This window comes from Lactuca virosa, chromosome 9 (assembly GCF_052849685.1).
Source record: "Lactuca virosa cultivar CGN04683 chromosome 9, Lactuca_virosa_CGN04683_v6, whole genome shotgun sequence".
Classification (NCBI taxonomy): domain Eukaryota; kingdom Viridiplantae; phylum Streptophyta; class Magnoliopsida; order Asterales; family Asteraceae; genus Lactuca; species Lactuca virosa.
In genome coordinates this window covers 69619512-69691600 of record NC_136434.1, presented here as the reverse complement: position 1 = coordinate 69691600, position 72089 = coordinate 69619512, and the positions used below count along the sequence as shown (strand labels likewise).

The 72089-nt window shown below is 38.2% G+C and overlaps 3 protein-coding genes across 3 annotated transcripts; 1 reads left to right on the top strand and 2 right to left on the bottom strand.

Annotated features, from left to right (window-relative positions):
* The first annotated feature begins 18347 nt into the window (after window positions 1–18347).
* LOC145136182 (cytomatrix protein-like protein) lies at window positions 18348–20284 on the top strand. The gene is made up of 5 exons (XM_079070363.1): window positions 18348–18872; window positions 19030–19141; window positions 19274–19347; window positions 19435–19866; window positions 19965–20284. The coding sequence occupies exons 1-5, from the start codon at window positions 18618–18620 to the stop codon at window positions 20061–20063; spliced, it is 972 nt and encodes a 323-aa protein (XP_078926489.1). The 5' UTR covers window positions 18348–18617; the 3' UTR covers window positions 20064–20284.
* Window positions 20285–29750: 9466 nt separating this feature from the next.
* LOC145139358 (uncharacterized) lies at window positions 29751–31373 on the bottom strand. Its single transcript, XM_079073209.1, has one exon. The coding sequence runs from the start codon at window positions 31371–31373 to the stop codon at window positions 29751–29753; it is 1623 nt and encodes a 540-aa protein (XP_078929335.1).
* A 1537-nt stretch (window positions 31374–32910) lies between these two features.
* LOC145137187 (tubulin beta-1 chain) lies at window positions 32911–34754 on the bottom strand. The gene is made up of 3 exons (XM_079071328.1): window positions 34277–34754; window positions 33844–34113; window positions 32911–33747 (listed from the first exon to the last, which is right to left on the bottom strand). Exons 1-3 carry the CDS (start codon window positions 34671–34673, stop codon window positions 33071–33073), a joined length of 1344 nt encoding a protein of 447 aa, XP_078927454.1. The 5' UTR covers window positions 34674–34754; the 3' UTR covers window positions 32911–33070.
* Between the last annotated feature and the right edge of the window lie 37335 nt (window positions 34755–72089).

Here is a 72089-nt window from a genome sequence, read left to right as displayed (position 1 = left end):
ATTTCTTCCAAAACCTGGAAGTGAACCGCACATCCCTATCCGAAATCACCGAAACTGGCACTCCATGCCGCGCCACCACCTCTCTGATATAGATATCGGCCAATTTCTCGGCCGAGATGCTCTCCTGAATTGGGATAAAGTGGGCGCTCTTGGTCAATCGATCGACGATGACCCAAATCGAATCCACTCCCCGCGCGGTCCTGGGAAGCTTGGTGATAAAATCCATCGTAATATCCTCCCATTTCCACAGCGGAAAATCCAACGGCTGCATCTTGCCGTGTGGTCTCTGATGCTCGGCCTTGACCTTCCTGCAGGTCAAGCACCGCTCCACATACCATGCCACATCCCGCTTCATGCAGGGCCACCAATAATCAAGACGAAGATCCCTATACATCTTCGTCGCCCCGGGATGAATGGAGAATCGGGATTTGTGCGCATCCTCCATCAAAACCTGGCGCACGCCTCCATGGTATGGAACCCACACCCTGCGGTGTAGCGTCAATAATCCCCTGCTGTCATAGTCGAAGGAGGAAACCTGACCCACTATACGCTCACTCTTCCGATGTTCCTCCTTCATAGCCTCCTGCTGGGCCTCTCGGATCTGCTCCAATAACGGGGTCACTACTGTCATCCGCATGCAGATATCTCTGATCGGTGCCGCCTTGCGGCTAAGCGCATCGGCCACCACATTGGCCTTCTCCGGATGGTAACGGATCTCACAATCGTAATCCTTCACCACGTCCAACCACCGACGCTGCCTCATGTTTAGATTCGGCTGATCCATGAGGTACCTCAAGCTCTTGTGGTCCGTGTAAATTGTACAACGAACCCCATAGAGGTAATGACGGCAAATCTTGAGGGCGAACACAACAGCCCCCAGCTCCAAATCATGCGTCGGGTAGTTCGCCTCGTGAGGCTTCAGCTGCCTCGAAGCGTAAGCGATAACATGCCCTCTCTGCATCAATACTGCGCCCAAGCCTGAGATGGACGCATCACAGTACACGACGAGATCCTCCATGCCCTCTGGCAGGGCTAAGATTGGCGCCTCGCACAATCTCTGTCTCAGTGTATCGAATGCAGCCTGCTGCTCAGGCCCCCAACGAATGACCACGGCCTTCCTCGTTAGCCTGGTCAGGGGTAAGGCTATCTTGGAGAAATCCTGGATGAATCTCCGATAGTAGCCAGCTAATCCCAGGAAACTCCGAATCTCAGATGGAGACTTCGGAACCTCCCATCTCATCACGGACTCCACCTTGGCCGGATCTACCGAAATCCCGTTCTGGTTGACAAGGTGCCCGAGAAACTGCACCTCGCGCAACCAGAACTCACACTTGGAGAACTTGGCATACAAGTTCTCCCCCCTCAAAGTCTCTAGAACCTCTCGCAGATGCTCCTCGTGCTCCTCCTGCGTCTTGGAGTAAACCAAGATATCATCAATAAACACTATCACAGACCGGTCTATACACGCGGTTCATGAGGTCCATGAACGCGGCAGGAGCATTGGTGAGCCCGAAAGGCATCACCACGAACTCATAGTGGCCATAACGCGTCCGAAACGCCGTCTTCTGTACATCCTCCTCTCTGACCCTCATCTGATGATACCCTGAACGCAAATCAATCTTGGAGAACCAAGATGCCCCCTGTAGTTGGTCAAAGAGGTCGTTAATCCTCGGGAGTGGGTAACGGTTCTTCACCGTTACCTTATTCAGCTCCCTATAGTCTATACACATACGATGCGACCCGTCCTTCTTCTTCACAAACAGAATCGGGGCTCCCCAAGGCGAACTACTCGGCCTGATGAATCCCTTGTCTAGCAGCTCCTGCAGCTGCGTAGACAACTCCTGCATCTCAGGAGGAGCCAACCGATATGGTGCCTTGGCTATCGGAGCCGCACCAGGAACTAGGTCGATCCTGAACTCTACCTGTCGCTCCGGAGGTATCCCTGGCAACTCCTCGGGGAATACATCCGCGAACTCTCGTACTACGGGCACATCGCCCACCGTCGCCCTACCCGCCTCCCGAGTATCCATAACATACGCGACATAACCTGCGCAACCTTGCTGAAGGTAACGCCTAGCTCTCGCTGCTGAACACAAAGCTGGTCCTCGCTGTGGCCTTTCGCCCTGAATCACTAACTCTCCCCCACCTGGGGTCCTGACTCGCACTAGCTGCTGTGCGCAATCTATCACCGCCCCGTTGGGGCTTAGCCAATCCATACCGATAATCACCTTGTTCCCCCGTAAAGGTATGGGAACCAGATCCACCAGGTAGCGCTCCTCAAATAATCTCAGTACACAATCTCGGAAGACCTCAGATGCTCGCACTGATCGGTCGTCCGCAATCTCGACCTCTAGAGGGCAATCCAACATGCCCGAAGACTCAGAAAACTTCTTGCTAAGCGCAAGAGAAACAAACGATCGGGTAGCACCCGAATCAAACAATACCTGAACTGGGATATCGTTCACATGGAACGATCCTAAACAGAGCACATATCAATATCATAAACATCATATAAATAAATAAGAGGGAAAGAATCATACCCGTCACCACATCAGGTGCGGCGCGTGCCTCCTCGGTAGTCAGCTGAAATGCCCGACTCCTCACCACCGGAGCCTCTGCCTTGCCCTGCCGGCCATCTGTAATCCGCAGGGTCGCTGGAGCTGGCGCCTTCACTGGCGTTGCTGCTGCTGTCAACTGGGGGCAGTTGGCCTTCTTGTGGCCCCTCTGGTTGCAGTGGAAACACAACAACTCAGACGTCTGAATAACAGGTGCAGGGGCGGTACAATCCCTGCTGAAGTGTCCAGTCTTGCCGCACTTATAGCAGCCCGACGACCCCAATCTACATGCCCCCTCATGTGGCCTGCCGCATTTCCTGCAGCGGCCCGGTCCTGACTGGCCTTTCGGCCCACCATCTGATCCCTTGGGCTTCTTTCTTGAAGCCCCTATCGTCTGTCCCTCCTCTGCCTTCCTCTTCCGGATGTGCTCCAGATCTATCTCCCTCTCCCTTGCCCTGGCAATCATAGAATCCAGGGTAGGGCAAGCTGAAAAACTGACATGCTCCCGAATGTCGGCTCGCAACATGTCATGGTAGCGGGTCCTCCTCATATCCTCATCACCCGCATACTGGGGCACCAGTAACGCCCTCTCCCGGAACTTGGCGGTGATCTCCGCCACAGTCTCCGTCGTCTGCCTCATATCCAAAAACTCTCTGGCCAGCTGTTGAAGCTCTACAGCTGGCGCAAACTCTGCTCTGAACCGGGTCACAAAGTCCGGCCATGTCATAGCCTCAACAGCCGAGGCTCCCAATGAGTCACCAACAGACTCCCACCAATCTCTAGCTCTGTCTCTCAAACACCCTGCTGTATATCTCACCTTCGACCCCTCGGGGCAGAAGCTGGTCAGCTGCGCAGACTCAATGTCTGCAATCCATCGTCTGGCCACAATGGGGTCCTTCGCCCTGTGGAAGTCCGTCGCACCACTGCTCCTGAAGTCCTTAAAGGACAGTGTGCAAGATCCTGACTGGCCAGATGCCATGTCACTCCTGAACGCCCTGAGGCGGTCCTCCATCAGCTCAACTATCCCTTCCTTGATCGACCCGAAAATGATGGGGGTCGACTCAAGGATGCTTCTGGTGATCTCTGACGCGATGAACTCGCGTAGCCTCTCATCCACTGGTTCGGAACCTGAACCCGAACCCGATCCCTCTCCCGAACTGCCAACTGCTGGCCTCGAACGTAGTACCACCATTCTGCAATACATAACGACAACTGTCAGTGGTACTGATACATCTTAGAGGGATCACATCTACTGCAAGGTTCCTAGTCTCGCCTCAGCCTTCCTCAATTCAAGTACGGATCCTCTGCTTTCAGTAGTACGGGCCCATACTACCTTCCACATCTATCCGTACTTTCCTCAAGAACTACCTTGACTCCACCAAGTCCCTTCTACTACTACTGCTGATCTCATGCTACTCTCATCCTAGGCTTGCCCTAGGTAACCACCAACCCACTCTCCGTCATCAGCTGCATAAGAAGTCCCTGCTTTCTTCCCCTAACTAGCTCGCGAATACTATTACATATTACTCAGACTAGATAATTCTTCGAATGAGAGATCCTACCCTACAACGGTTGGACTCAAACAAGAGCTGCGAAATAGGGCTAGACCCAACCTTCTGGAATTATTTAGTCCTTGCAATATGTAACTTAACGTATTCGTTTACTAGTTAGTGAAAGACAGCTAGAACTCCTAAAAGCACAAAGCAAGCAGCATTCAGACAAAGGAAACTACTCAAGCAAATCTATTTTCATAACAAGAAATTGTACTAGCATACAATGCTAAGCACATACTATCAGGCATAACCTAAACAGGCTATCCTACTGCTGTCTACTCAATACTAGCATGCAATTCTCATAAAGCTGAAGCACATAAAGCAGGCATATAAGGCATCATTCATAGATCATTAGTCCTATTCTAGCATGCAGTTCTACTGAAACTGGTAAATCATAACATGAACTTGTATGGGTACTCTGGGGAAAACTTACTTGAGCTCGGCCGGTCGCGCACATCACACACCTTGTTCTTTCTCAAAACTCTTTTACTTAGCCTTTAGAAAATCATTTCTTTATAAAAATCTTTTAATCCCTCGATTTGAGTCCAGACACCCCCGAAGGAGTGTCCGAATCCCTCAAACCAGGGCTCTGATACCAACTTGTAACGACCCAATTTTCACGCCCAAAAATTTCATTTAAAATAAGTGGTTTGCGAAACATTTGTAGTAAAACATCATCCGATCATATCATTTCATAAAAACATATCTCGTGTCTGAAAACCAAATCATAAAAATAATAATAATGTCAGAGTACAATCCCAGAACATCTCATAATGCGGAAAAACCAATGCGTGTGTGTATGATGTGCCGCTACCGCGCCAGCTCCTTCCCCTTCGCTGAAGAGGTACCTGAAACAAAACTGTAAACTGTAAGCACAAAGCTTAGTGAGTTCCCCCCCCCCCCATCGTCCACATACCATACAATCATATAGCATACATACTGCCAGGCATTTCTGGGGTGCCCTACCTACCCGGTACGGCCATTCTGGGGTGCCGACCTACCTGTGCGGCTATTCTGGGGTGCCGTCCTACCCGTGTCAAGCCATTCTGGGGTGCTGACCTACCCATGTCGAGCATTCTGGGGTGCTGACTACCCTTCGGTCCTACAACCGAACCTCGGGGACTATTTCACCCCCTACTACTACTGTCACATATATCTTAGCAATATCTACTGTCAGGCATATTTGGGGTGCCTAACCTACCCTTCGGTCCTAACAACCGAATCTCGGGGACCATTCCCCCCCTCTACTACCTCTATCTCGTATAACATATCATGCTAGCAGCTAAACATATCATAACATACTGTTAGGCATATCTGGGGTGCCTAACCTACCCTTCGGTCCTAACAACCGAATCTCTATCACTATCACATATCATATCACGCTAGCATATAACATATCAGGTAGTAGCAACACATATGAATATCACAAAGACAAACATCTATCATACGATCCCTACTGGTGGGCCGGCATTGTGGCCGTAGACTCACCGCTACTGGAAGGTAAGTCACCTCGTAGTAGCTGCTGATCTGTGCGGGAACTCTCTATCTGCTGCTGCTGCTCCGGAAATCCTCCGGCTATAAATCCCACAAAACACACAATCAGAGTCTGATATCTACTCTTTGGGTAAAATGACCATTTTACCCCTGATCAAGTCAAGTCAAAGTCAAAGTCAACTTCCAGTTGACCTGACTCGCCGAGTTGGCTAGCCAACTCGCCGAGTCCCTAACCTTCCATTTGTCCTTATCCATGACTCTACTCGTCGAGTTGGGCCGTCAACTCGACGAGCTCTTCTCTCATATGAACGTCACATGAAAACTCATCTGACTCGCCGAGTTGATGAACAACTCGTCGAGTCCACCTTCATCTGATGAACAAGATCTGTCCTCGACTCGCCGAGTTGATGAACAACTCGTCGAGTTCTAAGAAGATTGCCTTGGACTCGCCGAGTCCAGTCTTGACCAATTCCATACAGTTGATTTAAATGGGATCTAGCACACCAAAACCATAGATCTGGCCTCCTAATGTCCACTTTATACGTAAAGTTCCAAACTTGATGCACATGCATGGGGTTTTTAGCTCAAAAATCCACATAAAGTGTCCTACAATGCACATGGGGCTCTCATGGCCCTAAAGTTGGCACCTTTATGCCATGAAACCCCTCTCAAGGCCCAGATCTGAAGTCAAAACCCACTCCACACTTCCAATACCAAAACATGACTTAGCAATCCAAAGAAATCCCAAGTTAAAGATGAATAACACATAGATGAGTCAAGACAGGGGCATTATACCTTGAAGCTGCTGAAAATGAAGTAAATTCTCTGGATCTACTGTCCCCAACTCAGGTTCCAAGCTCCTTTCTTCCTTCCAAGCTTTACAACCACACAAGAACACCAAAAATGGCCTCAACAATGCACAAACGGCTAGGGTTTCAATGAGAAGTGTTTTGGGAGCATAAGGGACAATATGGCCGTCATATCATTGCTTAAATAGGGTGAAAACCCTCAGATTAGGGTTTTTGGTCCGAACAGCACCTACTCGCCGAGTCCGGGACCCGACTCGCCGAGTTCATCACTTAAGTCCCGCGTCCCTTCTCGCTTCTACTCGACGAGTTGGTTCTTCAACTCGCCGAGTCCAAGGCCAAAATGCAAAATATTTAAAGAATTAATAAAAAGAATACGTACCAAGAACCAGGTGCTACAATAATTTATGTATATATAGGGAGTTTATGGTCACCATGACCGTAAGCTCTAAGCTTCCTGACCGTAAACTCCTTTTGAGGAGGTTTACGGTTTGCTAGATGGTTTGGAACCTTAACTGATAAATCCAAACCCTGATTCCTTTGATGCACTAGGCTCAGAATTCTCAAACAGACTCTAAACAATGCTAAAAGTTAGCAGAAACGAGTCTGATTAGATTGAAGTGAATGGTTTGTATAAGATAGAAATTTCGGGTTGTCACATAGAAGGAGTTTCTTCTGTAGCTGATGGCGGAGAGAGGTATGAAGATATACTAGGAAATCCTAGGGAGTATCTTTAGCTCGATGCTCCTGCTGTTTAGCGGTGTGTATTCGTTTGGGAACGGGTGTATGGGATTTGATAGGACGAATATGGACATGAGTAGTTACCTAGAGGACCAGAGATGATTCTTGAGGAAAGTATGGATAAGTGTGGAAGGTAGTATTGGGCCAGTACTACTAGAAGCATAGGATCCATACTCGAATCGAGGAAAATTTTGGGGATTCTAAGGAACTGGTTAAGAGAAAAGGGCGTGGTTTGGCACCATGATTCGTTGTAGTGTGTTCCCGTCTTTATCGATTTCTCGGTTATGGTCGTTCACGCTGAGGATAGATCTGGTGATTGTTCGGGCCTTAGTGGCCATGTTTATGTGGGTTTCAATGGTGCAGACCCATGTGAGTTAGTTGATTTCGAGGTCTAGAGGGGCTTGCTCAAAGTAGTAACAATTGAGTCGCGAGACTCAAGAAGGAAGCGATTGTGATGATTGGCTCGAGGATTGCAGCCGGAGGCTAAGTGATTCGCAGATGGATTGGGATGTCATAATTTTCAACTAGGTTGTGTTCTTCCAACTTTATGTGTTTGGAGGAAAGAGAGAGAAATCATGTGATTTTCAGAGTTAGGGTGTAGACCCAGCATGGGGCTAGATAGTACGGTTTTTTATGGCAAGTGTGGCAGTGTGGGAATGCACAAGAGGATTCTTGTGGTATTATTGCCTTGAGATGAGATCAAGGGTCTGCTTTATTCAGACATAGTAGGGTCAGGTGCTAACTGATTGTTTCAGGAACCAGGGGAAGTGAATGGTAACGACAACTTCCGTTGTCTTTGATGTATCCCGATTATGAGGATAATACTTATTGTATTTATGAAAGGTTCTTGCAATGAAATTATAGATAGGGATTAGTAGGCGAGGTATGTGGTATTTCGTTCGTTTTCCAATCAAGGACCAATGCTATGAATGGATTGTCAGAATTATTGCTTATACACGACCGTAGGGTTCTGGATGTTAGAAGAAGTTTTGATTGGGAAGTTTCTGAGGTATCCATCTGAGATTCGGAATACCTTTGAGTTTGCTTGGTCTTTAACTGGAAGACCATCTTGCGTTGTATACATTCCATGGGTTAGGGATGTTATGCATTTGGGTGAGCCGATTTGGGTTTATTCTGTTTGCAACGTCATTTGGTGGTGGTTCGAACCCTAAGTGGGGGATAGTTGGATACTTTGTTTAGAGGATCAACGATATGTTCAAGTTATGGTTTCAGAAGAATGGGTGATAGGGATTTGCGGTTCGGGTATGTGAAACTTTTATTCAAGATTGGTCAATACAGGAGTGCAGGGCAAGTTGCCATCAGATGTATGTGTTCAGGAATGCGTGAGTTGTCCTCACGACAGGAAGCTGTTGGATAAGGAGCTCGTTGTATCCAGTGGTTTCTTTCGGGATCGCCAATTCTAGGTCATGAGGTGTTATGGTCTCTCAGTCTGAGTATCGATTGTCGAGGGATTTTCCAGTGTATAGGTTTCTATCTATAGTCTAGGATGGGCAGTTGTTGATCGGTAAATCAGCTTTAGAGTTCGGCATGTGTAGCTCCTCATGGGATTTGTTCAGAAGTGTATCGGATCAATGGACTAGTTGTCATTGCATTCTCGATCGTTGGTCATTTCGTTCATCGTCAATAGTTGAGGTTCTTCGAAGGTTTCGAGATGTATCAGTTGAAGTTTAATGAACGCGTCAACCTATTGCCCAGTTCTATACGTTGTATATTTTGGTTTCTGGGTATGGGTACCCTTAATGGTTGGTTATGGGGGGTATTGTTGATAGTGGGCTTGGGTTTGGCAGCTGTCCTTGGTTACTGGGAGTTCGGATTTCGGAGCCGCGTTGTTCAGTTTTCCAGGTGTGGCTTTGGATCTATGTAGATTCCAATATTGGCATGTCTCGGCGGCAGGGTTGGTATATGGATTGATCCGACCACAGATTTGACGACATTTATGAATAATTTTGGAAGTTTTATCGATCTAGTTATGTATTGGTGGAATCTGTTCAGTTTCAATCAAGATGTGGGATCTTGTTTCGATCGTTCATGTGGATGTTTCTGCTAGCGGTTGATGTCCGTCACTTCGTCAGAATTAATGGTACTTCACCCTTTAGGTAAGGTTGTGAAGAAGAAGGAATGTGGTGGATCTAGGGTTGGTTGCGTGTTTTTCCTTGGGGGAAGGGTGTATATTGTGGTAGTTCATCAAGTATTGTCATGAGGGGTGTATGTGGATTGAATAAGATAGCAAGAGAACACTTGGTTCGAATTATTGGTGTGGTTCTTATTTGGTTTACAACCTTTGAATTGGAGCAAGATTACAACCGCCTATCTCATTCATGGGGTGTTATAGAAAGGTTTGGCTCCTGTTGTGTTTTGGTTAGTATTGAGAGGGATGTTGTTTCGGTTCTTTCAATTTGGTGGGTTGATGATTGAGTATCTTTAGGCCCCTGTGGTGCTAGTCGCGGGTCTTCAGGACAGTAATGGAATGATGACAACATCGGCGAAGTACTGTGAGCTTATCTTTCTAATGGTTAGAGGGTGTCACGATGTATCGTGAACCAGTGGTTTTATGACTCAGATAGGTGGGACCCGATAGTCATTTGATTGATACTCTTAGGTCTCGGATCGTTGGTATTATTGGCATGTTTGGGTGTTAGCGTCTTATCAGGAGTCGGAAGACTCGGTGACCAGCTAGTTGGGATCATGTGGATAGTAAAAGGTTGATGGGAGTATTAGTTGTTTATCAAAAGCCTCTTGCTGAATTGTTTGCATTATGAACCATGTTTTCTTGTGGGTTGTTTATTAGGAGTTTGGTTACTAGTGTTGGGTATCGGTTCTGAAATCTCTAGTCATGGAGTTCGTTATAAATATCTCGAGTGATTTCTTAGTTCGATATACACCTGATCTGATGAGGGATTTGGATGCAATGTGAGAATTCTTGGATTGACCATCCATATGCTCGTGGGAGTAACAAGTTGGTGATGACTTGTCAGGAAGTCGAGTGTGTATTTAAGGCTTTGGGGCACAATTTCCAGATTCAGGGTTTGTTGAAACTCATGATCGGTATGTTTTGAGTATCCTTTCTGCATGGTTTAGTGGTATTCCTAGTCGGGGCTAGGGGTAGGTTCGACAAATGGATGATCATCAATCTTAGGATATGGTTCTGGAGTTTAGATTGATGTGTTCCCAGTTTTTAGGGAGTATCTTGATGGTGTTGGTTGTGGTTGTAGTTTTGATAATTCCCGGTTTGAGTGGTTTTCACTGGAATTTGGGTCTTAAAGCTAGGAAGAGAAGATAGTTGTTGCGGTTGAGTATTTTCAAGTTATTGAGTTGTTTGTTGGAAATTGTGGGGTACCCGTGGTCTCTCAAGTTTTCTTTATAAGATGCCTTGATTTTGAAGTGGTTAGAGAAAGATTATGGGATATGTTGGCGTTCTTTTCATAGATTCTAACCAAGACAGATTTCGAGGACGAAATCCAGTTTAAGTGGGGGAGAGTTTTAACATCCGGTTTCGAGAAGTTTCTTATTTTAGGATTATGGACAATTAATGGATCATGTAAAGGCCTTGGGCTTCAAGGGAATAAGTTTAGAACCTATTGGATGTTGTTAATATTAGTTATGTGATCTAAGCCATGGTTTTGTGTTTTGGAGTCAAAGGGGAAAGTGGGAAAAGTGATATTTCGGGCTTCCTTTATGGATTATGGTTTTTAGTTCGACATATGTTAAGCCAAAATTAACTAGATAGAAGTGTGTGTCTCGTCAATACCTTTCCGTGGATATAAGGATCGCCGAAAATGGAGTTGAAATGAAGAAGTTATGATTATTTGAAGCTGGAAATGATTTGGGCGAAAACCGTCACCATGGAGTGGTGAGACGGGACCACGAGGTGGTGGTCACCACAGAGTGGTGAGTCGTACCACGAGGTGGTGGTCACCACAAAGTGGTAACTGGGGACCACGAGGTGGTGATCTGTTAGGCCCAAGCCCATGATTTGAGGGTTTTCGACGTATTTAAGCTTAACGTTCCACATTTTTGAGCATTTTATCAGGCTCCACCACCTCTAAGACCCATTGGGAGAAACCCTAGCCTCTACCTTCAAGATTTGAATTCTTCCCTTCTCCCCTCTCCTCCTTTTTATGATTTTTTGATGAAGTTTAAAGATCAAGAAGGTTTATTTGGTTGCAAGGAATGATGCTTCAAGTTTGGATCCATCAAAGACACTACATTTATGGACTTTTGTAAGTAAAAAAATTCCAATCTTGCTATCTAGTTCTTTAGATCTTGTCATTTGGGGTTTTTGGCACTTTTAGTCCATTTTATGAGTGATCTTGGAGTTGAGTGGACTCCAACATCTTTTGATCAGATTAGAATGCTTCTTGGACCTCATGGACTAGGAAAGTTATGATGTTTTGCCTTCCTTTTTAACCGTGCAATAAAGTTATGATGTTTTGCCTTCATTTTGGTGCAATAAAGTTTATATTTTGAAGGATTGTGGCATTATTATGGATAAAGTTGGAAACCTTATCCATCTAGACATCTTTTTGATTCAGATCTGAAAGTGGGAGACTTGGACTTAATGGATTAAGTTGAGAAAGATGCATTTTTGGGTCCGTTTAAGACTTAAAGTCTAGCTCATGGTGATTTCGACCATCTTAATGGATAAAGTTGGAAACTTTATCCGTTATGAAGCAATTAGGAATCAGATATGATGGTTTAGCTTTGGTCCTTATGAATTAAGCTCTTTTTAAAGAAAAGCCTTTCAGACTGAGGACCACGGCGTGGCCAAGGAAGGCCACAACATGGTGGCGGGACTTATCACATTTGTTTTTTCTGGACGTGCCTATGGCATGGTGGCATGTCTGCTACGACGTGGTAGCCGATTTTGATCGGGACTGGATTGAGTGGCCACGACATGGCCATGGGTTGGCCACAACGTGGGTGTCAACTGGATTGACTTTGATCCTTTTACTTATTGACCAAGTTTGATTTTTAGTCAAACTTGGGTAGAACTGAGTATTTGACTAAAGGGTTAGTCTCGGTTTGGTTTTAGGAAGCTTGGATTGGGTATGTTGTTGTTGAGGTAGCGGTTGGGCTTTTGTCAAGTGGTTAAGGTGAAATGCTTTACTGTACTCGTGGGTTGAAGGCACCAAAGTCGACCCACTGGATTATGTTAGTAGGATGATAGTTGTCTTCGTGATAATTTCATGTTATGCATGTTTATGCTCGTTGTCTCTTTGGTTATTGCTGTTATGATTGTATGCTAGCTGTAGGGGTGAAATAGAGTCGCTACCTGTTGAAAGAGACCGAAGGGGGTGAGATAGACCGAATTATGTTTTGACTGTTATGTATGTATGGTATGAGGTAGTTTGGGGAATTCACTAAGCTTTGTGCTTACGGTTTTGTGGTTTAAACATTTTCAGGTACTTCCAGATTTAAAAAGAAGAGTCCGACTTTATCGCACTGAATCGGCTGAAGATTTATTCTGCAATAATTATTTATGATTTTACTCTAATGTTTTGAGAATACTTTTGCTCGAATCGTCTTTTGAGATAATGTATGAATGGTTTTGACTTATTTAAAATGAAAATTTTATTTGTTATTTTTGGGACATTACAGTATGTACATATGACATATACATATACATTATATGCATATGAAACAAAAAACTTTTTACATGTGTATATACATATAACGTATTTGCATATTCACATGCATTATATGAATACGAAAAAAAAAATCATATGTGCATATGTACATTATCTTCATATTTATTTTAAATTATGACAAATGTATTGAAATATTATTAATTTTATTAAATGTGAAACATGTTAACATTTAACACAGGTAGAGAATAATTAGGAAAAAAAATATAAAAGAATTAGGTTATAACCCGTGAAAACCATGGTTGGTATTATTATAAATATTATAAAGACAAAAAAATTAAATTAAAATATGAAAAAATGTAACGTAATTTTGATTTGTATAGTTTATATGTAGAATAATGTAATCCTTATTTTATAGGATTCATTAAAATAATGAATGATTTAAAACTTTTTGAAATAGGATAAGATTTTTGTTTGAAATATTGAAATGATCTTGATATTGTTAAGAAAAAAAGTAGATTTTGAAATTTTTAGAATTAATATTTGGGGATTTACTAATTAAATAGACATTTAATAGAAAAAATATAGAAGCATGTCATGTGGCAAATAAGCATCATAAAATAAAGACATGTAGCAATATTAGGTTTTGTTTATTAGAAGATTAGGTGTGAGACCGTATATTATACAGGTTGATTTTAAAAAAAAAGATTAAACATTAAAATGTAAGCAGTAAATATTTTTTAAATTTTAAACTTTAAAATAAGAAAGAAAGAAACGTATTTATTGCAATTTAATTTCATATATATTATATTTAATATTTTACATGACTTTAATTTTAAAAATTGAAACAAACCAGAAATTGACAAATGGATAATAATTATTTCAAAAATACCACAAAATGACAAGTGTTAAAACAATGAAAGATTGACAAGTGACAAAATTATCTTCATTTATTAGGAAGGATGTAGATGTAAATATTTAATTTCTCATTTTCGATCGACCAAAATGTTTACTTATCACGTTATCCCTAATTCTCTCTTCCCATCCAAATCTCCGGTCAAAATAGATATTTATTTGATTAATTCCCATAATTATTGATCTTTATTAGAATCTTCGTTCATCGCCATGACTTTACCGTTTGTATTTTATATATGATTTTTCACGTCATTTACGTTATCCTCATACCAAAGGGCTTCTAGCCTAGCGGTATCCGGTGTTGTCGTCCCTTCTTGAGGTCGAGGGTTTAAGTTTCATTGTGGACAAATGTGGAATAATTTAAAGAGTAGTTTAATATATATTTGTAATTGCCGTTCAAAAAAAAATTATATTATCCTCATATGCATATATACATTATCTTCATACCTATTTTAAATGATAACAAATATATTAAAATATTATTAATTTTATTAAACGTGAAACATGCTAACATTTAACACATGTAGGGAATGAGTAAGAAAAAAAATATAAGAATATATTTAATTTCTCATTTTCAATTAACCAAAACGTTTATTTATCACGCTAGCCCTGATTCTCCCCTCCCATCCAAATCCCCTACCAAAATAGATATTTATTTGATTAATTCCCATAATTAATGATCTTCATTGGGATCTTGGTTCATTGCATTTATTTTACCGATTGTATTTTTTATATGATTTTTCACGTCACAGAAGTGTTACTTGTCACCGTTTTTAACCTTTGTAATAAATCTTGTCTCCAATCCCTCAATTCCAACTTTAAATTCCACTTTACACTATTCATACTTCACATAAGAACATTTTTGTGAAAATCTTTCCGATAGACCCTAAGGTCTAAATTCCAAGATCAATCTTGTATTTCTTTATCACTTTCTAACGTGTCATCCCATTTCTAACGTGTCATCCCATATACTCTTAATCATGCAGTAATTTATTGTTTTTATGCAAGTAATTTCTATCTCATAGCATTTAGACAAAACTGCAAAAATGGTCCATATGGTATGCATTTTTTCTGAGGTTAGTCAAAACCTCGATTTTTTTTTTGGCTTTGTGGTCATTTTGAGCTAGTTTCGTTGCAGATTTGGCCCCTCAGTAAACTGAAGTGACTGTAATACCCTTAGGGTATTTATTTTTCATTTTTTTAACAAATCTAATATTTATTTATTTATTTTAATAGTTATTTTAAAATTTAAAAAAAAAGAGGCCCACCTCCATACTCTTTTGTGAACCCTAAAAATACCACTGCCACATCCATACTCTAATCACATTCTCAGCCCACCATCAACGGTGATATCTTTGGCCAGAACCACCAAATTGCAGCCTCTCGTCTCCGCCACCCCTGTACATTTGGATTCCCGACAACACCCAAATCGCGACCTCTCATCTCCTTCACCCATTTTCCTTCTCTCGTCTCTTTCTACCTCTGGAACAAAGTTAACGATGGCGAGGGTTAGTGGTAGTCGACGGACAATGGGGTTTCAGACAGAAAAGATCTGAGCAGATCTGAGTAGATGTAGAGGATCTGAGTAGATGTAGAGGAAAGGAGAAGTGGCATCAGGGGCGATAGCAGCAGAGTGAAGATCGGCTACAGAGTGCAGATTGACATCAATGACAGTCCGAAAATAGTGTGCAACAGCGGTCTGACTTGGCACATGTGTCTCGTTCTTGTTGGTTCATGATTTCACACCTCACCGTCTCTACCACACTTGCCAAAATCAACCAACACCACCACAACCATCATCACCATTTATCAACCATTTACACCCAAATCAATAATACTAGCAAGAAAAAGAAACATGAGGCATCGTCTTCACACTTCACCATCTAATCTCTACCCATGTTGTTATTTTTTTTTTATTATTATTATTTGTGATCACGTATACGACATAATCAAAAGAGAGCTCAACATCTATTTTTATCCTTCTAATTTCAGACTGCAACTCAAGATTTAAAAGGACACATGATGAGGTTTTTTTTTCGTGTGTCTTGTACTCCTCGACCAAAGGAAACACAACACATACCTTGTGTGTGTGTGTGTGTGTTTCTTTAAGAAACATAAAAAATGGAGTGTGTATGTATATGTTATTGGTGTCATGGAGTTTTTGGGTTTGAGAGAGAGAGAGGGGGGGGGGGAGAGAGAGAGGTGGACCCCTCTTTTTTTAATTATTAAAATAAATAAATAACTATTAGATTTAAAAAAATGAAAGAAAAATGAAAAATAAATACCCCAAGGGTATGAAAGAAATCTGCAACGAAACTAGCTCAAAAGGACCACAAAGCCAAAAAATCGAGGTTTAGACTAAATCTAAAAAAATACATACCACATGGACATTTTTACTAGGGATGAGCAAAGGAACCGACCCAGCTGGAACCGGCCTGAACCGGACCTGACCCGGGAACCGAAGTCGGCCGAAATTAAGAACCGAACCGGACCGCCGGTTCTACCGGTTCCCGGTTCCTACCGGTTCTTGCCGTGTTTTCAACGTTGGAGCCGGTCCTCAAGAAATAACAACATACGGTTCCGATTTTTGCTGGTTCTACCGGTTTTTACCGGTTCCTACCGGTTCCAAGTTCCATAAATCCACAAGAATATCGTCCCAGTCCCGGCCCGATCGGTTCTATCTAGGAATGAAAGTGGGTCCAAACCCGGACCGGATGGACCCGGACCCGGAAAACCCGGAACCGGTTAACGAGATTTTGTAGAACTGGAAACCGGACCGGTATATAGGAACCGGTTTCGGTTCGGTTCCGGGTACGGTACCGGGTAAAGTGGGTCTAGAACCGGAAAACCCGGAAACATCAAAGTGGGTAGGTTGGAACCGGATAAAGTGGGTTTAGAACCGGAAGACCCAGAAAAACCGGAGTTTTTTGGTAATTACTTACTACTTAGTGGGTTGAACTTTGAAAATTTTCATATTGATATCCTGACTTTGGGGGCATGCAACTCATTGAATATGTAACGAAAATTGACAAAATTATAGTCTAAAATCATGTACAAACTCTAAACTACACTCTGGAAAAAACCGCATGTCAATCCGACTTTAAATGAATGAGATATGCATGTGTTAACATTTTCACAGAATACAAAGTACAAAAACAAATAGCTACAAAGTTGAAAATTTTCAGTTTTGATATCCTAGACTTCGAGGACTGTAAATCATTTAATATTAAACCAAAAATGACAAAATTATAGTCTAAACTCATTTACAAACTCTAAACTACAAGTTGGAAAAAACCTCATGTCAATCCGACTTCAAACGAATTAGATATGCGTGTTTTAAAACTTTCACAGAATAAAAAAAAAAAACTGAAAAACTAAAACCTTTCAGCTTTGATATTTCGACTTTGGGGGACTGTAAGTCAATGAATATAAAACTAAAAATGACAAGTTTATAGTCTAAAATCATGTACAAACTCTAAAATACACGTTGGAAAAAACCGCATGTCAATCGGAGTTAAAACAAATGAGATATGCATCTTTTAAATGTTTCATAAAAACCGGTTCCGACCCTAAAAATGGTTCCGGTTCCTAACACCGGTTCCGATTTTTAGACCCGGTTTACCCGGACCCGATGGACCCAAACCCGGATAACCTGGAACCCGGATAAAACCAATTTTTAAACCCGGAACCGGAACCCGTTCTATATATTCCGGTTCTAATGGTTCCTGTTCCGGTCCGATTCCGGTTCCGATTCGGTTTTTTGGTTTTAAATCTCATCCCTAGTTCTATCCGGTTCCGGTTCCGTTTCCAGCCGGTTCCCCAGTCCAAATGCTCATCCCTAATTTTTACGGTTTTATCTAGCATTTATCTAGTTTAAGGTGGTCATGGCACAATTTCTCATGTATGTCATAACATGCGTACAAACAATTAATTTTTAAATTAATTAATTTGTGTGACGTCGTAATTTCTAGCAAAATACCTAAATTATCAACATCATTTGCTTCAACGGTTCTCATTTAAGCATATGTTTTTACTTTTTAGTATTACAATTGGTTATTGTCTCCATTATGAGCTCGAAGTCGTGGTCTAGGTTCTTTTCCTTGAACGATTCATAACTACTATGGGCGTTTTCACAACATTAGGTTTTCATAATCTTTTGCCTTCATGATTTGCCACAAGTCAATGTGGTCTATCTTCGCATATTCACTGTTTTTCTTTTGACGGTCTCCAAGACTCATCGTATTTTTTTTCCCTATATTCCTTTTCAATTTCTCAATAAAAAGATTGATATATTATTCACCTATTCTATTAACTTTGATTATTAACCGCTATTTCTCCCTCATTGGAGGGACACATTATGCTAAAGTGTCCCAACTCATAATATGAATAAAATTGGATTTGTCTAAATCGTTTTGATGACAATCCGCCATATTATGGACCAAAAACTAGATCCACAACAAAATCGAAATAGGGACCATATGATTAAGAAAAAAAATGGACCCCTACTACTACAATCATACAACCACAAGGGTCATTTACGTAATTTAATCATTATTTTGTTTCTAGGATTATATACATTATATAATATGCATTTTAAGAAGAGAAAAAGGAGAGTATATTGAAAACGGAGCGTAACGTCTATATTTTATCGTATGATGGAGGTATAAATAGAACCCATTCGACCGTTGGCAATTTTTTTTTTCAGTTCACCAATTAATCATTTGGTTCTTCTACAACGAAAACCCTAATTCTTCCCCTCTTCAGTAATCGTCTCCAATTTGGCAATTTTCCCACTTACCGAAGAATTTTGAAACTTCAAAATTCGCTAACCTTTGAGGAAAAGACCGTATTTATCCCCTCGAAGTTGAACAGATCAGAATTGTTGGCTTCTTTTTAGAGGCATTTACGCAAACACTTAGTGCATTCATCTTGGTTGATCCATAGAAGATGGGAAGACGCAAAAATTCTTTGGCTGATTCTAAAGATCGAGAAGGTTGCAAAAGTTCTTCGGCTGATAAGCCTCCTAAAGATCGAGAAGGTTCATGGAAAAAGATTTTTGAAGGACTCGCTAACTTGGTACAAGACCAACAGCGACAGCTTGAGTCCCTCCTAAAAGAAAGAAAATCCCTCGAAAAAAGAATCAGATCGCAGCACGATAGATGGGTCTTCGACGTTAAGCTATTAGAAGATTATATTTCCCAGGTGAGAACCCTAAATTTTCAATCTTTGGGTCTTAATAATTCTATTACTGTGCCCATTGTTTATGATCTTTAGTAAATTTAAGTCAATTCTATTTCTTGGTGTAAATATTGGTGGGTTCATTCTTTCTGTCCTTCTTGATATGATATGTTGTTTTTAGATGAAGAGAGGCTCAAAAATTAAAGATATGGCTCGTGCTGTTGAGGCTGCAAAGGCAAATTTGATCATATCTATGAAGCAAAAAGAAGCAATAATGCACAAATTAAAATTTGGTCAGTTGTTTCCTCTATTTAAACTTGTATCCTAAATTCCCAAAAATTCTTGTACTTTACAACCTTTGTTGAATTAGATTCATATATACATTGGTTCTTGATCTCATCCACATTTCTATTTTGTTACTTCAGAAGATGCAGAAGATGAACGAGCTGATCTAAAACTTCTCTTTGATGAACTTTCTCGATTTCTACATGAGCCAAAAGTAAGTCTATTCTTGTACCTCATCGATATTCTCATGGCATTTACATCATTGATAAATTAAAACCATAGTAATCTTTACCTTATACAGCATCTAACAAGAAGCAACAGCAAGAATATTGATGAGTCTGCACTGAAAGCAGAGAGGGATTTTGCATGGAATCAGTTCAAGAAAACCGATGCCCAATTGCAAGAACATGTTAAGAAAACCAAATCTGAAGTTGAAGCTGCGAATGATAGAATACAGAAACTGATCTCTGAATTGGAGCAATCACAGTCATTAAACATAGAAAAGAACAGAACGATTTCATCCTTACAAGATGACATGGCTGAGTTGGAATCTGATTCAAGAAAAAAGAGTGAAGAAATTTCAAGACTCACAAAAGAACTGGAGTTGTTACGTGGTGATTCTAATAATAATACCAATAATCGTTCTAAGCTTTCTATTACACCTGTATTGCGTAGATGCACAGTGGAATCAGGAGGCATGTCTAGTCGTTCAAGTGACATTGTCAATGAGAAGGTAATGAGAATGATTTACACTGATTGATTCTTGTATGATATTAATTTATTATGATCATATGAATGATTTGAATTCTGAAAATGAATATTTATTTGCAGGGAGAGAGGAGAAGTTCTAAGAGAAAAGGAGGTGACACTGAACCAAGGCTGTTTACATCAAGATTTAAAGTTCCAAAGTTGAAGCACATGTCCACATAGTGAATTAGAGGGCATAAGTTGTATGTATGTATGCTTGGTCAAGTTAGTAACTTTACCAGTTACTCTGTTAGTTAAATAGTTACCATGTTTTAAGGTTAGAAGTGTGTAAAATTGTAGGCTCATATGGTTTATTTTGTGTAATTATCTAATTGACAATTTGACATTAACCAATGTAATGCATATTTTATAAAGGTAAAATCTGTACATTACATACATACATACATAGTGGAAGCTCTTTGCATACGTCATGATTTGTGTATACATATATACCCTACATATACATATATATACTTAATTACATAACACACAAGTACAAAAATGCACTCACATATTGATAAATTTGTTATAGGCCTGGGTTGGGTCCACCGGTAATATAATAGGGACAATTTCCCTCAATTTATGTATGATTGTGTTAGCTGAGGTGGCTACTGCTTTATGCTAATAATATGAGATTGTGGGCCTAAGACATGATTTCCACTTAGAGCATGAACATCGTGCAAGTTTAAGATCTTGCAAAGAAATACCAGCTCAGCCTGATTCATCCAGTTTAGAAAGAAAAATTAGTGGGCCATCTAACTTTGATTGGTTTTAGTATTTAAATGATTATGTGATTAAAATAATAACATAAAATTACTTGCAAGTCTTGCAATATAGAAAGAAAATGAAATTTAATGTAGCAACAAGTCATTCCTTAGTGGCGTTTTTTCAAGATGCGATGCAGATGGTCTTATATTAGACCATCAGCATTGGCTCTTGCAAATGATATTTGCAACATCACCTCAACTTTAAAATGTGCCACATGAGTATTCATCTTTCATACCACATACCGTGAAACCGTGAAAGTCTTGTATTGTAGATCCTACCATCAACCAGTGGCGGAGCCAGGATCAAAATAAAGGGGTATCCCGAACCAATGGGTCGGTTTCTCAGTTTTCCAAACTCGGTTTCGGGTTTAAACCCAAACCCATTCGAAGGTTTAACTTGTTGATAATTGAGAAACTTGTGTTGCTTATATAAGAGATGTATAGAAGCTATGTTTCATGTTATGGCCGATATGAAACAATTTCAGAATTATAAGAAATAAGAAAGAAGTTGAAGGGATATAGGATAGAAACTGATAAACCAAAAAATACACTCCTGTCAAGGCCAAGATTCGAACTTCCAACCTCCAAAAAAACGCCCTATCGTCATAACTAACTAAACCAACTAGAGTTTTTGTTATTTTTTCGCTAAACATATTTATATTAAGGACCGCAACATAAACGAAATTTTCCGAAAAAATTTATACTACTAAAATTTTTTTGAGGGGCATCCCGGGATACCCCGGGATCCAATGTAGATCCGCCAATGCCATCAACCATCATAACCTTTTATTTATATAATTCATTTTTTTTTATTTTTACTCAAATATTTTCAAACTACCACCATATATAATTAAAATATCCATGTGGCACATTTTTTATGTACTAGATTTATAGTACAAACACTTGAAATATATATATATATATATATATATATATATATATATATATATATATATATATATATATATATATATATATATATATATATTATATTTAGTTTTTTAAATGATTAATAATATATAAATGAATTATTGAGATGTTAGTAGGACCACTTTTGAAAGAGTTGTTAATTATTGATGTGAGATATAATTGCAAAGCTGACGTGACTTAGTTGAAAGATAAGTTGGTATTGCATTGATGTGGATGTCATAAAGCTCTACAAGATGACATGGTTGGGTCGTAAACAAATCGTTAAACTGTAGTTCGTTTATGTTCGTTTATTTAACAAATGAACGAACATGAATGATTTTCCTTTCATTTACTTAAATGAACAAACACGAATAATGGTCTTTTTTATAAGCACAATTCAATTTGGAGACACAGTTTGGAGTTTATAGACGATGAAGGATTGGAGACTCGTTTCAAAATATAGTTTTGGTAATTTTTAGAATAATTAACGCAATTTAGTCGTTGAATTATACTTTTGGTTGTTTGATTTCAACAATGAACAACTAAAATCTCTTTTTTCTAGTTTCTTGTTTGACACTCATCTATGTGTGATGGATTTCGTTGATTTGATGTCTTGAATCGTTTTTTATTTTGTGATTCATGTTTTGTTTGATTTAAACACTTGATTTTTATTTATATTTTCATGATTGGCTATTTAAATTATGTTAATTCTAGTTAAGTTAATTAATTTATGAAGTCCGTAATTGTTTTATAAACTAAAACTAGTAACAAACAACAAATTTGTTCTTCATTAGAATTTAATTTCGTTGTAAACATGAAATCACATGTTTTTACGGTTCGGAGCCTATAAGAAGTATTGAACATTGTTAGGAAACTTGTAAATAACTTAAAACAACTATTCTTCTAAGAACATGTTTATATTTAGTTAGTAAAATTAAGCTTAGTTAAAGAGTTTGTTTTGACCAAATAACTTGACAAGTAAAGTAGCATTAGAGCTTATTAGTGTTCTTAGTACAAGCCTAGATTAGTAAATAATCCGCGCATCAATTGATAATCAAATCACATCATAATGAATAGAATTTGAATCGAAATTGTTTCTCAATTGATTTTCCAAAAACTTATTCTTTAGGAGTTTTGAATTTGTCGACCATCGAAATCTCAAAAATTTCACCATTTGGCCACTAAAGTTCTAATTGGGATAACTAAGTTCTTAAACTTCCAATTTTGTCACCATTTAGCCATTGAGGCATGCTATGGCATGTTGGTAGGATTCCCTACTTATGTGGCATGCCACATAAACAGTTTTGACTCACCTTTATCAACGTGGCATCAACACGAATTTCTAGAAGTCTATGTGGCAATTCTCCTGTCTCTAGGTTTTGATTAATTACAAAAAGAACAAAAAACAAATGTTGAAAAGAGTCGTTGGGTACTTCTTCCCCAATGGTTCGTTTCCATCTAAGTTTAAGCATTTATCGCCCATGAAATTGGCCATGGAATAGTGATGCATACAAGAAATTGGCCATGAAATGGCATCCTATCCTTCAATTTTTTAGTCCCATGCATGTACAAAAATTGAAGAACAATGCTCGCCTCTCATCCGTTTGTGTGTGTATCCCTGATAGCAACAAGAAATTGAGAGCATCCCTCATTTGAATCGATGCAGGTATGAATAGGGGTGGAGCCAAAAAAAATTTTAGGGTGTTCCTTACAAAATAATTAATATATATATATATATATATATATATATATATATATATATATATATATATATATATATATATATATATAACAGTCCGTTGATTTGAAGACTTTATGCGAAAAATGAAAATAGTCCCCTAAATACAATTTTTTTATATATAAGAAAAATAAATCTAAAAAAGAAAAACTAAAAACTAAATAAGATTATCTAAAAAAAGAATAATGCAAATTTATAAAATTTGAGGAGTGAAATATATAAATTTTGAAAACTAACTTACTAAAATAATTGAACTTCTAAATATAAAGGGTTAAAATGTAAATTTAGAAATGAATTACTTAAAAAAAACATGTCAAAGAATTGAACTTCTAAATATGAAGGGTCAAAATGTAAATTTAGAAATGAAATACTTAAAAAGCAGGTCAAATGTAAGGGAATGGAGTCGAATTAGAGTGTTTAGGAAAGAGATACTATGCCATGCCAACACAACTACAAATGTTTTTTAAATAATTTGTACCTAAATAATGCATTATTTCTAAATGAAAAAAAAATGAAAAAATTTGAGAGTGGGTCTGGGCCTACCCTGGTCCTAAGGTGGCTACATCCTTATGAAGAAGGTGGTCTGGTGGTGGTATTTTACATGTGTATGAAGATGGTTAGGTAGAGATGGTGAAAGGTTGGTGGTAACAAAACCAATGAAGGTGCTTTCGATTTGTGGTGAAGATGATTTTATTTGTGTGGTCGATCTGTGGTGAATTAAGACCGTGGTGAAGTGATTTATTGTTGTGATTACTAGTGGGGTTAAACTTGTTTTCCTCCTCGATTGACTTGTAGTTGTGGTCACAAAACAAAACGAGAACAAGGGAGATGGGATGGTGACGCGTGAAGGCTGGAGATGATGTTGAATTTGGTTATGGTAACGATATTGGTGTTGATGTGGTTGTGATCATAATTAACATGGGTTGATGATGATAATGAAAATTGCATACAGTGGTGGATCCATGATCAGAGTAAAGAAGTATCCCCAACAAAAAAAATTACGTAATACACAATAAGAAAAAAAATTCTGGAAAAAATTACACTACTAAATTTTTTTTGAGGGGTATCCCGGGCTACCCCGGGATATATACTAGATCCGCCTATGATTGCATAATGAACATGAGGTAAATGTGGAGGTTGCGGCGTTACGAAGAAGATGGCTGGATGTAGACGGTGTTTTCGACTGAAGAAGCACTAGTACATAAAAGATTTGATAATGCGGTTAATATAGTTTGTTGATGCGGTTTTCTAACCGCACTAAAAAATATAGCATCAAAAAATAACCCTATTTGTTGATGCGGTTTGTAAACCGCATTAGAAAAAGGGGGAAACCGCCTTATAAAATTCGAAAATTACAGTCACAAATCGCATCAAAAAATGACACTATTTGTTGATGCGGTTTCTAAACCGCATTAGAAAAAGGGGGAAACCGCCTTATAAAATACAAAAATTAAAGTCGCAAATCGCATTAAAAAATCAGGAACCGCTCTATTAAATATTAGCACCAAAAAATAAAGGAACCGCTCTATTAAATATTAGCACCAAAAAAAAAAAAACCGCCCTATTAAATAAATAGCACCAAAAAAATAAGAAACCGTCCTATTAAATAATAAGGTCAAAAAGTATAAAACAATTATAATAAAATAATGCACCAAAACAAAACCGCACTATAAAAAATAATATATCATTTTAAAATCATCGATAAACAAAACTTCATTATACAAAAAACCAACAATTTCTAATTTACATGTTAGTTATAATAAAACACAAAACATTATAATTCTTACAAAGTTCTTTTCCGACTATCATTCACCATCCTAATTAAACGAGGAACTATTTCTGAGACCATATCTTCAAGTTTAACGGGCGAAGCAAAACTCTTCTTTTTCCATAACTGCAACAAACAAACAAACAAACAATAAATATATATTAGACACATACACACAAAATATTGATATTTTAAATCTATATAAAATACTTACTTTATTTTCAAAATCATGTTGAATGGTCTCAACAAACTCCTTCATATGTTTTAGTACTATAAATCCACATTCTCATCCACCTTTTTGTTTGTAGCATTGCATTTAATTGACAATAACTATTTCAAACCATTTGAAATACATTGATAAAAACTAATAGAAAACACACCTTTACCGTTTCCCACTTATTAACTCATCCCGGGAAAACATTATCAATGAAAGAAGCAAAGTGGTAATCGTCCTTTTTCTTTTCTTGGTTCTTTTCATAATTTAAAGAATCAAGAATATAACCGCATTTGCTTTCAGAACATAGGATAAAAAGCAACCAATGAATACTGCAAAAATAAGAATTATTTAACAAGTAAGCATATATGTATAGTGTGTATTTATATAAGTGTAGTGTGTATATATGTGAACGTATTATGGAAAGAAGAAAAAATTACCCCTGTAAATATGGAGCAAGAAAATATCGTTTGCCTTTATGATACAAAAATACTTCTTCGATATGTTTAGTGACGGGCGACAAGTCTGTTTTAGTATCTAAGCGTGCAATGCAAAGCGGATTAAAAAAAGGCACATTCGGAATTGGGCGACCTAAAAAGAAGCCTATATATACACAATGTTAGTAAAAATTAATTATATCTAAAAAGTTATTATACCATATTAAAAAATATAATAATAACTTACATCGCAAACCAATGAATAACGCTTTGATCAAGCAAATCTCTTAAAAGTAGTTGTAACACCTCGATATATTGGATGCTAATTTGAACCCTACGGCGATACATCCCTTTGGGTGAAAAAATATTAGCGACATTTGCATTCCCAAAAAACTCTACTGCTTGAAAACCAACATATTGAATTTGAGGTCTTTGTTGTTCTAATTTGCGCAAGGATGTAAACAACTCAGGTTCATCATGTGTATGGAATTCAGGTTCGGGTTCGGTTTCAGATTCGGATTCAGATTCGAGTTCGGTTTCGGATTCGGTTTCGGATTCGGGTTCGGGTTCGGGTCTGGCTCCGGGTCCGGGTGCATTTAAATCAACTTGTGGTGCATTCATAGATAACATCTACAGACAAACAAAAAACATTAGTACTTAGATATGATTATATACAAACATAAAACATCTAAAACAAAACATAATAAATCTAAAAATGAGCATAAAACAAGTTTTTAAGACTAACCATATCAACTAAACCCCCTTGAAAATGTTCATTAATTTCATGTTGATAAGAAATGTGGTTTTCCTCAAACTAAAATAACAAACAAATTGTTATAATATTATCAAAATAAAACTAAATTAACAAAAAATAAGAGTGAACCGGTCGACTACTTTTGGACGATAAACTGAAGTCGTCATGATGTCATCAACATGTATCTGTGGTGAGGCGCGATTCGACCCCATTCCCGTGCCACTATTTGATTTGCTAGGTGTCTTGTTCATAAGCTACAATATTTTGTAATATTTAAATAAACATATACTAAAATATATAGTTATATTTAAATATAAATATACCTTTATTGCATATCTCGGCCACTGAACGATGGTATGCAGAAGATGTTTAACATATTCAACTTCTTCCGTTCGTGTGACGGCATGCACAGGCAAGTTCTCATATATTTCAACGATTTCATCAACTTGTACTTTCACACAACCTGTACTTATTGGTTGTGAATGTATAACGGTTTCAGATGTTGGCCATGCAATACCATTAGCTACTTTCAATTGGGTATCAGCCACATTCATTAGCAAATCACATTCTGTCCTAACCTATGAATCATACAACATTTTTTGTAAATATAATATAAAAAACATAACTTATAATATACATATATATCTTTTTTATGTGGAAACTATAAATATATTACCTCAATAGGTGAGTATTCTGTCAACCGTGCACCAGACGCACCACTAGATTCATGGAATGTTGGGATCATGTCAACCTGTTGTCTCGTGCTTCGACTATTTTCCACATTTTTAAACAATCCACCGTAAACCTGGGTATGACCAATGATATTGGATATTGTTCGTGATCGCCCCCCGTGCTCGCGTCCCAAAAGTCTAACTAATGGGTCTTCCTTATTTTGAAAATAACTCCCATCGGCTATCATTCTTTTCTCTTCTTGTTCCTATAAAGAAAAAAAAACTTGGTAAAATATATTTACTAAAAAATCAAAATCTTCATAAAATGAAAAAAAATAATTGTTTACCAAAAACTGAAAATCTTTAATTGCCCCTTGGGGAAGATCGTACGTATTGGTTTCTGGGTTAATTAATGCGAAAGCCATTAAATACAACATAGACCGTTCATTTTGTATACGACCCAGAAACTCGTATTTGGATACAAGTTGAGGCCATATAATATGTCTTTTTTTTCAAGACCTTTCCATCCACTTCGTCCTAAACGTATAATGAATGACCTTTTGGCATTGCTTTCTTTAGCTTTTGCACTTCTTGCCTTCACACATATCAACAAATTGTTATTAATTATTTGTAATAATAATAATAATAATAATAATAATAATAATAATAATAATAAATAAATAAATAAATAATTAAATAAATAAATAAACAATTAAAACATACCAAAAACTTGGGGGTAGTTTTTTGTGCAACGAACCTTTCCCAGACATCAGGTTTTATAAAATCATATTTAAGACAAGCATTCAATTCTTGGTTCACAAAATTTGAAACAAGGAATGATTTAAAATTTGATGCGAGTTTCACAGCTTTCCTCTTCATATAATTTTCCTGATCATCAGACTCAATGTTCCACTGTTTCTACAATTTCAAAACAAAAGAGGTTAAACATAATAATTAATTAACAAGCTATTTATATTTGCAATAAATTAAAATATAAATACCTTAGTTTCCAACCATAAATCTTTAAAATACTTTTCTCCACATTTACGCGACTCTATATCTATAGGAAAACTGCGTCAAACCTTCATGCCAAACCAAGAACTAAACTGTGTTGGCATGCCATCGTCTGGGATATTATTTTTATCAAACTTCACTTTATACTTTTATTGAGAAATCTTTGACTTAAATGCAGCAATACCACGTTCACCTCTTTTTTTTGGTCGTACATTTTCCATTTTTACAAGCCTAACAACATTAAACAAATTAAAAATAATTTTATCCATGGATAACAAAGACAAACATAACATAAGGACAAAAACATAATGCAATACAATAGTATATTCCATGAATACAAAACAAGAATCCAACATAATGCAATGAAAAGGAAGGATCAATCCAATAAACTGGTAGACCCCATATATGTGGGGCCAAGTATTACATTTATTAAACATGAGTAGTCACACGTTTATGTATTCTAAAGATTCTAAACTATAATGTAAAGTAATAACACTTTTCACAACAATACTTTAAAGATTCTAAAGCTATACGACATTAGACAGTCACTTTCAATTCTAAAAGATTCGAAACACTTTTTAACGATAAAACTTTTTGACAACAAAGCAATATATATATATATATATATATATATATATATATATATATATATATATATATATATATACATCTTAGTGGAGACAACAACAAATCAATGTATATATACCTTATACGACAACGCAACTCAAAACTGAAAATGTGGCGCGGAGAGTTGTGGAGGTTTCCAGACGAGTTTTTGGAACACCAACACTTTTGACATCTTTCATATAGCCTACAAAAGATATTAATATTATATATAATATATTATAGATTGTTATAACTGTAATATATTATTAATAGGATTACCTTGGCAGAACTCAATCACCTCTTCACAAGTATACCCTTCAACAATACTGCCCTCTGGCCGATTACGGTTTCTTACGTAACCTTTTAGGATACCCATGTATCTTTCAAAAGGGTACATGTACCGTAAGAATACAGGACCACAAGCCTTAATTTCTTGTACGATATGAGATATGAGATGAACCATTATATCAAAAAATGAGGGTGGAAAGTACATCTCTAGTTCACAAAGTGTAACATAAACGTCTTTCTCCCATTGATCCAAATCTTCTACATCAATAACCTTTGAGTGAATGTTGTTAAAAAACAAACAAAGCTTAGTGATAGAATGTCGGACATCATCTTGTAAAATTCCACGAATTGCGATAGGAATCATATGTGTCATCAAAACATGACAATCATGAGACTTCATTCCAAACAATTTACAGTCTTTCATCGACACAAATCTTTTAATGTTTGCAGAATAAGTTGATGGGACCTTAATATCATGTAAACATTGACAAAACTTTATTTTTTCTTCTTTTGATGTAGTATAACAAGCAGGTGGGAGATAAACACCGTTAGCACTCTGTTCGGGGGCAAGATCTTCACGCATCCCCATCTCGGCCATGTCCTTTCGGACGTTAACCTCTTTAGTTTTATGCTTCATCTCTAATAATAAGCATATCAAGCTCTCACATACATTTTTTTCTATATGCATAACATCTAGAAAATGTCTAACATCCAAATGTCTCCAGTAAGACAATAAAAAAAAATTGACTTTTTTTTCCAAAGGGCATTTTTATCAATACGAAATCTTTTCCCAACACAACATTTATACTTGCAACTCGTGAAAATGCATCAAATCGTTTCCTCATCGTTCTAATCTCAATACTTCCGTCAAACTCAATAGTTTGCTTCCTAAAACGGTGACCCTTAGGAAGAAATCTTCGATGTCCCATATATATAGTTTTTTTGGAATTTGTTAACCATATCGAGCTTCTTTGATCTTCACAAACTGGACAAGCTTTCTTACCCTTTGTTTTGTATCCTGACAAGTTACCGTATGCTGGAAAATCACTTATCGTACAAAAAATCATGGCCCGCAATTGAAAGTGTTGTTTCTTATAAGCATCATATACATCTACACCCGAACTCCAAAGAGTTTTTATGTCATCAATCAAAGGAGACAAATACACATCAATATCGTTACCAGGTTGTCTCGGCCCCTGAATCAACAATGACATCATAATGTATTTCCGTTTCATGCATAACCATGGTGGAAGATTGTAAATGCATAAAAGAACCGGCCACGTACTATGACAACTGCTAATGTTCCCAAAAGGATTGATCCCGTCTGAACTCAGCCCAAACCGTATGTTTCTCATCTCTTTTCCAAATTCAGGATATTTCTTATCAATATTTCTCCACTGAGGTGAATCCGCAACATGTCTTAGTTTTCCGTCAGTTACACGTTCTTCCGAATGCCAACAAAGTAACTTTGCTTCTTTTTCGTTTGAAAATAACCTTTTTAGTCTTGGTATAATAGGGAGATACCACAACATTTTAGCCGGTGGTCCATTTTTTGTCACATCATCATCTACTTCATCCGAATCTTTTTTCCGTTTATACCTCGATGCACCGCAAAAAACACAATTATGTTTTTTCTCGAACTCCTTTCTATATAACATACAATTATTTGGACATGCATGTATTCTTTCAACTTCCAATCTCATCGGACACATTAGCTTTTTTGCTTGATATGTAGAAATGGGTAATACATTATCTTTGGGTAAAATGTCATGTAAAACCTCTAATAGACTTGTGAAACTTTTATCAGTCCATCCGTTTTTTGACTTTAAGTTAATCAACCTACATACCACATCGAGTTTCATAAATTTGGAACCGCTATATAACGGTGTTTCTGCTTCTTCAAATAGGCGTTGTAACTTTTCTTGTTCAACATCACCCATATTAGTCTCCATGTCATCAAACATTTCATTGAAATTGTCATTTGGGTCATTTGAATGGTGAGCATCTTCATCAACATATGAATCGTTGTTGTATGTACTATTATTAATATTTATATTGCTCGACGATGTGGCACAATCAAGAAGTGTTTCTCCATGTCTTGACCAACAAGTGTAATTAGGCACAAAACCATTTTGCAACAAATGATACTCTATTTCTCCAATACAATTAAACGTTTTAAAGTTTTTACAAAGGTTACAAGGACAAGAAATCGATTCATTTCCTTTATTCACGCGATTTGCTTCGGCAACCCTAATAAAAGTTCGAACACCCTCTATATAAAGTTCAGAAAAATGTGAAGCTTTGTACATCCAATAATCACGATTCATCTGAAAATTAAAATAAACAAACAAACAATGTAATATATCGATTTTCAACAAACAGGTTATGTAATTTTTAACATTTTAATACTCTATAAAAATCAATTTAAATATAACAATTAAACAATTAAACAATCATTTAATAAATAAACAGGTAATATAAAATCAAAAGAACAATAAAATTTAATTTACCTTTAATGAAGATAACTAGACAATTTAATGAGGTTATTTTGAGTTTTTGTCACTTGCAGAGGGAATCTATGGCGAGGAAGAAGAACGTTTCACATTTACAAAGAGAAACCCTCGTATGATATACTGATAATAACTAGTTTTAATTGATGCGGTTTTTACAATATCGCACCAAAAAATCTAAATTTAATGATGCGGTTTATGAATAAAAACGCACCAAAAAATCTTAATTTAATAGTGCGTTTACAGCAAATAGCATCAAAAAATCGATTTTAATGCTATTTCGGTGAACCGCATTAATAAATCTATCGGAGGATTTTTTTTATTGCTCTTTTAATGCGGTTTTCATATCTTTTAATGCTGCAGACGTTTAATGAGGCGGTTTTCACATAAAAACCGCCTCAAAAAAAAAGGATTCGCACTAAACAAGCTCTTCTGTACCAGTACCATTGAAGGTAGGGTTGGTGGTTGATATGTGGTCAAATTTGTTTATATATGCAGCACGGAAACCTACAAACCTGATATAGCTAGTTTCAATGGCTAAATAACAACAAAATTGAAAGTTTTATGAAGACTTAATTGCCCAATTAGAACTTTAGAACTTTAGAGGCCAAAAGGAGAATTTGACGGTCAATAAAGTCAAAACTTATTATATTCTTTATTTCTTTCATTCTATTATTTTTCTAGTTTTTTAGATAATAAAAATCCATCTCACTCCCTCCCCCTTTACTTTTATTGTCTATTCAAAAAATGTTAATACCATATACATCGCGGAAAGATTTATTTAACATTTTTTTAACGACAATGTAAATTACTCCTAAATTACAACCTATGTGACTGTGTCCGACGCTTAAACCCATTGTCTTTCAATTGAGAGCGTCACTGCTTCCCGTTAGACCGAAGGCTCTTTAATAGGTATTTAATACTTGATATATGTCCTTGTGGAGTTGCATGTGGATTCGACAATTGCCTCCCGTATACTATCTTTTGGCTATAGATAGCAATAATTTAATTATTTTTATACTTCTATTCATTTATTGTTGTGACAAACCAACAATCTTTAAGATATTAACTATTAATTAAATTTTTAAAAATTAAAATAAAAGTTGATGGATTAAGCTAACCAACCTGAGGCGTTTTTGACTTATCGTAAAATTTTATCCATCTTAACTTGTAATTAGTTAAGGCAATTTGAGCAAACCTTATTTTCACATGTTACGCAAACAATCAAGGAAAAAACATAGAATTAGCATGGTTCAGGCGATGTAACTGGAGAACTCACCCAAATTTACCAAGAGAAGAGAATAACCAGAGATACAGAAAAGAATCAAAGATACTAGCTATCATCTGGGAATGCTTATTGAAATGCTTGCATTAATCAAAATCATAAGAAATCAAAGTACATTGAAGGTCATTAGACTGGAATCCAAATTAACAAACAGAAATCAAACATATAAATCCAAATAGGAATATAAATCGATACGGGCAATCCTTCTTCTCCGAATCGAACATAAAAATTACTCCTCTTCTTCACCACCACCCTCTTCCTCATAGTCCTGCTCTTCCTCCGCTGTTGCATCCTGATACTGTTGATACTCCGCCACCAAATCATTCATGTTACTTTCAGCCTCTGTAAACTCCATTTCATCCATTCCCTCTCCTGTATACCAATGCAAGAAAGCCTTGCGCCTAAACATGGCAGTAAACTGCTCACTCACTCGTTTAAACATCTCTTGAATAGAAGTCGAGTTTCCAACAAAAGTCGAAGACATTTTCAGCCCAGTTGGAGGAATATCACAAACGCTTGATTTCACATTATTTGGAATCCACTCAACAAAATACGACGAGTTCTTGTTTTGAACATTGATCATTTGTTCGTCTACTTCCTTGGTACTCATCTTGCCCCTGAACATGGCAGATGCCGTCAGGTATCGGCCATGTCTTGGGTCCGCTGCGCACATCATGTTCTTAGCATCCCACATCTGCTGAGTCAACTCTGGGACGCTAAGAGAGATGTATTGCTGGGACCCACGAGAAGTTAAGGGTGCGAACCCCACCATGAAGAAATGGAGACGTGGGAATGGGATTAGGTTAACCGCTAGCTTACGAAGGTCAGAATTCAATTGACCGGGGAATCGCAAGCAACATGTTACACCACTCATGGTTGCCGAGATCAAATGGTTCAAATCACCAACTATAACATAAAAAATTCATCAATCCTTAAACTTCACATCAAAATCTTAAACCATGCATATCAAACATAAAGATCGATGAGATGAAATGTACTTACAACTTGGTGTGGTGAGCTTCAAAGTCCTGAAACAAATGTCATAAAGAGCCTCATTGTCGAGGACCATGCATTCATCAGCATTCTCGACCAATTGGTGCACTGAAAGTGTCGCATTGTAGGGTTCAACAACAGTGTCGGATACTTTTGGTGAAGGGAAAACGGAGAATGTGAGCATCATCCTGTCTGGGTATTCCTCTCGAATCTTGGAGATCAAGAGTGTCCCCATACCAGAACCTGTTCCACCTCCAAGCGAGTGACATACCTGAAAACCTGTCACAATAGCACACATGCATCAAGGGTAGAGATCATATCGACAAGGCGTTTTGTATGAACGTCATTGTAAGGTCAGAGATCATCCGATTGTAACCTATATCTACACACGGATCTCAAACATATGATTCATGGATGTATAAACTTTCAGGTTTACATGTACCTTGCAAAGCATCGCAATTCTCAGCCTCCTTACGAACGACATCAAGCACAGAATCAATCAACTCAGCACCTTCTGTATAATGTCCTTTGGCCCAATTATTACCGGCGCCGGACTGGCCAAATACGAAGTTATCAGGCCTGAAGATCTGGCCGTAGGGACCAGATCTGATGCTGTCCATGGTGCCAGGCTCGAGATCCATAAGCACAGCACGGGGAACATAACGGCCGCCGGAGGCTTCATTGTAGTAAACGTTGATACGCTCAAGCTGGAGATCGGCGGTGGTACCATTGTATTGGCCGGAGGGATCAATACCATGTTCGTCGCAGATGACCTCCCAAAACTTTGCACCGATTTGGTTGCCGCATTGGCCTCCTTGTATGTTTAAGATTTCTCTCATTTTCGGGATGATGAAGGGATTGCAATGGATCCAAAGAGGGAAGAGGGAGAATATTTGAAGTGAAAGGAAGAGGTCATAATGTCATAATATTATTAGCGGGAGGAAGTTAAGGGCTAACGTTGGTATCGCGGGTTCACGGAGGAGGTTGTGGTCGTCGGTTATTTGTTCAGTTTTTTTCTCAACCGCCGCCTTTCCATTTTTGTTGGTCGCTTAATGCTTGTTTTTAATTTATTTTTTTAATTTGAAATTCATATAGTAATAGAGTACAATTGATTAAAAAAAAGATAATTTTTATTTATTTATTTATAAGAAAATGGATTAATTCGGATGCTAATTTGTTAATAATTGACAATGAGGCAAAATTGAACGGAAGTATATTCAAATGTGTATAACGTTATATAAATTGTTTTATTCAATGGAAATTTGAATTTTATTTTTATAAATATAGTTTTTCAATTATATCTAATTCATAAACTAATTATTATTATTATTTTTTTCAATCCTCGAAAATTACTCCTTACTTCCTTTCAATATATTTCCCAACATAAAAGTACATTTTACATGGATGTAGCGGGTAAAAGAGCTGTGTCGCAACTCATTTTTGGATTTTTGGATGACAAAACTAATTCTTTTAAAAACAATATTCATAGATCTAAAGATCATAACATTACTATGCATGACTCGTTGGACTCTTTTGATATTGAGAAGTTCCACAACATCTAGCACAAGGAAACCAAGAGTATCAAATGCAAAAGGTATATATAAATGTGTGTTGATTGTTCATGCATGTTTTGCCACTTTGCATGATGCAACTTTTAAAGCAGTTTGTCTCACAGTGAAAACCCCACTCCCCAAGCCCACAAGAGGATAAACCCCTATTAGATCTACACATGCATGTTTCCTTCCTTCCTATCCAAAAACTAAAACATCAGCTAATCTAAGTGTTGATCTTCCGTCTAATGGGCCAGTCAGAAAGTTCACAGCCTCTTTCTTGGCAGAAACCCCGGCGTGCCTAAATATGTCAAAAAGAACATCCCTAACCAGATCATCTCGGTACTTGAAACTCGTATATTCTTTTCAATGAACTGCATGCTCCCCAAAGGAGTGCAAACATGCCCTGCGACAAACAGAGCATGTCTCATCAACCGGAAATAAAAGGATCATAAGGCGATACTTGAGGATAACACGATACTCCACTGACAACATATGATGGACAAAGACATTAATAAGAATAGTCATAAGAAAATCCTGAGCATGTGGTGCCCTTAGACACTCAAAAACCGCTTTATGCCTAATCGCATGTCAAAGTGAACTTCCATGTCTTGGATAATTTTACTAAAAATGGCACTCGCCAATGAATGTTGGGCTTTTGGAGGAGTGGTGTCTTAATTAGTGAAACGGCTGAAGTCAAAGCCTAGAATCGTATCATGAAGACAGACCAAAGCACAAACATAATCAGAATCCATACCACATATGCAACTATCTTGTAAGATGTGGTTTTGTAACACCCACGATTAAGCTCGTGAGGCCACAAAAGCATATGAGGAAGACTCTACCGCTAAGTACAACCCAAAACCACCAAACCTAATTTGTAATGAAGCAAGTCGCCATTGAATCACCCCAAAGAAATGATCCCTACAAACCACAATGTCCTCAATCGACCCACGTAACCCTTTATCAAATCACAAAGTTGTCTCCTCCATGTGAACAGGTCGGCACCTCCTTAGGCCAATGAAAAGTTTGGCGATGCCCATGCAAGATCGAAGCAAAATGAGCTTATTGTGGGGGTCATGTAACTATGGAAGAAGACAAATCAAATCAACAGCCTTGGCAGCCCTCTTCATGACTAATCTGCTAATAAAACTCGCATCTCTACTATTAGCTCCCCCAAGAAGCTTCACCCCTAATAACAACCGTCCAATGTCAACAGGGAATAACCCCACACGAAGCTTCCTACCATCACATGAAGGCCAAACTATTCAGTTTTCTTGATATTCAGTGAGCTCTACTAGTTAGGTTATAAAAGTGTTGTTTCAAGTAGTTTTTTCAGAATTAATAGGTTGTTAAAAGACTTACAATTCAAATAATATATATGTAGAAATAATAATCGTATGAATTATCACAATTAGATCTTTTTGTAATTTGTTGAAATAATATATATATATATATATATATATATATATATATATATATATTGTAAAGGTTTATTATTTTGTTGTCTAACTTACTCTATTTGTTGCATAATTAATTAAGGTGAGGGACTAAAGTTGTTAGAGGTGGAATGATTTACGCTTTAAGTGGAAGTCGGAAGCTGAGAAGACCTTAAAGTGAAGGCTAAAAGTTCGGAAGGGCTAATGTTGGAAGGATACTGAAGTTTGAAGGTTTATTATTTTGTTGTCTAACTTACTCCATACGTCAAAATTTGTGTTTTAAAATATTGTATTGTACAACTTTATAAAACATAAATTTTTGTATATGAATCAATTCCCTTTGTCTCATATTTTTTTTTTCCCAAAAGGGTTTCTTACGATTTCTTCCATGTTGTAACCATAACCGTTGAATCGTCTTTCTCGTTCTTATTAATGATAAGATATCTTTTCCTTATTATGTAAATGTTTTCTTCTAATTATATTCAGTTGGTTTTGATTAAAATTTTATGTTCAGTTTTCTTTTACGCGAATGGAACAAAAGACATTATATATATATATATATATATATATATATATATATATATATATATATATATATATATATATATATATATATAGAGAGAGAGAGAGAGAGAGAGAGAGAGAGATTTCTGATTTTGACTATACCATCCTGTTTACCGGTACACTAATATTCTTTTACTAAATTATTTATTACTTTTTGAAAATCAATAGTTTTATATTTTGGGATATATATATATATATATATATATATATATATATATATATATATATCCATTTTAATAAAAGTGAGGGACTAAATTGGAACAATTATATACCTATTATGCTTAGTTTTTGAGTTTTGGGTAAATCATGCCATTATGGGAATTTTAGGGGGCCTTTATGTAAAATTAAGATTTTTGGTATAAGGCTTCATACTTACATGACCCTCTCTTCTTAGCAGGCCATAAGACTAAATTTCAGCCCTTGTTGGACTTACTAAACCGTTCCTAATACCTTGACTAACATTGTGTACATGCGTGACATTGTTTACGTCTAAGAAACAAAAGGCGGGAGAAAGATTGAGATCGAGAAAGGATGTGATCGGGAAAACAAGGACTGAGGTGATCAACTTTGAAGAAGAGAAAAGTGCTTGGTGGTGTTGATTTTTATCCAAGTAAGTCCCTTAACCAATTCATTTCTTCTTCTTTTCTTCCTTAGGATCGAAGTCCATTATCACCACCATACACCACCATGGCCACGACAACTGATGTTGGTGTTGATTTTTATCCAAGTAAGTCTCCTGTTGCATGCTTACAAGCCATGATGCATTAGTTAGAAGCTTAAACCCTAATTTGATTATTTTCACTATTAAAACATTGTACTTTGATTTTCCACTTTTGACAACATATTTTAGATGGTGATTTGTAATCCAAATTGTCATTTGGACTCAATACATGGTAGTACCTGTTAATGGGTTAAGATGTTAAATTCCCTAAAAGGACAAATCTGTGATTTTATGTAATTACCCTATTATGTCTTGGTTTTGTAAAAATTATAGAAAAATAATTGAAGGTCAGATTGTAACATCTCAAATTTAAAACAAAAAATTTCATTTTAAAATCAAAGGAAGCCATGTCGTTCATTCATAAAAGTAAATATTGAATTTTTTGAAAACATAAATCATAGTATTAATAGTATAATGTGGAACATTTTGAAAACATAACAACTGATGTGATGCAATCAAGTCGTGCTTTTCCCGTACTACCGAAAAGACCTCAAACATTTAAACTTAAATCGTAAGCACAAAGCTTAATGTGTTTCCTAAGATACCACATACTATATAATATCATACATAACAATGACAAACAATTTTAACTAATGGGTATGTTTCAACCTATTTGAGTGATATGGTCCATCTATAGTCTTACAATCACCTTTGTTGGTACAGTCCACCTACAGTCTTTCCTGTCATGGTCCACCCATGGTCTTTCATATAATTATGGGTTTGTTTCAACCCATGTGAATGCTATGGTTCATCCATATTCTTACAATCAGTTTTGTTGCTACAGTCTACCTGCGGTCTTTCCTGCCATGGTGCATCCATGGTCATTCATGCAAAAGTCATAAAGACAATCTAGCATATTGTGACACCTAGTGTCCTACATAATATAGTGAGAAGACTCGCCTATTTAAAGAGCTTAAATCCACTACCCAAAGTCCAATTAATCAACTACATGAACTGCCTAACCAAACATAGACTAAACCTTAGTTTATAGCTCAAACCCTTCAATTTGACCAAAAGCCAAATTGGTCAAAAGTCAACGGTCAATAGTCAAAGTCATTGATCAACCGACCATTAACCACCACGTTGTGGCCAATCCCTTTGGCCGCAACGTGGTCGCTAGAGGACAAAATAGACGCGAGGTACGCAAACCACCACACCATAGCCAATACCCCACCGTGCTGTGGCAAACACCCAAACAACTTATTCCATTAAGCTCTTAGCCACTAACTCCAGTGCCCTAAGGCTCATATCTGATTCTTCTAATGATTCTCATGGATTAAGTTTCCAAGTTTATCCATTCCAAAGGCTCAAAACAATGAGATCTCTAAGCTTAACTCTCCAAGGGACCAAAAATATCACAAAGGCCATGCATGCCACTCAAATGAAGTTGAAGTCCATATATTAGCACCACAATGGGTATAGAACACTTAAAGATTCGACCTTTAACCATGGATTTGTCCAAACTCCAAATTAAAATTCATCAAAAAGGAAAAAACAAGCAGTTTAAACACTAACACTCCAAATACTCTTAGATCCAAAGATGAAACACAATAAAGCAAGGATCTTCATAAATTAAAAGGGTCCAGAAGAGTAGATATAGTAAAGATCTACAAGGTTCAAGCTTCCAAGCACAACCTTTCTTGCTTTCCTCACCAAAACACCCAAAAAATTCACCAAAAGAGGTTTAATGAAAGAGGAAGAGCTCAAACTATGAAAATGGAGGCTAGGATTTTCTCACAAGGAGCTCTTGAAGAGTTGGAGGGTGAAAAGGACCTAAAATATGGAATAATGCCATTAAATACGAAGCAAACCCTATCTTTATGACATTGGGATGCACAGATCACCACACTGTGGTTATGAGCTTTTATTTATTCAATTCCAACTTTAAATAGTCATAACTTCTTTGTTCCAAATCCGCTTTTAGTGATCTTTATATGTATGCAAAGCTATTAAAAAGATCCATAATACTATCCAATATACTTTTGACTTAAAACATATCGAACTAATTAATTAATTCATGCAAAGAGATCGAAATATCACTTTTCCCATTTTACCTTTTGGCTCCAATTCACACTTTTAGGGGCTTAAATCACTTAAGCAACATTATCAACATCTAATAAGGACTAAATTTTATTCCCTTCAAGCCCAAGACCTTTACTCAGTGATGTCCTAAAATTAGAAACATCCCGAAATTGGATGTTACACATATTTAGGTACAAATAGTGCCCAAAGTTCAAGTTTTGAGTCTAGTAACTCCATGATGTTTTCCTTGACCTGTTGATGGCTCTAATTAGGGTGAAAATTTTCATTTTCACTGACTGGTCCACATTTAGCTACATTAACATCTTGTTTTGTAAAATCCATAATAAATTGTAAAAAACTATTATGGACTTGTACAAGTAGTCCCTTAAAAGATAAAAGATAGAAATACTGGAATATGGAAAAATATTACAGTTTTAATTGGCTTTGGTGGTTCTAAAGTGGTTGGGAACAGGATGTTGTTTCGGGTCAAAAGCAAGAAAATAAGTCAATTACTTTATTTATATATTTAGGATAAAGGCTATCCATTTATACTTGTAATTGCTATTATAAGAGATTTGTGAAGTTATTTGGTGTTGTTGGATGCCCAGGCTACTACTTGAGGTCTACCTTGTAATTAGTGATGAGTTTCTCACTATATTGTGTGATGTTGTACATCTTTTACTTTAGCTCATGTATGCTTGTAGGAAAAAGGTCATTAATGGAACTACCCCACTCATGATTTGGATTTGGCATCGGTAGTTTTTGTATTAAAGTTATGGAGACATTATCTCTATGGTACAAAGTGTAAACATTTCACTGATCATAAGAGTCTTCAATACCTCTTTGATCAGAAGGAGTTAAACAGGAGACAAAGGCGTTGGCTAGAATTACTCAAGGACCACGACTATGAAACACTTTACAATCATGGTAAAGAGAATGTCTAGCGGATGCTTTGAGTAGAAAGATCAATCGGGAGAGGAAAATGCTAAGAGCGTTAAGAATTGAAATTGTCTAAAAAATTATGGAGAGTATTAAAAAGGATAAGATTGAGGTCTTTGAAGGAGATAATCTAAAAGAAGAACGTTTGGGCAAGATGTTAGAGTTTGGGATGAACAACCAAGGGTTAAAAGTATTCCATAACAAAATATGGGTGGAAAGAGGGATATTCTTTTGGAAGAATCTCACAAGATCATGTACTCTACTCAGCTTCTGTTTTTACCAACATGTCATTTTTAACTACAAAACATAAAACAAGTAAGTACCTTTTGTCCTATGTTAGTTACAAAAAATGCCCATAAAATATGTATAATTTAGAATGTAATCCCCGCAGATTCGGGATAGTCTTAATAAGCGTTAAAAATAAATTTTTGGATAAAAGATTATTTAGGATAAATAATCTTAACCAAAGTTTTAGTATATGTGACTAGGATTCCATGCATATAGAGAACGCCTAAATCAGACTTCGCGAGAGGAAGTTATGATTTTTCTAATATTTCAGCGTAGCGGTGTACGACTCAAGAACCTAAATTGAAATCGGTCGATTGTTAGGAAAAACAATCTAAACAAGAGATGAAGATCTTGTCGATACCTGTCTGTCGATATAAAGACAGTCAAGAACAGATATCGTATGAGAGAATTATGAAATTTTAACGGACATTAACAGTCTAAGCTTGTTAAAAATATAATTTTAAAAATAAAGTAAAAACTAGCCGACGGAGTCTAAATGAAAGTTGTAGATCTCGTCGATAGCAACACAAAGATATAAAACCCGTCGAAAATGGAGCTCATATGAATAAGATATGAATTTTTGAAGAAACAAAAATTCCTTATGTGCGCTCGCGCGCAACGACAGTAGGTGCGGCGCGCACTGCCACACCACCTAGAATGCGAAATGTGGGACCATACAGAGAATGACACGTCACCCCTTCCGACCAGGTGCACAACACATAGGCCAAAATTCCCTATAAATTGATGCCTTCGGCTCAATTCATTCCCTACATATTCCAGCCATTCTCTCTCGACGTTCTTCTACTTTTAGCCAATTTCTCTTAGTTTTTGGTATTTCGGCGAAATTTTGTGAACATTGAGTGCCTGAAAAGTAGTAACTTTCAAGTAGAAACTCTTCCATTGGAATTTTTGGACTTTTATCTAGGGAATATCTTTAAGTTAAATTACACTCTATTTTATTTTAGTGTAATTTATATTTAAATTCATAAGTCGTTATGAATTTATAAATAAGATTTTTCAGTGATTCCAACATCATATAATTGATTGATCTAGTTACGAGGATGATGTCTAGGTTGGATTTAGTGAGGTGTTTGAAGTGGGATTTCCAAACAGTATACTTTGTATACCAAACGGACCCTACCTCCGATATGATCCTACCTAGTTATTCCTTACTTGATAGATTTGGACGTAGACATTGGGATTATTGAGAAATCTAGCATATAGTTATTATAGTCACCAGGATTATGAAACTAGATTAAGGCTTAGTGGTTTATACGTTTAGGTCTCTTTGGAAGTACGAAGCAAAGCGCTGCCAAAATCGTCAGTCACCTATTTTATCAAGTCAGTGCATAGTCCCCTTCATGAACATGATTTTAATACAAGTTTTAATTAAATTATTAAATATATGTTAAATAGTTTATATGTGACATATATGCTTATTTCTTGGAATATGAGTTAAGAACTTATTTGATAATATATGATATACGAACCGAGTATGGTTCTATATGTGTTAAGATATATATCAATTATTTCATGATAGTAATAATAGAAGTATCATTAGAGAGTACGTACGAGACATGAACAGAGTGTACAATTCTGACACTCTTGGTCCGAGAGTATGGATTAGGCATAACAATTCATCCCTGGTCCGAGTGTATGAAATAGGCATAATAATTTCATCCTTGATCTGAGAGTATGGATTAGAGATAGTCATTCATTCCTGATCCAAGAGTATGGATTAGAAATAGTCATTCATTCTTGATTCGAGAGTATTGATTAGGTAAAGCCATTCATTTCTGAATCTGAGAGTATGGATTATGTCATTAAATAGGATTAGAATGTGAGGATCGACGGGATGGGGTGTGTGTGTGTGTATATATATATATATATATATATATATATATATATATATATATATATATATATATATATATATATATATATAGCATTTTTGGATTGAAATCCCTATGTACTCACCAGGTTTCCCAACCTAACCCACTCAGTTTCTTTGTATCACAGGTAATGATATGAAGGTACATTATGCTGAGAAATTAAAGGAGATGTACATCATTAGTATAAATTAATGTAAGTTTCGTTTATTCTTATGTTTCTTGTATCAGTTATGACATCCCAAGCTTTTAAAATATAAAATATTATGAAATGTCTTGATTTTGATATTATATCATGTGAAGGATACTTTGGACGAATTCCACAATAACAAATGTTTTAAATAAGCATAAACAAAAAGTTCTAAAATAACGCTAAAAATAGGGATGTCACAATTGGTATCAGAGCATTAGTTTAAGTGAACTAGGAATTTTAGAGGATTTCTAGACTTAAAATTAGAATGTTAAGCAATGATCATGAGATGCGTGTCCATTTTATTTTTGGTTGCATACCTAGATTGACATAAGCACTAGCTTACTTTCAGATAAGATGCCTAATTTGCTTTAATGTTCTAAATAGTTTGAATTGTAGCATGCCGTAGGTTTCCTATCTAAATTGCTATTACCTTATTAGGTTTAAGGTCTGTTGCCGACCTAGAATATGAAATCTCATGTGTTCAAGTTTCTAAATGTTTAATTACGGTATTAGAAACTGGCATATAACTTTTTTGAGTGATAAGGAGAATTATGCTTCTAAGCCTTCCATATCTACATTCTCATCTCGATACACTTAATGTCGATTTGGTATACCAAACCTCATGGTGAGAACTCATAGTGGATTAAGGAACGGTAACGAGAATCAGCAGCCTGATCCCCCTATAATCGAATGTGCACATGGAGTCGTGCTTATAGTTGAATATGTCATGTTGGCGATGATTAGGACCCTGTTAGCTGAACATAGGGATGAGATGAGGCAACTTATCAGAGAGAATGGGAGAGAACCTACTACACTCATTATACAACGTGAGTTACAAGAAGAACAATCTGTAACGCCCGTGTTTCTAGGCTAGGCATTAATATTGACATAATGGTCTAGGTTAACCTTTGTAACTCATTTAGAAGAAATGAAAAGGAATTATGCGAATTTTATGTGAATTATGTGTTTTATGCTTAATTATTAGGGTTTAATTAATTAAGAATAAAAATGAGCGTCAAAATTAAATATTAGATAAATCCGATATCTATTAAGAAACTTGTAGTGGGCGTGACAAGGATTACGGATATATAAAGAATATCGAAATCCGAGTTATAACGAAGAAGTTATGACCTGTCGAAGTTTCGCGACAAAACCGGCACGGGGCCGAATGTCGTAAAAAGTGAGTTTTTGATAAACTACTTTTTAGCCTTAGTGATCTAAACGAAACTCATAGTGTTCGTTAAACCGAGAGTAGGTATAAAAAGAACGCCCAAATCTGACTTCGTATGAGGAAGTTATGATTTTTCGAAGTTTCAGCTTAGCAGTAGACAGCTAAAAACTCGAATTTTAGATCGAGCGATTTTTAGCCGACACAACCTAAACGAGAATCGAAGGTCTCGTCATTTATAGCACAACGGTAAAAAGAAAGACGAAAACGGACGTCAGATGAAGAAGTTATGAATTTTTAACGGATTTCCTGTCCCGGTCTGTTAAAAATAATAATATAAAAATTAAAGTCAAAGTTAGCCGACGAAGTCTAAACGAAAGTTGTAGAGCGTAATTTTATCTACGCGTGCATATAAAGAACGTCAAAAACGGATCTCGTATGTGAAAGTTATGGATTTTAGAAGTTTTGGCGCGAAAATCGAGAAATTTCGCATGAATAGTGCCAGCCACGTTATCCTTCGCATGCAGCCTCCACATGGCGTCTTCTGGTTGGACCGCAGCCTCGCATGGCACCCGCTGATTGGTCCGAAGTCGTCATACTCCTTCCTCATTGGACCGAAGTTTGGTCCACTTAGAAGCCTCCACCTGTCCGAGCTTCGCACGTGGCCTTCGCAGGAGCTGCCCCGTGTCCGACCTTGCTGAGTCATCCTAAACGTGGCATGTACGAAGACCGATGCGTGTTTGCTGACTCCTCGCATCCGAAGCCACCTGCCCCCCTCAGTCCGAAGCCTCCCCCTATAAATAGAGGGGTGCGAGACTTCCCGGGTAATTTTGGGATTTTGCCCTTTTTCACCCCTAAACTCATATTTTTAGTATTTTGACCTTCCCCGATGCCCCGAGATCATTTCCAACGCCCGGAACACGTCCCGGAGTACCCGAGAAGCCCAGGAAATTTATTTTTCTGTTTTGAAGCCCGACCCTCGCAGAGCCTGGTTTCTCAATAAAACTCCCGGTTTTATTAGAATCGATCATTCTAGGCAACGAAGTGCTGCCCGATTATCTTTAAATCAAGTGAGTGTGTAGTCACTTTCACCTTACACATATATATGAAGTATTTTCTTTAAAATACGTGCTATGTGTAATTATATTGATTGTTTAATTAAGGTGACTGTTGAATAGATGTTTTATACAAGTTTTAAACTGTATATATATCTTTATCTACAAATATGTTGGGTAAAACATGGGTAGATGAATTAGATGATGTGTGATGAAATAAAAGTGATGAGAGGTATCGATGTTTAAGATGATCTAGTCATCTAGCAGAGTATAGACAACGGCCACAGACTATTTTAGATAGTCCAGTGGAACGTTAGTAGACTTGTAATCGGTACGTATGTTTGAACTATATGTTCATAAAGTTTTCTTGAACTATATGTTCATTAGGTGTTTTTGAACAATGTGTTCATCCGTTAGTTCTTCTTTTTGACACTATTACGTGTCGGGGTACGGGAGCGTACGGGAGTACTTTATCAGTTTTTTCCCTATACTTTTATTTGGAAGAGCTTTGGAGTCTTTGTTCTTTTATGAAGTGATCGGACGAGCTTCATGAGTTAGTGATATAGATCATGAGTTAAATAGTGGGTGTGTGATGAAAGGTGAGTTGGATAGATGAGATGATCAGTGATATAGATCATGAGTTGAGAGTGAGTGGTGAAATATGAGAAAAGCTCTTACCTAAACGTTGGCGTGAGTGGTGCAATATGAGAAAAGCCCTTACCCAAACGTTGACCCCCGTCATTCAGCAGAGTATGGATGACAACCATGGACTGTTCTAGACAGTCTGTGGAACACTAGCAGGCTTGCAACCTGTAGGTGTTAATGGAATCGAGTGTTCATTCGTTGTACTCTATTCCCCTCATGAGTGCCTTTAGGGCATGTATGGCTGGGGAAACCCCTTAGTATGTTCATCAGCTGTATGGAAAACCCATTGACATGTATTGCGGGGGGGAACACCCGTGGGAAATACCGTCGATGAATAAGAGCTATGGGCTCAGCTGTATGGAAAACCCATTGACATGTATTGCGGGGGGGGGGGGGGAACCCGTGGGAAATACCGTCGATGAATAAGAGCTATGGACTTAGCATATGGAAAACTCATTGACATGTATTGCCGGGGGGGGGGGGGGGGGAACACCCGTGGGAAATATCGTCGATGAATAAGAGCTATGGATTTAGCACATGGCAACGATGTGACTTCATGTCTTATTTGACATAAATTGCAGAGGGAAGCAATGTTGTTACTTTATAGGTTGTTTTATGTTAGGATGTCTTGTTTGACATAACTTGCTGAGGGAAAGCAATGTTGTCACCCCGATGTTTGTTTTATTTGACATAACTTGCTGAGGAACCCCCAAAGCAATGTTGGCACCCCTATTGATAATCCTTAGGCTAGGTCCCTTATGATAGTTGTTTTAGGGACGTAAAGTGAGGATAATGGGAATGGGTAATTAGGGTTATTTTGGTTGATGAAATTAATAAATTTATTGATTGAGAACTTAATAAGTTTATTATTTATTGTGGGTTGAAAACCCTATATGCTCACCAGGCTCCCAAGCCTGACCCACTCAGTTTAATTGTATCACAGGTATCGATACGGAGTTGCTTTACACTGAGAGATTAAAAGAGAAGTAGATCACTAGTGTAAATGAATGTAAGTTTTGTTTATGCTTATGTTTTTGTATTGACAATGACATCCCAATGGTTTAAGTGAATAAAATACATTTCTTCGGAAATGATTTGATAACATATTTATCATGTTTTTCTGGGAACAAATTCCTCAACACTTTTAATCAAATGATTACTCTGAAATTATTTTAAAAGCATAAATCAAATCGGTCTTTTCTAGCCGTGAAATTGGGGATGTCACAGTTGGTATCAGAGAATTAGTTTAAGCGAACTAAGAAATTGTAGGATTTCTAGACTTAAACTTAGAATGCTAAGTGATGATTGTGAGATGAGTGTCTGCTATATTTTAGACACAAGCACAAGTTTATTTTAGGAAAGATGCCTAAAATGTTTTATGTGCTAAATATTTTATGTTATAGCTATAAGGATGCCTTATATGCTATTATTTTTTCGGATCTATGGTCTGTTGCCGACCGGATCTGGAAACCTTATGTGTATAGGATTCTAAGCGTATGATTACGAGATTAGAACTAGCATGTAAACGTTTCGAAGTGATAAGGAGATTTATACGTCTATCGTAAATAAATCTTTCCTATCTTAAATTCTCGCCCAGTACACCGAACGTCTGCTTGGGTGTACAAACCATTATGGTAAAGACTCGTAGAGAATTGAATAGATGGAGGAAATGAAAAGCTTATGATAGTGAATGATACCTATCAGAAGATATCATAAGAGTGGTATCTTGCCTTTAGAATATGTCTAATAAAATAACAGAACGTTTAGAGGGGTACGGTACGTCTGAAGTACACCTTCGATTGGCAGGATGATGGAATGGTTGGTGTAATTCTTGAAGTTGTTCCATCGTCTGGAATTTCCATCACCAACCAAGTTGAAGTAGAATTGATGACTGAAGATACGCATGGAAGAAGTCCTAGTAGAGTCTAGGAAAATTTTATGATTAATTGGACACATTCGTATGTGTTAAATTGTTTTGTGATTTTAGGATTTGGGGACTGCGAGACAGTACTTGGGACGAGTATGAGTAGGTGTGAATAGTAGTAGAGATCTATACTACTGGAAGCACAGGACTCACACTTGGATCAGGGAAAGTCACAAGGTTACCAAGGAACTCGTAATTAATTCCGTCTTATTCTAGTCTGTCGTTACCATCGTTTCGGTAATGACTAAGAAGATGATTGTTATTCCGACCCTAGTGGTCATATCGAATTGAGTCCGACTACGATGAGTTTGTTATGTGGTTCAGAGAACCAAGTTCGATGTAGCAGTTGACTTAAGCCGAATTGAAGTAAAGGCTGATCAAAGCGATCTATAGAAGTATCGCGTTTGTTGTTAAAGAAGTTGGGTTAGGTTGTGTTCTGACCCAAAGGGAATAAAGTGATAGCGTATGCATTGAGGCAATTGAAGGAGCATGAAAAGAACTACCCCACTCATGATCTGGAGTTGGCAGTGGTAGTATTCGCCTTAAAGATAGCGAGGCACTATGTTTATGGTACTAAATGCAAACTTTTCACTGATTATAAGAGTCTTCAATATCTCTTTAATCAGAAGGAATTGAACATGAGGCAACGGCGCTGGCTAGAGTTACTCAAGGACTACGACTGTGAGATACTTTACCACCCTGGTAAAGCAAATGTTGTTGCTAATGCTCTCAGTCGGAAGGTGAATCTTGAAAAGAAAAGGCCAAGAGCGTTGAGAATTGAAGTTGTCTCTACAATTGTGGGAAGTATAAAAGAAAGCTCAGGAGGAAGCTTTAGAGAAAAATGACCGAAAGGAGGAACGTTTGGGATAAAACGTTGGTGTTTGATACAAACGGTCAAAGACTGAAGGTATTCAAAGGTAGGATTTGGGTACCTAGGATGGGAGGAGTAAGAGGTCTTCTGATGGAAGAAGCTCACAAAACCATGTACTCGATTCATCCTGGCAGTGCGAAAATGTATAGGGATCTAAAACCCTATTACTGGTGGCCGATGGTGAAGCTCGATGTTGCTAAGTATGTGGCTGAGTGTGTAACTTGTGCTAGGGTTAAGACACAACATCAGAAACCGTATGGGAGTTTAGATCCTTTACCTGTACCCATGGGTAAATGGGAAGGTATCACTATGGATTTTGTGACTAAACTGCCCAGAACAAGGAACGGTCACGACATGATTTGGGTGGTCGTTGATCGCTTCACTAAGAGTGCGCATTTCATAGCAGCCAACGAGAAATGGTCTATGGATAAACTTGCGAATTCTTATGTGAAGGAAAGTGTGAGGCTTCACGGTGTTTCGTTAACGATTGTATCCGATCGTGACAGCCGTTTTACCTCAAGGTTTTGGAGGAGTCTATAAGAGGAATTGGGTACCAAGTTGTGTTTGAATACAGCTTACCATCCACAAACCGATGGTCAGAGCGAACAAACAATTCAAACGTTGGAGGATATGCTGAGGGCATGTACCCTGGAATTTCCAAGGTAACTGGGGTAAACACTTACCTCTAGTAGAATTTTCCTATAGTAATAGTTTCCACTCAAGCATCAAGATGGCACCTTATCACGCTTTGTATGGGGAAAAGTGTCGAATGCTGTCATGTTGACTAGAAGCTGGGAAAAGCAGTTTATGGGACTTGAAATAGTCCATCAGACTGCTGAAAAGTTGAAAGTGATTAGGGAAAGGATGTTAGCTGCTCAAGAGAGCTATGCTGACAAGAAAAGATAACCGATATCATTAAAAGTTGGAGATTCGGTTTTACTTAAACTCTCGCCGTGGAAGGGACTTATAGGATTTGGTAGAAGGGGAAAGTTGAGTCCAAGGTTTATTGGACCATTTAAAGTTCTTCAGAGGATCCGGAATCAAGCTTACGAGCTAGAATTACCGGAAGAACTGGAGGGTATTCATAATACCTTTTATGTGTGTTATTTGAGAAAATTTACGGGAGATGTGCCCGACATAATTGCCATTTCTGAATTAAGGTTGGATGAAAACAAGAGGTTGATTGAAGAACCTGAGGCAATCGTTGACCGTAAGACTAAGAAGTTGTGACACAAAGTGGTCGATTTAGTGCTTGTGCATTGGAAACATACGAATAAGCCAAATCTCAATTAGGAAACGGAGAGTGACATGATGAGTCGCTACCCGTATTTGTTTGCTGATGTGTGATTCCGGGGACGGAATCATTCTAAGGGGGAGAGATTTGTAACGCCCGTGTTTCTAGGCTAGGCATTAATATTGACATAATGGTCTAGGTTAACCTTTGTAACTCATTTAGAAGAAATGAAAAGGAATTATGTGAATTTTATGTGAATTATGTGTTTTATGCTTAATTATTAGGGTTTAATTAATTAAGAATAAAAATGAGCGTCACAATTAAATATTAGATGAAGCCGATATCTATTAAGAAACTTGTAGTGGGCGTGACAAGGATTACGGATAAATAAAGAATATCGAAATCCGAGTTATAACGAAGAAGTTATGACCTGTCGAAGTTTCGCGACAAAACCGATACGGGGCCGAATGTCGTAAAAAGTGAGTTTTTGATAAACTAGTTTTTAGCCTTAGTGATCTAAACGAAACTCGTAGTGTTCGTTAAACTGAGAGTAGGTATAAAAAGAACGCCCAAATCTGACTTCCTATGAGGAAGTTATGATTTTTCGAAGTTTCAGCTTAGCAGTAGACATCTAAAAACTCGAATTTTAGATCGAGCGATTTTTAGCTGACACGACCTAAACGAGAATTGAAGGTCTCGTCATTTGTAGCACAACGGTAAAAAGACAGACGAAAACGGACGTCGGATGAAGAAGTTATGAATTTTTAACGGATTTCCTGTCCCGGTCTGTTAAAAATAATAATATAAAAATTAAAGTCAAAATTAGCCGACGAAGTCTAAACGAAAGTTGTAGAGCATAATTTTACCTACCCGTGCATATAAAGAACGTCAAAAACGGAGCTCGTATGCGAAAGTTATGGATTTTAGAAGTTTTGGCGCAAAAATCGAGAAATTTCGCATGAATAGTGCCAGCCACGTTATCCTTCGCATGCAGCCTCCACGTGGCATCTTCTGATTGGACCACAGCCTCGCATGGCACCCGCTGATTGGTCCGAAGACGTCATCCTCCTTCCCCATTGGACCGAAGTTCGGTCCACTTAGAAGCCTCCACCTGTCCGAGCTTTGCACGTGCCCTTCGCAGGAGCCGCCCCGTGTCCGACCTTGCTGAGTCATCCGAAGCTTGGCATGTCCGAAGACCGACGCATGTCTACTGACTCCTCGCATCCGAAGCCACCTGCCCCCCTCGGTCCGAAGCCTCCCCATATAAATAGAGGGGTGCGAGACTTCCCGGGTAATTTTGGGATTTTGCCCTTTTTGACCCCTAAACTCATATTTTTAGTATTTTGACCTCCGTCGATGCACCGAGATCATTTCCAACGCCCGAAACACGTCCCGGAGTACCCGAGAAGCCCGGGAAATTTATTTTTCGGTTTTGAAGCCCGACCCTCGCAGAGCCCGGTTTCTCAATAAAACTTCCGGTTTTATTAGAAACGATCATTCTAGGCAACGAAGTGCTGCCCGATTATCTTTAAATCAAGTGAGTGTGTAGTCACTTTCACCTTACACATATATATGAAGTATTTTCTTTAAAATACGTGCTATGTGTAATTATATTGATTGTTTAATTAAGGTGACTGTTGAATAGATGTTTTATACAAGTTTTAAACTGTATATATATTTTTATCTACAAATATGTTGGGTAAAACATGGGTAGATGAATTAGATGATGTGTGATGAAATAAAAGTGATGAGAGGTATCGATGTTTAAGATGATCTAGTCATCTAGCAGAGTATAGACAACGGCCACAGACTATTTTAGATAGTCCAGTGGAACGTTAGTAGACTTGTAATTGGTACATATGTTTGAACTATATGTTCATAAAGTGTTCTTGAACTATATGTTCATTAGGTGTTTTTGAACTATGTGTTCATTCGTTAGTTCTTCTTTTTGACACTATTACGTGTCGGGGTACGGGAGCGTACGGGAGTACTTTATCAGTATTTTCCCTATACTTTTATTTGGAAGAGCTTTGGAGTCTTTGTTCTTTTATGAAGTGATCGGACGAGCTTCATGAGTTAGTGATATAGATCATGAGTTAAATAGTGGGTGTGTGATGAAAGGTGAGTTGGATAGATGAGATGATGAGTGATATAGATCATGAGTTGAGAGTGAGTGGTGAAATATGAGAAAAGCCCTTACCTAAACGTTGGCGTGAGTGGTGCAATATGAGAAAATCCCTTACCCAAACGTTGACCCCCGTCATTCAGCAGAGTATGGATGACAACCATGGATTGTTCTAGACGGTCTGTGGAACACTAGCAGGCTCGCAACCTGTAGGTGTTAATGGACTCGAGTGTTCATTCGCTGTACTCTATTCCCCTCATGAGTGCCTTTTGGGCTTGTATGGCTGGGGAAACCCCTTAGTATGTTCATCAGCTGTATGGAAAACCCATTGACATGTATTGCGGGGGGGGGGGGGGGGGAACAGAAATACCGTCGATGAATAAGAGCTATGGACTCAGCTGTATGGAAAACCCATTGACATGTATTGCGGGGGGAAAACCACCGTCGATGAATAAGAGCTATGGACTTAGTATATGGAAAACCCATTAACATGTATTGCGGGGGAGAGGGGGGGGGGAACACCCGTGGGAAATACCGTCGATGAATAAGAGCTATGGATTTAGCACATGGCAACGATGTGACTTCATGTCTTATTTGACATAAATTGCAGAGGGAAGCAATGTTGTCACTTTATAGGTTGTTTTATGTTAGGATGTCTTGTTTGACATAACTTGCTGAGGGAAAGCAATGTTGTCACCCCGATGTTTGTTTTATTTGACATAACTTGCTGAGGAACCCCCAAAGCAATGTTGTCACCCCTATTGATAATCCTTAGGCTAGGTCCCTTATGATAGTTGGTTTAGGGACGTAAAGTGAGGATAATGGGAATGGGTAATTAGGGTTATTTTGGTTGATGAAATTAATAAATTTATTGATTGAGAACTTAATAAGTTTATTATTTATTGTGGGTTGAAAACCCTATATGCTCACCAGGCTCCCAAGCCTGACCCACTCAGTTTAATTGTATCACAGGTATCGATACGCTGAGAGATTAAAAGAGAAGTAGATCACTAGTGTAAATGAATGTAAGTTTTGTTTATGCTTATGTTTTTGTATTGACAATGACATCCCAATGGTTTAAGTGAATAAAATACATTTCTTCGGAAATGATTTGATAACATATTTATCATGTTTTTCTGGGAACAAATTCCTCAACACTTTTAATCAAATGATTACTCTAAAATTATTTTAAAAGCATAAATCAAATCGGTCTTTTCTAGCCGTGAAATTGGGGATGTCACAGTTGGTATCAGAGAATTAGTTTAAGCGAACTAAGAAATTGTAGGATTTCTAGACTTAAACTTAGAATGCTAAGTGATGATTGTGAGATGAGTGTCTGCTATATTTTAGACACAAGCACAAGTTTATTTTAGGAAAGATGCCTAAAATGTTTTATGTGCTAAATATTTTATGTTATAGCTATAAGGATGCCTTATATGCTATTATTTTTTCGGATCTATGGTCTGTTGCCGACAGGATCTGGAAACCTTATGTGTATAGGATTCTAAGCGTATGATTACGAGATTAGAACTAGCATGTAAACGTTTCGAAGTGATAAGGAGATTTATACGTCTATCGTAAATAAAGCTTTCCTATCTTAAATTCTCGCCCAGTACACCGAACGTCTGCTTGGGTGTACAAAACACAATCGGAAGTAGGAAATTATAACGGGACTGTTAGCCAGGCTGAGCCCCAAGTAGTATGAAGAAACAATCCTGATGATGTGATTGAGAGAAATGGATGTAAGTTTAAGGATTTCATGGCTGCTAAACCACCAAGTATTTCTGGGAGCCCCACACCAGTGGAAATTATGGACTGGATCTCCGAGATAGAAATGGTGTTTGATGGTTGTGAATGTAGCGACCGACATAAAACCTTTTTAGTGGTAAAATAAATGAATACCAGTGTGTTGAATTGGTGGAAGCTGTTAGCAGATTCTATACCAAAGGGGGAAGCAAAGAAGATGTCATGGGAAGAATTCCTTGTATAGCTGAAAAAGAGAGTACTGCTTTGAGCAATACCTTCTGGTAGTTAATAATAAATTCCTTAACTTGAAGAAGGGCAAGATGACTGCCAGCAAATATGTTGCCGCATTCATTGAGAAGATAAAGAGATTACCCCATTTGGTAACCACCGAACTCTCCAAAGTTGAAAATTTTGCTAACGGTCTGCCACCAGACTTTGGACCAATGGTAAAAATAGAAAGGACTCTGAAGGAGGCTATATGGTTAGCTAGAAACGTGGAGACCCAGATATGAGAGAAGGGTCTCGAGAGAGCATATAAAGGAGAAAAAAGGAAGCTGAAGGGACCTTCAAGAACCGACAAGAAGAATAAGTTCTAAAATTCTAGCCCTAGTGGCAAGAGGTCTGAAGGTAACAATGAAGAAAAGTGGTGTCACAAGTGCAAAAAGAAGCACTTTGGGAAATGCTCTGAAGAGATGACTGGTTTCAAATGTGGGAGGACTGGTAACTATGCCAATGAATGTTTGGACAAGAAAGAAGTCTACTTCAAGTGTGGTGAAGAAGGAAACTTCAAGCAAGACTTCCTAAAGAAGGAAGGGGCTACATCCAGGGAGGCAGGTGGAGTTTCAGATTGATTTGGTTCCAGGTGCGGCTCCAATAGCCAAAGCACCCTATCGGTTAGCACCTCCAGAGATGAAGGAGTTGTCTACACAGCTGCAAAAGCTGCTAGATAAGGGATTCATTTGTCCGAGCAGTTCACCCTGGGGAGCGCCGATTTTATTTGTAGAGAAAAAGGATGAGACACATCGAATGTGTATTGACTATCGGGAGCTAAATAATTTAACGGTGAAGAACTGCTATCCACTCCCAAGGATTGACGATTTATTCGACCAGCTTCAAGGCGTATCTTGGTTTTCCAAGATTGATCTTCGTTCGGGTTATCATCAGATGAGGGTCAGGGAAGAGTACATGTAGAAGATGGTCTTCCGAACTCGTTATGATCATTACAAGTTCGTGGTGATGCCTTTCGGGCTCACCAATGCTCCGACCACATTCATGGATCTCATGAATTGTGTATGCAGACCCATGTTGGATCGGTCTGTGATTGTGTTTATTGATGACATTCTGGTCTATTCCAAGACCCATGAGCAGCATGATGAGCACCTGAGGGAGGTATTGGAGACTCTGATGAGGGAGAGATTATACATAAAGTTCTCCAAGTGCAATTTCTGGTTGCGCGATGTGTAGTTTTTGGGGCACCTTGTTAACCAGAACGGTATTCTAGTCGACCCGACCAAGGTTGTGGCAGTGATGAGGTGGGATGTTCCAGGGTCTCCATATGAGATTTGGAGTTTTCTTGGATTACCAGGTTACTATCGGAGATTCATTCAGGATTTCTCCAAGATAGCGGTTCCCTTGACCAGAATGACGAAGAAGACTGTCATATTTCATTGGGGGCCTGAGTAGCAGGCAGATTTTGAGACCTTGAGACAGAAATTATGTGAGACACTGATCTTGACCCTGCCAGAGGGTGTGGAGGATTTTGTGGTATATTGCGATTCTTCGATCATGGGTTTAGGTGCAGTCTTGATGCAACGAGGTCATGTGATTGCGTACGCATCGAGGCAGTTGAAGCCTGATGAGGCAAATTACCCTACACATGATTTGGAGTTGGGGCCAATGGTGTTTTACCTCAATATTTAGCGACATTAAATATATGGGGTCCGTTGTACTATCTACACGGATCACAAGAGCCTAAGGTATTTGATGGATCATCCAAATCTAAACATGAGGCAGCATAGATGGTTGGATGTGGTGAAGGATTATGACTGTGAGATCCTTTATCACCCGGGAAAGGCCAACGTGGTGGCCGATGCTCTCAGCTGCATGACGGTCATAGCTCTGATCGAGTATATATGTTTGAGGATGACAGTGATTACACCGCTATTGGAGAAGATTAGAGAGGCTCAAATTGAGGCTATGAAGGAAGAGCACCGGAAGAGTGAGCGCATTGTGGGATAGGTGGCTTCATTCGATTATGATAGCCAAGGATTATTGACCCTTCATCGAAGAGTGTAGGTTATGTACCGGGGTCGTGTGCGATAGGTTTTGATGGAGGGGGAACACAAGGTGAGATTCTCTATTCATCCCGGAGTGACAAAGATGTATAGATATCTCCATTCTGATTATTGGTGGCCATGTATGAATCGGGATGTAGCGTGGTATGTAGAGAGGTGCTTGACTTGCAGGAAATTCAAGGCCGAGCATCAATGAACTCACGGTAAGATGCAACCATTAGACATTCCTGTTTGGAAATGGGAGGAGATTACAATGGATTTCATCACGAAGTTGCCACAGACAGCGCGCATAGTGGATTCGATATGGGTCATCGTGGATCGATTAACCAAGAGCGTGCATTTCATTCCGATACATGAGAGTATATATACAGAGAAGTTGGCCGATATCTACATTAGGGAGGTGGTGGCATGGCATGGGGTGCCGGTTTTAGTGGTTTCAGACAGGGATGTCCGATTTACTTCAAGGTTTTTGGAAGAGGTTTCACAAGGAGCTAGGTACTCATCTGCACTATAATACGTCTTTCCACCCGCAGATCGACGGACAGAGTGAGCGTACTATACAAACTTTGGAGGATATGCTTCGGGCTTTTGTATTGGATTTCGGTGGGAGTTGGGATACGTATCTTCCTTTGGCATAGTTTTCGTATAACAACAGTTATCACACTGGCATTGATCGACCTCATTTTGAGATGCTCTATGGAAGGAAGTGCATGACTACGATATGTTGCGGTGAGGTCGGTCAGCGATTCATGGGGAGTACGGAAGTGGTACTCAAGACGACCGAGACGATTCAACCGGTGCATAGTAGGCTTCAGACAGCACAAAGTCGACAGATTAGCTATGTCGACAAGTGTCGATGAGATCTAGAGTTCCAGGTTAAGGACATGGTTCTCTTGAAGGTGTCACCTTGGAAATGTGTCATCCAATTCAGGAAGAGGGGCAAGTTGGGCCCCACGTATATCGGTCCTTTCAGGGTTTTGGCCCAGGTGGTCAGGGTTGCTTATCACTTGGATCTACCCGAGTAGCTTAGTCAAATCCATAGCACGTTTCACATCTCTCAGTTGCGGAAATGTTTGGTTTATGATTCCGTGGTGGTTCCATTGGAGGATATCCAGGTGGATAATCGCCTGAATTATATTGAGAGACCTGTGGCGATCCTTGAACGGAAGATGAAGTCCTTGAGGAACAAGGTCGTAGATTTGGTGAAGGTGCAGTGACATCACCGAAAGGGTTCAGAATGGATATGGGAGTCTGAGGATGAGATGAGGGAACATTATCCAGAGTTATTTGCAGTGCGGACTTCAAGGACGAAGTTTGATTTAAGTGGGGGAGATTTTTAGCATCCGAATCCTTAAGGTACGTAATTTTCCTGAATTTTTGCACTTTGCAGAAGGCTCGTGACATGAGCCATAGTGGTCACGATGTGAGGGTGACCATTGACCATTTGACATGTATTCTTGAACCTCACAACGTGAGCATAAGGACTCACGATGTAAGTCAGGTATGATGACCCAAAATCCTAATTTTTGAGTATTTAATGGAATGAGAGGGCTAGGGTTGCCCATCTTGGGCCTCTCTCACTCTCTAGCCCCCTGAAAACCCTAAATTCGACCTCCTTAAGACCGTTGGCCATTGTTGGTGATCTTGAAGATTTTAGTTGGCGGTTTTAGGTTCTTTGAAGTGGACGAAGGCTCTTGTGGTGTTTCATTTTGGCAAACTAGTTTCTACCTCTTGGTCTTTTTGAGTTTTTGGACCTTTGTAAATCATAAAGCTCTTTCCTTTTTGTCTCATGCATGCTAGATCTAAGTTTTGGATCCTTTCTTTGCATGGTTGGGTTGTGTAACATGCACGAGATGCATAAAGTTGGCAACTTTATGGATCATTAAGACATCTTTTGTATATGAGGCCTTGGATCTGAGTTTTGGTGTTAGTTTTGGACTCCAAGCATGAGTCTTGATCTTATTACCTTTCTTTTGACCTAGTCAGTGTCTAAGTCATGCATTAGACATGCATGTGTGAAAAGCTACGATTTTTATAGTCCTTAGGGTCGATGAAGGTGTTTTGGAAAGTCCCAAAGTATGTCTTAAAGTATTAAGAGCTTAATGCTCAAAGTTGGCCAACACCGATCTCACGATGTGAGATATGGGAGTCTTATAACGTGAGTAAGGTGGTTGTACCGATCTGAGGATTCTGTTGGACGAGTTTGGCTGAGTCGACTTGCTGAGTGGGAACGGGTCGAGTCCATTCTCACGACGTGAGCCTTAGTGATCACGGCACGAGGGTGAATTGGGGGAAAGTTGACCTTTGACCTTAGGCGTTGACTTTTGATCCGAGTTGAATTTTGGTCAACTCTTGTTTTTGAAGGGTAGATCTAAGGTTTGCCTTGCATGATTATCTAGGCGTGGAGTAGCACCGGAGTAGCTGGCCGTGAGAGCAATAGTAGTTGATTATCGATCTTGAGGTGAGTTTCCTTCACAGTACTCGTGGGTCGAAGGCACCAATGTCAGCCCACTGGATTATGTTTGTATTTAGATGATTGTCTTTGTGACAATTATCCGTTATGCATGTATTTGTTTGATGTCTCTGTGATTCTTTTGTTATGATATTATATGGTAGTGGTAGGGGTGGAAAAGACCCGATAACGGTTGAAAGATACCGAAGGGGTTGAAATATACCCAGTATCGGCTCAGAGAGACCGAAGGGGTTGAAATATACCCAATACCGGTTGAAAGAGACTGAAGGGGTTGAAATACACCTGGTACCGGTTGAAAGAGACCGAATGGGATGCAAGAACCCGGATATGCTAGTATGATATGTATGTATGGTATGGAGTATTTTGGGGGAGCTCTCTAAGCTTTGTGCTTACAGTTTTCAGTTTATGTTTCAGGTACTTCCAGCTCAAAGGGAAAAGGCTTGGCCTGATCGCACTACATCCACCTATGATTTTTCCGCATCACGTGAATTTTTGGGACTCTGTACTGTAACGTCCTGAAAATCACGCCAAAATGTTTCGTTTTTAGATTAATAAATTGTTAATACATATTCTTCCCAAAAACCATGGTAACAAAACTTTAACATAACATCATCAAATCACAATAGTTCGCAGAATATGAAAACATGTGGTGTGTGCCCTGCAATCATCCAAAGCTCTTCCAATTGAAAACCGAAGTACCTGAAACGTAAACTGAAAACCGTAAGCACAAAGCTTAGTGAGTTCCCCAAAATACCATACAACATACAACCACAGATTATCATACAACATACATATAGTTGCCATGGGATCCCCCCATGGTCTTTATCTGGTATGCCATGGGCTCCCCCATGGTCTTTGCCTGGAATGTCATGGGCTCCCCCATTGTCTAATATCCAATTGCCACGGGCTCCCCCGGGGTCTTCCATGCAAGTATCACATAGACAACTAGCATACCACATAACATGTAATGGACCGGCATTGGTGCCTTCGACCAATGGATATAGTGAGAAGACTCACCTCGCACTGCTGAATCATACAAAAACACCCTTGGTTGCTGGCTGGCAGATCCCTTACTATCAATAACAAAAGAACACCCAATTAACAATTGGGTTCCAATCCATAACCATAACTCCATACCTGGGGTAAAAAGACCATTTTACCCCTAACATATCCTTGTCCAAATCCATTACCCAACTACAAACTGAAAAGGCCCAAAGGCTAATTAATCAACCAATGGCCTAATTTTCCAAATTGGGCGCAAACCCCTAACATGGGCCTTACCTTAAGGCCCAACCTTTCATTCTAGTCCAAAACACTTTGTATTCCGATGGCCTAATAATACTCAAACACTCAAGCCCAAAACACCAAAAACTACTCGTGGCCCATACCATGGCCCAATTTTCCAAATTGGGCCCAAACCCTTTCGTGGGCCTTCTCAAAATCACTATCAGACCAAAACTTGTTGGCCCAACAGGTCCCAAGACAATTAAGCCCAAGAGATGGCCCACACCGAAGCCCAATAAGCAAAACTTCCCCTAACTGAGTACGCGGGGCGTACTCAGCTGTACGCTAAGCGTACAGGCTGTTTGGCTTGTACGCTGCGCGTACAGACTTGTACGCCCCAGTGTACTCCTCCATTGAGCCAAGACCTTCATTAAGCTCTTAATGTTTGATCCCATAACTCCAAACCACAAATCCACTTCTAAATAAACGTCTAGAACCATAAAGTCACTGACTTGGTGACTTTGCATGCCCCAAGAAGACCCAATCTCAAAGAGTAGCATTCTACTTTCATGAAAAGGACCCAAACTCAAACATGGATGGTTTTAAACTCTAAAGGTGCCAACTTTATGGACCTTGAACCTCAGAAAAACTAAGAGGGGCAACTTAAAGCTCCTGGAGTGGAATCAAGACCACTAGATCTCATTCTTGGGACCAAAATGAACCAAAACTCATAAAGGATAGATCTAAGACATAAATGATCAAGTTCAAAGCTTTTTACCTCCAACAAGCTGGAAATGAGATACATAAGCAAGATCCATAAGCTATTCCTTGATTCCCTGCCTTGTACCAAACTCCATCTTCTTGGAAATGGGTCAAACACACTAAAAATGGACACCATAAGCTCAAAATGCCACCATGAAGGCTTAAGGACGATTTCTAGGGTTTTAAAGGGTAGGGATTGGCATAGAAATGAAGAAAGAGGCTAACATTATGCTTATATAGGGTACAACCCTAAAATTAAGGTTTTCAACTTGCCCCTCACACGCCCAGCGTACGAGGTCTCGCACCCCGACCCAACCTCGCACCTACGTTGCGCGTTCTTCCAGCTACGCCTCGTGTAACTCCCTTTGCCTCATTACGCCCTGCGTACCACCTTGGTACACCATGTGTACTATGGTTTTTCCCCAAACCCCAATTCATGCGAAGACCATAATTTTCTCGATACAATTCCGCATCCGGCCATACTTATATCCATGAAAAGGTATCGAGACGCTCAACACTATTATCAATTCATACTCGCCATAAGATATCCCGAACGAGAATCCACTTTTCATAAAAGCCCAAGATGACAAATTATCAAAATGCCCTTTGATTCCAAAACACAAAACGAATACCCGAACCATCCGAATTACCTTATCCAACCCCAACTGAGTCTGAATCTCAATTATCCAAGGGCCCGAAGCCTGCTAATACCCAATCGCTAATCACCATCTCCAACATGGGAACAATTCGAAACAAGGCGTTACAACTCTCCCCCACTTAAACTAGATTTCATCCTCGAAATCCATCCTTACCTTTCTCAACACGCCAAATAATCTGAACAACACAACCGCAACCCGAGAATACCACAGCCTTCCCAAGACAACCGAAATCAACCCTAGCAGAACTTACTAAACCTGAAAAAGAACGAACCTTAAACCCCTTGCAGAAAACCACCTCTATCTTTGCCGAAACTTGAAACCTCAAATTGATCTGACTTCCTGACAAACCGCCCAAACTGAACTACTATCAAACCAATTCCATAAGAAGACCAGCCTAAACAAAATACTTGCAACCCAGATTATCTTGATGCTTCCATTGGTACGAAATCACTAATCATATACAGCTGCAGAAACTTACAATTGACAGAAGGCTCAGATAATCCTTCGAGTAGAAGATTCCTCCCTACAACGGTTAGACTCATACGAGATCTGCGCAACAGGGTCCAATCAGCCACTCTGAGATTATTTAATCCAACTACAAGCGACTTAAGATATACCCCGAATTACAAGTGACTCCACACACGAATCCCAAATCACTAAAACCAATCCGACTCATCTTGCTGCCACCTAGCTGCTTCCCAAAGGCAGTCGAGACTTCCCTGGTCCCAACTTGTCTGCCAACTACCTGAAGCACCGGACTCCTACCCGATTGTTGAGCCAAAAGAAACATAAACACACAGTATCCATACGCAACTTCCAAGAGCAACCTTGTCTGGTGATGATACCCCAAACCACATCGACATCAAACCTACTGCTAAAAGAATGCAACGAGACCAACTGCAATCTCATACCTGGTCTCCAATGACCTACCTGTTGGATTAGTGTCTAAGTCCATAACTATCATTGGTATGTACTTGACCTGAGAGTAGCATGGTCCATTTGGGTTGCATGGCACCGGAACAATCTGAAGGATGGATAATTGAGAAGAGGTTGTTTATGGTTTCTTAATATATTATAAGTTCTAATATATTAATATGAAATCATATTATTTAATTAGTATTGATCAAGAATTAATTTGGAATTAATTTTGTGATAAAAAAAGACTAACTGAATATATGGGGATTGATTATGTTAATCATTCATTATTATAATGTGGGCTTATGATCCATAGTTATTTGTGTTGGGCTAAACCCATGTGGTGACCCATGGATGATCCATGGAGGTTTAAACCCATGGAGCATGAGGAATATGGAAGGTCATGCACAATAGGGTTGGCATGGTGTAACCCTAATTAAGCCACACTATATAAGAACCCCTCTAGCTCATGAAATCGAACCTAAGTAAGCTTACAAGAGGGCAAGCCGATTTTGTGAAGTGCAAGTAACCTCCTCTCAAGTTCCTCCATTGTTGGTGGTGTTGTGTGATTCCATTTGAGGTGCAACACTTGGGGCACTAAGTTCTTAAAGGTCCAATGCTTCCAACTACAACAAAAGGTATGTCATCTAACTAGAATTTGTAGTAAAGATACTCCATTGTATGCTAGGTAGGATGATACTTTGGAAAAATAAAAGTTTGCATGTATATTAGAGAAAACATAGATCCAAAGCATCTAGGGTTGCATGTACACCATAGGAGTGTTAGAATGCTCAAAACCCTTCAGTTGTATCAAAGCCTAGGGTTGTTTTCCAATATACTTGATGCTACTTGTTTTCAAAGCTTAAAAAAAATCGATTTTCTGTTGTCTTCACAGTGAACTCGATGAGTCCACTAACAGACTCACCGAGTCCACCCTATAGTCTGACCAACTCGCCGAGTTAGTTCATGCACTCGACGAGTTGGTACTCCTGGATGCAGAATTTCGAGTTTTAAGGCTCGAATTGGACTAGGATCATTACCCTAAACTGTTTTTGAACTTATAAACCTGTTTTTGATGTGGTAATGATCATGCTTATCCAATTTAAAAGATAATTGTCAAAGTTTCATGTTTTGTATTAGTTTATATGGTTAGGCTAATTACATGAAATTTGTTTGATATGAATTGTCTTGTTGTTATGAGTTTAATTTAGATCTTTAACAAATTGTTTGATTTTGTAAGTTACATTAGTTGATCTAAATGTTTTGATGAATTCCATAACTTGTCCTCAAGTTATGGAAAATGAAAAGTTTTTCTTTTACAGAGATCATTAAACTTATAGGTTATGAACTTGAAGAGTCTTTTTCCATTAATGTTTTTATGAACTCCATAACTTGTCCTCAAGTTATGGATTTTCAAGAGTCTTTTCATTAAAACCTATATTAAACTCATAAGTTATGGATACCAAAAGTTTTTGAATAGTTCAAAACTTGCCCTCAAGTTTTGGAATTTGTAAATGTAAAAGTCTAACTTTTGAAACATTTTATTCCAAACCCTAGAATTTTAAAGTTTAAAATTCTACCCTTATACTATTATATTATTATAGGTTTAATATTTATATATATATGTATAAGAACAAAGTCAGTCTTACCGTTAGTAGGCCTCATTCACGAAGCCGGTCTATAAGGGGGTATAAGGTTACTGCCTATAAAATGGCAGTTTAATGGGTGTCCACTCTCACCCACTGCTTCCTTGACTGGTGGAGGGTCGTTAGCCGAACAGGTAGGATAGGACTATAATTCTCCCTTCATTAAAAGTATAATGATAAATATGAAGTAACTAAACACTTATAAATTCCCAAATCTTAGTTACTTAGGAAAATGTGAATATGGTGCTAACCCATGAAATTGCACTTTGCACCTTGTTAAGCCGTTAGTGGAGCGTGTGTGGTTATTCAGCACACTAATCTGGACTAACAGTGCGTGGCAAAGGATAGCTTGATGTTAATCATGGATCAATGGAGCGTGTGTGGTTAACCGGCACATTGATTAGGTGGTTGTAACATTGGGTGTACCAAGCTAATTTGCATGGTTATTCACACCTTGTTTGTGATCCTTTGCATCCCAGTCACAAACTTAAAGGGCACAATCGAGATTTAAACATGTCATTGAAAGTTTCAATGAATCTCAAAGGATCTAGGAATTTCAATTCACTTAAAACCTAAAATTCTTTTTTCGTTTTTCGTGATGGAAATTGGTAAATCATCATTTACCTACCTTCAAATATTTTGCAATTGGATTACGGCATCCCCCTTCCAAATTGTAAAATATTGTTTTGGGTCCTAGCCTTAATATTTCATTTGGGTGTTATATTAAGGACTTAAATCAACTAACTTGAATTTCTCCCATTGTAGATATCTAGTTCAGATAAATATGGTCTTCCAAAATCTTTTGGAACAAGCTTTCCTCTTGAAGGTGATGTCCCGTGGTTGGATCGTGGAAGTCATACTTCACTTCCTCCACCTCCTCCAATAATTCTCCCTAACCCACAAGTTTAATGACTTGAAAAATTCAAGGTCACTCAAGCCCTACTTGCAATGAAACATCAAGATGGAAGGTCTGTGTGTACTCACGTCTTGGAGATGAAGTCACATATTGACAGGCTGAGAGTATTGGGTGTCGTTGTCTCGACGAAGTTGGCTGTTGACTGGGTTCTTCAATCACTTCCTGAGTCATATAGTGAGTTCATTAAGGACTACTATATGACAAACCATGACATGTCCCTTATTGATCTTACCTATTTTCTTGTTGTTGCTGAATCAGCAATGATTTGGCACATTGGAAAAAGAAATTTGATTGGAAGATCTACTCCCCAAACATCCATGGACATTGACAATGGAAACATTGGAAGTCCAGAAAAAATTTCTCTTTCCAAGGAAAAGAGAAAGGCTAAGTCTGAGATTGTCCCGTGTACCATTCCCAAAGAGTCTATATGTTTCTATTTCCAAGAGAAGGGGCATTGGTTGCGAATCTACCCTGACTACCTGAAAGATCTGAGAAAAGGTAGAGTCGAAAAGTTTGACTCTGCTTCAGGTAAGTCTACTGTCTAACTCTATTAAGTTCCTAATTGTTGATTCTTAATACATGATGTGACAAGGTTGCATTTTGATGTTTTGTAGGATCATGCAAAGGGAAGGAAGCTTAAAGGAAGAGTATGTTGAATCTGATCGCGAAGATGGATTTCAATCGCATGGTTCGAAGATCGGATTTTTGAGCTGCTGCTTAGGAGTTATGATAGATTGCTAGGAAATATATAATAACATAGTTTTCATTTGTAATTGCATTGTAAGGAAAAGTTTTTTCCGCATTTTATAAATATGTAAATTTTGTTTTTATATTTTCTCCTTGCAATGGCATTTGTGAAAATTGATGTTTGTATGTTTCTATGTTAGCAATATGAATTTGATTCTTTCGTTTGTGGTAGTGTCGAGTATTTTCCAAATAAGGAAAGATTATCATCACCCAAGTTTCAATTGGACAGAAACTTGGAATCATGCAAGTTGTATTGTATGATGAATGAGAATTTTCATCTTTGGTAAATTAAGACTAATTCCTTGTTCACATGTATATATGAGTCAAGTGAAGGACTAGGGGATCGGGTACACTGGGTGTGCGCTGGTCAAAATCCACTACAAAGATCAATACGACTAATCATCATGATTTGCTAAAGTTTAGTAAACATGGTTATGCTTACAAGTTTAAGTATAATTCTGAAACATTGGAAAAGGTTCAATGTATGTCAGAACGAATGGGAAGAATCAAATTAGGCAGAAAGATAAAAGTTTCTCCACTCTGAAAAGATGGGAGAGTACTTTAGTATCGTGTTTTATGATCATCTTAATGTTTATGGAAAAACCATATCACAATTGATCCTCTAAAGTATTCTTAGTGCATTTGTATGGCTAAGAAGAGGAATCGTGAATTGTTGAAATAGTTTAAATCAAGAAGATGAGTCATACTTCGTTCCCAAAACAAGTCTTAGAGTCATACTCCAAGATTGTAACCTTGAGTGACATAATCTTAAGAAAAGGTTTAAAATACTTATCAAATGTAGAGTAAAAAGTTTTCTACTCTTGTACATTTGAAATTGGTAAGTTGTGATGTTTTGGATAAAACAAATACCAACTAAGGCCAATTGTGTGAAGTGTTTGTCTTGATAAGAATCCGCACTAACTCTTGAATATTTGTTTTGTCAAGGAATGATTCATGACAAGAGAATCTTATATGTCAAGAGGGCAGTGGGAGTCTTAAAGATATTGGAAAAGCTTTAAGAGCTAGTCAAGAATAAAACCTATTGTTTATCACTAGCACACGACTTGAGGTTTATAACCTATCGTGTTGACATATTCTTGTTTCTGTGCCCATTCCAGTTAAAGTTGACAATGCATGTGAGTTCTGAGAGTTCTCAATTGGTCACATAACAATCTGGAAGCAATGGTAGGTCCTTGTGCTGCCAGGTGGTAAGAAATTGAGATTGAACAAGTTCAATCCATATGAGTTCGGATTTGTCACTAACCATGTCTTGTGATTATGGTCATGACAAATTCACATGGATAGGAACACATACACCATAAAATCTAAGTGTCATAAGGTTTCTCTCCGATTTATGAAAATGATTGTGAGGAAACGCTTTCACTAAGTAGATTTTAAGGAGATAGAAATTGTGATATTTGCATTCTCAAATTCGATTATGATTACGACATCCCTCTTCATAATTCGAATTGTGAGAAATGGCAAAGGTCAAAACATTTCAGACTTATGGATGTAAGTTCATGAAAATGATTGGTCGCTTAAGGACAGTTGGAAGTATAGTAATGGAAGGACCATATTGACATTATTATGAATAGACAGGAGTATATTAATAATGAATTGTCGTATGGCAAATATGGAATGTTTCCATATTGGGAGTTGAAGAATAGATGGTAAAGTTAGAAACTTTTATGCAAGAAGGATGTTCAAAGGAATGTACTTTGAATTTGAGACTTCATTTCCATGGAATTTGTCACACCCCCGAACCAGACGACGGAAACGTCCGGGGGCTTGCGCGTGACTTCATCCTTGGAGTATCATCACAAAGTATATAATTGAAACATAACATCATCATCACCACACATGTAATATAACAACATTCATTGTTTACATCGAGTATTGTATTTGAATATTACATGCCAAAATAATTAAAGTATGATGAAATAGAAATATAACAAAACATCCATTAGTTTGTTCAGCCCAACCCGCTTCAACGGTTTCCTGAGAATACAAGTTAATTTAAAAAGGTCAACATAAAAATGTTGGTGAATAAATAAGCATGTTTGAGAAAAGATTTGTATGTAATCACAAGAAAATCCTGTATTTTCTTAAAATAGTTTAGTATGTTGTGTCCGATCCAGTATTAATGCATGTGTGTTATTGTTTAATAGAATGCCAAAAGTGATTGAAGAGATTGTAAATAGAATGCCCCCAGACAACCCTATGTTGTCTGTAAAAGAAGAAAAAGAATAGTTTCCCGTAAATTTCATAATGTTAATTCCTCTAAGTGAGCTGTCATACCCATACTAATTAATGACAATTTCGCATGTATTGGCGTTTGTGAACGCCGACACAAAATAGAATAAGGTTATAGTCACCCTAGACTGATGTAGTCTAACAGTAGCGAACAGCTCAGGTGTGGGGTGTCATCCTCGTATAGATCTATACAAAAAACCCCGCTCTCCCTCCAAGAGCCTCTAGTTATAACTACAGGCTACAATCGTACACTCAATAGGTGTCAACCGACACGTCTCACTAGATCCTTAATCGAATTTTACGCGAAGAGAAAAATATAAAACTCACTCCGGGCCCAATGAACCATGTAAGCGAACCACTGAGGCTCACTAAACACGTAAGTCATTTCCAGACCCGAAAGGAATGAGGTTATATAACATGGGCCCAAAATATATGTAAAAGGACGACTAAGGCCCATTTCACATGTAAGGTATTTACAGGCCCAAATAGTACGAAATTAGTATCCAAGGTCCGCCGCGCATGTTAATGGGTCAATGAGGCCCAATAAACATATAAATAGTATTCAGGACCTATCAAACATATTAATGGGCCACTAAGGCCCAATATTATACGAATGGCACAATTAGTCCGTTTGTTATTTTTATTGCTAGTATTAGTTCAATTACTTACCAAAATGGCATAAAAGGCCCACTTTTGGTAAAAATGACATTCTTGGCTCATTAAGCCAAATATTTACAATTAAGGCCCAATTTTGGTAAAAATAACATTTTAGGCCCCATTGTGGACAAAACTTGTATTTTAAGGCTAGTTTTTGTAAAAATATAATTTTTAACACATTTTTGTACTTCTGCTTCATCTGGTGTTCGCGTTCCCATGTGAATTTCGGTCCATGCTTGGCGTTCCATCGAACCTTCACAATCGGAATGCGAATCTGTTTCGTACGCTTCACCTCCTTATCCAGTATCTCGACTGGTTCTTCGACGAACAGGAGATTCTCGTTTATTTCGATCTTCTCTAGAGAAATGACAAGGGTTTCATCTGATAAACACTTCTTCAAATTTGAGACGTGGAACACGGGGTGTACGTTGCTGAGCTCTGAAGGTAGCTGCAGCTTATAAGCTACCGGACCAATTCGGGCAAGAATCCCGAACGGTCCGATGTATCGTGGGTTTAGTTTTCCTCGTTTCCCAAAACGAATCATACCTTTCCAGGGAGAGACCTTTAATAGCACTCGACCTCCGACTTGGAATTCCAAAGGTTTTCTTCGTTTGTCAGCGTAACTCTTTTGTTGGTCACGCGACGCTTGGAGTCGGGCTTTGATTTGGATTATCTTCTCTATAGTCTCTCAAATGATTTCTGGTCCTGTAAGGGTGCTGTCCGGTGATTGCCCTTTTTCCAGTTGGGTGTCACCCACTTCAGCCCAGCAGAGAGGCGATCTGCATTTGCGACCATATAAGGCCTCAAAAGGAGCAACCCTTATGCTTGTGTGATAGCTGTTGTTGTACGAGAATTCAATCAAGGGCAAGTGGGTATCCCATGACTTGCCAAAATCAATCACACAGGCTCGAAGCATGTCTTCGAGTGTTTGGATGGTTTGTTCACTTTGGCCATCGGTTTGAGGGTGGTAAGCGGTGCTCATGTCTAGTTGTGTTCCCATAGCCTTATGGAGTGACTGCCAAAATCGTGAGGTAAAGCTATTGTCCCGATCCGAGATTATAGATACCGGCACTCCGTGGAGTCTCACGGTCTCTTTGATATAGATTCGTGTTAACCTTTCCATTTTGTACGATTCTTTTATTGGCAGGAAATGAGCGGATTTAGTTAACCTATCGACAATCACCCAAATAGCATCCAATCTGTCTACCGTTTTAGGTAATTTGGTTACAAAGTCCATAGTAATCCTTTCCCATTTCCACTCGGGTATTACTAGCTGTTGTAATAGTCCCGAGGGCTTTTGGTATTCCACTTTTACCTTGGCGCAAGTGAGACACTTTCCCACGTAAGTGGCGATCTCTGCCTTCATATTTGGCCACCAATAATGTTGCTTAATGTCCAGGTACATCTTATCCGAACCTGGATGGATGGAATATCACATTTTATGGGCTTCGTTCATGATCATTTCTCTGAATCCCCCAAGTTTAGGGACACAGATTCTATTCATGAAGTAGTAAGTTCCATCCTTCTTGGCTTCAAAGTTCTTATTGTTGGATTAAATGTCTAAGCCCATAACTATTATTGGTATGTACTCAACCCGAGAGTAGCATGGTCCATTTGTGTTGCACTTCACCGGAACACTTCGTATGGATAATCTTTTGAGAATAGTATGTTTATGGTTTATTAATATATTATAAGTTATAATATATTAATATGAAATCATATTATTTAATTAGTATTGATCAAGAATTAATTTGGAATTAATTTAGTGATAAAAAAGAGACTAATTAAATATGGACTCTTATGTATATCGAATGGGTCAAAGTTCATTTAGGATCGGCTAAGCTTGCATGGATAGTCCATGGAGTTTTTAACCCATGGATCCTATGGAAATGAAAGGTCATGGGTATTAGGGTTTACATTGATGTGACCCTAATCCACCATACTATATAAAGAGGTCCTTGGCACTTGAAATTGGCACTAGAGTGTGAACAAGAGGGCATAGCCGATTTGGACAAGTTTATACTATTCTCTCAAGCTTTCCAAGTTGTTTTGGTGATTTGTGATTCCATTTGAGGCTTCCACACTATTGGGGCTAAGCTCTTAAAGGTTCAAGACTTCAAGCTCCATCAAAAGGTATGTTATTCTACTAGATTCTTGTATTATATATACTTTATATTATGCTAGTTAGGATGAAACCTTGGAATATTGAATATTTGCATGTATAATAGAGAAAACATAGATCCAAGGTTTATAGGGTTGCATGTACACCATAAGAGTGTTAGATTGCTTAAAACCCATCAGTGGTATCAGAGCCTAGGCTTGGTTTTCAGTTATACTTGATGCAATGCTGTAAAAATCGAATTTCTAGGCTTCTGGACTGTGGACTCGCCGAGTCCACTGGGGGACTCGCCGAGTCCAAGACTAAAATCACCCTACTCGTCGAGTAGGTTCATACACTCGGCGAGTAGGAGGCCATGAGTGCAGATTTTCGACTTTTAAGGCTGGATTTGGACTAGAATCATTACCCTAAGCTGTTTTTGATCTTACAAACCTATTTTTGATGTGATAATGATAATTCTAATCCAATTCAAAAGATAATTGTCAATAGATTCATGTTTTGTATTAGTTTAATGGTTAGGCTAATTACATGAAAATTGTTTGATTTGAATTGTCTTGTTCATATGAGTTTAATCTAGATCATAGTTTTAATTGACATATTTGTTTGTTTATTAGATGATCTAAATGGCCTTTAATGGATTCCATAACTTGTCCTCAAGTTATGGAAAACCAAAAGTTTTTCTTTAAAAGAGTTTTTAAACCCATATGTTATAGAAACTTGAAGAGTCTTTTTCCATAAATTGTTTTATGACATCCATAACGTGTCCTCAAGTTATGGATTTTCAAGAGTCTTGTCATTAAAAGCCATATTAAACTCATATGTTATGGATTCCAAAAGTTTTTTGAATTTTTCAAAACTTACCCTCAAGTTTTGGAATTTGTAAAGTTACACTTTTGAATACTTTAGTTCCAAACCCTAGAATTTTAAATAGTTTAAAGTTCAACCCTTATACTATTATAATATTATAGGTTTAATATTTATATATATGTATAAGAGTAAAAGTCAATCTTACCGTTAGTAGGCGTCATTCACGAAGCCGATATATAAGGGGGTATAAGGTTACTGCCTATAAAATGGCAGTTTAATGGGTGTCCACTCTCACCCACCGCTTCCTTGACTGGTGGAGGGTCGTTAGCCGAACGGGTAGGACAAGGACTATAATTCTCATTAAAAGTATAATGATAAATATAAAGTAACTAAACCTTTTATAAATTCCC

Bases quoted from the DNA above. Each gene is read 5' to 3' on its own strand.
- LOC145137187 (XM_079071328.1), bottom strand. From the start codon at position 34,673: ATGAGAGAAATCTTAAACATACAAGGAGGCCAATGCGGCAACCAAATC. The intron at 34,114-34,276 runs GTACATGTAAAC...CTATTGTGACAG, and splicing joins GAATTGCGATGCTTTGCAAG to GTTTTCAGGTATGTCACTCG. The intron at 33,748-33,843 runs GTAAGTACATTT...TTTATGTTATAG, and splicing joins GAAGCTCACCACACCAAGTT to TTGGTGATTTGAACCATTTG.
- LOC145136182 (XM_079070363.1), top strand. From the start codon at position 18,618: ATGGGAAGACGCAAAAATTCTTTGGCTGATTCTAAAGATCGAGAAGGT. The intron at 18,873-19,029 runs GTGAGAACCCTA...TGTTGTTTTTAG, and splicing joins TAGAAGATTATATTTCCCAG to ATGAAGAGAGGCTCAAAAAT. The intron at 19,348-19,434 runs GTAAGTCTATTC...TACCTTATACAG, and splicing joins GATTTCTACATGAGCCAAAA to CATCTAACAAGAAGCAACAG.
- LOC145139358 (XM_079073209.1), bottom strand. From the start codon at position 31,373: ATGAATCGTGATTATTGGATGTACAAAGCTTCACATTTTTCTGAACTT.